The sequence below is a fragment of the Bombyx mori genome, chromosome 6 (assembly GCF_030269925.1).
Source record: "Bombyx mori chromosome 6, ASM3026992v2".
NCBI classification, from domain to species: Eukaryota; Metazoa; Arthropoda; class Insecta; order Lepidoptera; family Bombycidae; genus Bombyx; species Bombyx mori.
In genome coordinates this window covers 1,667,266-1,728,213 of record NC_085112.1, presented here as the reverse complement: position 1 = coordinate 1,728,213, position 60,948 = coordinate 1,667,266, and the positions used below count along the sequence as shown (strand labels likewise).

The 60,948-nt window shown below is 38.6% G+C and overlaps 2 protein-coding genes across 2 annotated transcripts in view; one reads left to right on the top strand and one right to left on the bottom strand.

Moving 5' to 3' along the window:
• Positions 1-1,893: 1,893 nt before the first annotated feature.
• LOC101745610 (carbonic anhydrase 2) lies at positions 1,894-27,116 on the bottom strand. Its single transcript, XM_012689654.4, has 8 exons — positions 26,910-27,116; positions 19,977-20,009; positions 19,332-19,499; positions 15,959-16,082; positions 12,179-12,281; positions 10,189-10,298; positions 7,350-7,473; positions 1,894-7,220 (listed from the first exon to the last, which is right to left on the bottom strand). Exons 1-8 carry the CDS (start codon positions 26,947-26,949, stop codon positions 6,963-6,965), a joined length of 960 nt encoding a protein of 319 aa, XP_012545108.1. The 5' UTR covers positions 26,950-27,116; the 3' UTR covers positions 1,894-6,962.
• A 22,126-nt stretch (positions 27,117-49,242) lies between these two features.
• The window catches only part of LOC101740318 (synaptic vesicle glycoprotein 2B), a 16,516-nt gene continuing 4,810 nt past the window's right edge, over positions 49,243-60,948 (top strand). The window contains exons 1-5 of the mRNA XM_012689659.4: positions 49,243-49,458; positions 51,114-51,275; positions 51,888-52,047; positions 55,903-56,024; positions 59,810-60,051. Coding sequence (XP_012545113.3) covers positions 49,374-49,458; positions 51,114-51,275; positions 51,888-52,047; positions 55,903-56,024; positions 59,810-60,051 — 771 coding nt within the window. The 5' untranslated portion in view covers positions 49,243-49,373. The remainder of the gene's footprint in view (positions 49,459-51,113; positions 51,276-51,887; positions 52,048-55,902; positions 56,025-59,809; positions 60,052-60,948) is intronic.

Sequence of the window (60,948 nt, the reverse complement as noted above, 5' to 3'; positions counted from 1 at the left end):
AATAGGTTTGTCAGCTGTCCACTAGTGATGCAGTGGTAGGTGGACTATATAGTTCGATAAACACAGAATATTTATTATTCGATACAAAAGATAGTTGGATGAGACGAAGACATTTAACCATGTTTTGTTAGGCTTTTATTAGTTTCACATGTATGCATTTATGTATATAAGGGAACTGACATATGCTTATTTACTGGTGGTAGGACCTTTTGTAAGTCCGCACGGGTACCACCCTGTCTATTTCTGCCGTGAAGCAGTAATGCATTTCGGCTTGAAGGGCAGCCGTTGTAGCTATACTGAGACTTTGGAACTTACATCTCAAGGTGGGTGGCGCATTTACGTTGTAAATGTCTATGGGTTCCAGTAACAACTTAACACCAGGTGGGCTGTGAGCTGGTCCACCCATCTAAGCAATAAAAAAAATATATCTTGGGACGTGATTTTCATTAACTGCAGATCGTCGAATAAAATCGTGAACGCGCAATTGTCGAGAATCTCATGAAAATAGAGAAAAAATCGACAAAATAAGTTTTGCAATTTTTGAAAAAATAAAATAATGAAAAAATAAAGTAAATACCTAAATATAATTACTATTTATTTTGATTTCATTTCAAAAACGTGTTTATAACACGCTTTTGTAGCTATAGCGATGTGTTGTTATCTGGTTTATTTTAATAATATTATATGTATAAAAAAAAAGAATTAAGCTATCAATGAAATAACTAAGCTGATTGTTTTAATTGACTAAAGTCAAATACCTGGTGGGTCATGAGTTGGTATGCCCTTGTACGACAATGATAAAAACTAGTAATTTCAAGCTCGCATTTTGAGAGGAAGTCGGTCAAAGACTCTCCCGTAACTGTTACAATCATTGCGTAACTGGATCCTAAAGGTCAATCCAACAGGATATATTAGGATTGAATGTTTTTCCTGCGATTACAGGTGACGCAAACGAGGGGACATAAGCTATTACCTAATTGTCTCAAGCCGATCCCTACCCACAGAGGCTAGTACAGAAACAAACAAATTTCATAAATCAGTTTGTTGTGTATGTTATACGTTTTAAACAAATAGTGAATCCATACTCGTCGAACTCGACAAAGAGTTCGACGTGCAGCCTAACCCTTGCATCAGTCTTCTGAGTTTCTCGCCGGGTCAATTCAGCGGGTCGCGATTCTGATCCGGTATTAGATTCATTCGCGAAGCAGCTGTTCTTGTGTTGTTAGGTCTCCTTCGGAGGCGCTCGGGCAGCTGTTATCTAATCCCACCCCTCCTGGCTGAGCCTTTGCTCGCCCACCTGTCCTGGTGAAACTGGAAAGGCCTACCGTTTACCAGTAATCCTTATAATCATAAATGAATAAAAAATTTGTATGTCACACAATAGAGTTTTTGACCTGTTGCCACCGTGTGAATGCGCGGCTTCACTTTGTCTCTGTGGACTCCAACAGGCACTCAAAGCTGGGTCTAATTGCTTTTCTAGAGTAACAATAACTAACCACACTACTTAAATATAAACAGTCTGTATTTCCCGAGTGCTATGAAATCGAATGCGGTTCGAAGGCAGTCGACTCTGTCTCTTGCCTTACTTTCAATGTATGAATTAACATTCCCAAAGATGGATACATTTAATTTTCTGTTTTCAACTATTTTTTCTTTGTTAATCGTGATTAGTGTTAAGAGTGTTAATAATTAGATTTTCGGGAATGGTTTTTTGTTTTTCTTTTTTTTTTCAATGTGTAATTTACAAAGCAAAAGGGAAACAAAATAAGTTAAGATAAGATAAAAGAGAGATTGGTAAAATTGGTACAGATTTGAATTGGGTGATTTGAATCATTGGGCGAAAATTAGTTCAGCGAAAACGTCATCAAATATTGATATAATGAAACAAAAAAAAATTGTATATCCTTTTATTAAACATTTTGCATAATTATGTCGGTACATGAATAGTTTATATTTACAATGCTCGGGCTTAAGATTTACATATAAACTATTTTAATAACTATCTTATAACTATCTGACTCATTGATGTCCATACTTGGAACACTGTACACTTTATAAGCCCCTTAATCGAGGGGTGAAATAACTATATATTTTTATCGAATCCAGAACATCGAAGATGTACAACAGTGATTTGAATTCAGCTAACGTAAAAATTCTGTTCTACTATATATGAGTCGACTATTATCAAAGCCGGCAATGTGACTTTTGGACAATTTTTGGTAAATCAGAAAAACGAATTATTGACTTTGTATTCCATTGGCAGTCACAAAACTCTTCTGATCGACATCTTGGATAAATAACAGGTTAAGTATTAACCTTTATTTAATGCAGGTTTTGGACCGTATTCTTTGAAGGAGACGATTATATTCAAATCAATCTGTATTGACATATCAATAACATTTTTTTGTCCAAATGCACAGATTGCCACCTTTGATAATAGACGACTCATATATATGTACTATACTAACTAATCATTATTTTCGGTAAATCAGGTGTCGCTCGATGTGTCTATAACATCTCATGTCATGGGGTCTATTAAGGTGTCTAAACAAAATTAGAATTATCTTAATTTTTTTTGGTAGTCTGTTAGTATGAGAGAACAATTTTCCATGGTCACAACAAAATACTGCCCTATCATGTTAACGTCCGAAACTCCTTGCTAGGTGATTTTGGCGTCACTTTTCTTAAAAAATTTCATCAAATAAAAAGTGAGCATTTCTTTAGAAAAAATTGTTACCTATATGCGGGATTCGAACACCGGCACTGTCGCATCGCTCGATACGAATGCACCGGGCGTCTTATCTATTTGGCCACGACGACTTCGATCATTAAATAAATAAAGTCGTAAGTTTGTTTCGTGTTGAAAATTAAAGCTCAATCTGTCCATTACATGTCCATTTACAATCTACTACCACACTATACTATACAGTATACAATACTATATACTATACAGTATACAGTGGTACTACCTAGTGCTACTCATGAATGTAGCACTGCCAATTGGTACGTAGCCAGTTTCAATCCATTTTGGTGACGGCCGTACCCAAAACAATTCAAAACATTAACTGTTTAACACATTTTAAAAACGCCTCTGTTTAAACAATCACAGCCAATAATTGAATAAAATTTCCTATATAAATTTTTCCTACTAAATTTAAATAAAGATAAAGTTAATAGTAATATAATTAAAGTAAAAAATAAACCTAATTACAATGTACAAGGTGATTTACAACAACAAATTCAAACAACATACAGAAAACAAGGCGACTACAAAGAATATTATAGAATATTTCATAAAAGCAAAACACTATCTTATGCAAATATGTATTATGATATTTTTCTCTCTAACTGTAAACATAGCGAAATCTATCACTTAATGGCGGCTTAAATTATATTATTATGATTGTCGTTTAGGCAAATTGTTAAGCTTTTAATAACGAAATTATATTTGATAGAAATAGACTATAGTTTAGTCATAGTGCGTAAGAGATATTTATGTTGGATATATCGCATTATGTAATTTTCCAGGAGAAACGTTGAAAAGTTCAACATCTAATATAATCCTTATATAGTTCTAGGCTATAGAAATAAAATGATAATATTTAAAATACAACTTTATACTTCATAAGTTAAAGCAAACATCTCTCTCGTCTCACTATTCATTCGTCATAACTATTATAAATGTATTTTCTTATACTCCATTCAGTGTTAACGAAAATTGTATAAGTCACTTTATAGCATCGTATGTGCGATATTTAGATGCTATATTTTAATTGATATTTACATTAAAAAAAAACTTCAAAAAGAAGGTACTTGGACTTGTCATGAAATAATTTAGTCTATTGAAAAAAAAATACAAAAAAACACATTAACACATTGACTGCAATATAGGTCCCCGGTGCCCTACGCGGCGCTCTGAAGGAATTATGTCGATTTCTGTTACTAAGTGTCTGGGTTACCTAACTTTGCCTTCTTTTGTTTAATAATGTACTATGTTTTCATCTTTTAGGTTTCTTACAAAAAGATCGATTTTCAGTATTTTCGGATTCGTCTTTCTATCAGAGTATACTAGATATTCCGGCGCCTTAGTAAGGAGATCGTCATAGTTACTTCAGTGCGTCACGTAGGGCACGGGTGACCTACACGGCAGTTAACGTGTTAACATTATTCAGCGATGAACATAATTGTTTATCGCGCATTATAATAAACAGCGACCCGCTCCGGCTCCGGTCGGGTCTTGAACAAAAATTTCAACGATATTTGAGGTTTTTTTTTTAAATAAATTTATTGCGGCATAACTATAATAGTTAGACATATACTGTCGCAAAGCTTTTTGAAAACAATAATGTGTTCTACAAAGTCGTAGTACATTATTTTATTCTATCATTAATAGTTTTCGCAGGGCACGCGATGTAAAGAATATTTTAGGTAATTTGTTTACACCTTGGGTTACATTATTGGAATTTTAGTAGGGATCCCTAATTTTTTTCAAAAAATATTATAACCTATGTCACTCAGGAATAGTGTAGCTTCCAAACAGTGAAAGAATTTTTCAAATCGGTTCAGTAGTTTCGGAGCCTATTCAATACAAACAAACAAATCTTTCCTCTTTATAATATTAGTAAAAGTAAAGTAAACTAATAATAATTATAATATTAGTAATAAATAATTGTTTCATAAATAAAATCCATAAATCTCCTAATTAATCTATCACGGTGCGACTGTATGATAAAGTCGTGTCTTCGCGTATAAATTTTATTGCAGTGATAAATTGTCGTTTTGACAGCCAGACGTTTCAATAAACTGACGTCACATTATCAAGTTAGATTATATTAATGACTACAATCTTAATTCTAATATTAAAATGACGTATCTAAAGCCGACCGTTTGATTTACGATAGAAATTAACAATGATTGGCGGATTTTGTGTTTAATTGTTTGGTAAATCATGTTTGCTTCTATTAGATATTACGATTAAAGTTGATGAATTTATCGTTTTGTCATATCTCATTTAAGAAGCCAATGGTTTCCGTTATATGAATAAGAATTATGCGGATAATCAAATAGTGTATTATGTACTTAGAATTGAGTAAGTTTGCGTCAAAAACATTGCTTTTTTCCGAATTAGGTGTTTAGTGACCGGAACTTCTAGGGTCATAATATTAATAGAACATATTTATGTCTAGAATCTAAATTGAAATAAATATAGCATTTTCGATTGCCTAGATCGACGTGGCCAGGTTGCATGTGTAGAAAATACTGTATCGTAGAGAAGAAACTGCATACGAAATATTTCAAAAAACATTATTTTCTTGATGAAGCAGCTGAGAGCATCAGACAAGATTTTCAATAAAAGAAATATTGTGAATTTTTCACGAATACAATCAAAGTTAAAGTTTTAAGACTGATTTTTTCTTTTTACTTTACAATATGGTGATTAATTCAATTGAAAACTATTAAAATTCGCGATCTGAGTGACGTAATTTAATACGGGAAAACCTATTTCAAATCTCGAAACGTCTCGATGTTTTTTCGGTGGAATCACCCGTGGTCACAAACTGCCGTACCCTAATATATTTTTGTGTATTTTAAATGTATATTATTCTACTCTTTTGTTTCGAATAATGGAACCTTTAACTTTAAAGCCAATCATAATGAAACAATTAATGTCAAAATATATCTTAACAACCTCAGAGAAATAAACATATAGATTAGTGTGTATTTAACATCAAATACTAAAATAAATATGTAAACAATCTCCTAAATATAAATAGACATAGGAGAGGTGTATATGTAAATTAATATCGCCAGTGAGGGAATGCCTGTACATCGTAAAAATGCAAGAAATATAAAAAAAATTTATCCCCAGCGTGTAGCAGGAAGAACAAAATTATCAAGTTAAAATTCTTAAAAATTAGGTCAACGGTACGTAAACCATAATAGTCTATCCGGCTTTTTACAAAAACGATGCAGATATGCTCTGGAATATTCTTTTTTTTTAATGCCCTTGTAGGCAGACGAGCACATGGCCCGCCTGATGGTGAGTGGTTACCGTCGCCCATGGACGTCAGCAATGCCAGGGGCAGAGCAAAGCCTCTGCCTACCGTCGAGTACTCTCCACAAGCCTCGTTTGAAGAAGGACAAGTCATAGCGCCCGAGTCTCTGATCTCCTTAGTGTACTGCTGCTACTTCTCCACCGCTTTTCATGACCGGAAGGGCTAGTAGTACTACAGTTATTAAATCCTCTTATCTACTACCTACTCCTCATTCCACTCAAACTTAGACGTTTTAAAACTGTTTTGTCTTGATATATGCAGAGTTACTTTATACAATGAATTTATCTAGGTCTAAGCTGTGTAAGTCACCGGCGCTTTGTATCTAAGATAGTAAAACAAAATATTACCGCTAAGATATCTACTTTTTCTGACATTTCCACATCCCTTTGCTATACAGCATAAACTTAAGCATTAAATCCGAAAATCTTTTGCAACTTATATAATGTATAAGGAATAAACAACTAAAACATTTTCAGTAGGTGGAAAAATCGGATTACGTAAAAGTAGATCCTTTAGGCTTTTGGGATTTTACGTGAGCGCATTTTAGCTTCTGACAACAAGACTCAAAAGAGCCAGTCAGTGCTTTCAGAGACTAGTAGACTAGATACTTACATTTATTTAAAATTTTATTCTAAATAAACGTATCAAGTCTAATGTATGATAGCTTAAAATTAAAATAAATATTAAAACGAATATATCGATTTGATGTTAAAAGTAAGTCATGATCTTGCAAACAATCTACTCTTTGCATTTGCTTTGCGTGTTCATAAGTGTTCACACACAATGTATAGCTATAGTCATGGAAAAATGGATTACACTAGCGGATTTTATCACTCTACGCTCATGATAATGAAACTAAAATAACATTAATGCTCGCCTTAACCTAATATCAAAGCCGGACATAGCTTACGCCAATTTCGCGCACTTTTTCACCGTACTGCCCAACAATCTTCTCTTGATGTTAACGATGTAGCAGTATCCCTTGTTGACTCCAGCAGTGAGGGAGGACGAGAGGCAGCTGATCAAGCTAATTATGGTTCCAAAGAAACTCGGCATCAGGATCGTGGAGCAAGAAGCTACTGAGCGATACACGACGCGGTTGACTTGTTGCAAGTTTCTATAGTTGTCTCGACCACCGACGTCGACTTTGCTGAAGACTTGATACTGATAAAAGAAAATACTCATTTGGGAAAGCTGAATATGTCAAGAGTTTATTTATTCACTGATTTAGGCTCTGAAGAATGGCGAAAAAGCTTAGTCTAAAAGTCATTTAAGTATATGCTACAAATTTACCTGTGTGTCAGCAATGATGAGAGGTTTGTCCATAACGATCCAGGTGACTGATTCCTGGCAGTCCGGTGTGGTGAGGGACCCGTGGTATGTGTAGTAGGATTGAGGGTTTGGACTCAGCAGGCGTCTGCAAACAATATAAATCTATAACAAATCCATAACGCTATTGTTATCCGTTTCCTCTTGTTTTTTTGAGTTTCTTTTCACAAGTGCCGTAATATAAAACAAAATCGTTGGTAGATATTTTATAATTATTTACATAGCTCCGTCAGTGAAAGCTTTCAATGTTTTGCAGTTGTCGGCGCAAAATCAAGAGCTCATTATTGACGAGTATTCGTTCTTTAGTCTAGATTCTGTTATCTTATACTTATTGATCTATGGAATGTTTTACTGGTGGTATGAAGTCTGGTAAGCCCGGACGGGAAGGTGCCACCACCCTGCCGATTTCTGCCGTGAAGCTATAATACGTTTTGGTTTGAAGGGCGGGGCAGCCGTGTTTCAAGGTGGGTAGCGGCATTAAGTTGTTGTTGTCTATAGGCTCCGGTGACCGCTTAAAAGCAGGTTGGCCGTGAGTTCGTCCACTCATCTACGCAATAGATAAAAAAAAAACTTTTCTGTTTTAACACAAATCATTACAAGTGAATTGATAAACTACAAATAAACGATTTTCATATTCAAAAGGCGTGCTTTAAAATTTATTATCACAGAAATCACCTATAAAGAACTCTTTACGTTAATTGTCAGTATTTCTAAGTCCCTCAATTGCAATCAGATAGGGGGATTTATCGGAAGTATTTACGAAGTCAAGGCGTATGAGGGGCTTCTCCAATATAAAACAATTAACCTTGAACCTGGGTGTCTTTTTACCGGTTTAGATTGGTCGACATGATATTACGTTACACATATTATGTTGATGAATGTTTTTTTTAATTCGTTTATGGACAGAAGAACTAACGTACCATAGGGAGGTACAGTTGTTGCAAAGTATGACTGCGCGCCGCCCTTAGTTGTATCAGTGACCAATCTGTATACGCGACTTTTTTATTTTTATTAATCCTACCTACGCTGATAGCCTTGAGAGGCTATATCAGCTTCTCCTTGACGTGTAGGTAAGCTCACGGGGTTCAAGCCGGTGTGTTGCTTACACTGGCCCTAGCAAGAGCAGTACTTCCCAGAATCTACCACCGGATCGGAAACGCGACCCACTGAGAAGATCCGGCGAGAAACTCAGTGGGCTGTGTCTATGGGTTAATTTACTCGTCGAGCCCTTCGTCGCAAGCGACGGGTTCGGCGAGGACGGTGACCGGATACGCGTCAATGCATGCAGGCTATATGTAGCTAATGTAGACCAGTGACCGCTCCGTCGGGCACACACACTAACGAAAATGTGTATTTACGAATACAACTACAAATAAAGGCCATGTATGAGCATATTACTTGCAACAACTATAGTCACTGTGGGCAAGCCGTTATATATTTTATTGCATAGAAGAGTGAGCGAGTTGACTGGGTACCGGAGTGAATTATATGGCATTGGGTAGAAAGTACTGGTGGGAGGACGTCTTGTGAGTCCGCGCGGGTAGGTACCACACCTATGCCTATTTCTGTCGTGAAGCAGTAATGCGTTTCGGTTTGAAAGGCGAGGCAGCCGTTGTCCTGAACATGAGACCTTGGAACTCATGTCTCGAGGTGGATGGCGGCATTTACGTTGTAGAAGTCTATGGCCTCTGCTAATCACATAGCACCAGGTGGGCTGTGAGATCGTCCAACCAACTAAGCAATAAAAAAAGGCCAGAGTGATAGTAGTATACTGAACACGAACTGAAATATTTATCACTTGTTCTCATTGGGACAGCAACTAATTCGGACAAAGCTACATCCAATGTAGTGTGATGGTTAGAAACATAGTTCGCACGGATGATCGTCAGTTTGCCGGAACTTTTTACTCTTTGTTGGCAGACTGTCCTAATGGCCGGTCCTCGAGACGTCCATCATCAACCCAGCTTTTTTTATAGCCCTTATAGGCAGTGGTTGAGTGGTTATCGTCCCTTATGGACGTCAGCGATGCCAGGGGCAGAGCTAAGCCACTGCCTACCGTAAAACCTTGAGAGATGAGTTCTAAGTCTCAATTCTATAGCACAATGATTGCAAAACGCATCTGCTGCATCACGGCAGAAAAAAGGTGGTGGTATCTATCCGTGCGGGCAGACCAAACGCCCCACCACCAGTGGATCGAGATACGCGATTCTCCGTCACCGTGGTTTGTTTTAAGCCGTCAGCTGTCTGTACCAGGGTTGTCAGTCAATGGTATCTCTCCATACTGTTTACATTAATTAGTCACTACCAAATTATCGGCTACTAAGCTCCGTTATCATCGACGCTTCTGACAGGATGACAGGTTGCTTTATTGTCATTTCGATTAGCCGATTTCGATTTGTAATTATTTTCGATATTTAGAAATGACGTAAACGTGATTATGTGATTCATAAAAATTTGCAAATCGATTAGTCGAAGTGGTTCCTTGAACGAATGAAATATATAACATGCCCCATAATGAAAACTTAGTGTCACAAATGTTTTTATTTTTTAAGTGTAAAAAGAGTGTATGTTTATAACAAGTCCATAAAATAACCAATCTTTGGCAACGAATAGGCACTACGAGTAAAATAAATGGATTAATTTTCTATTAAAAAGAAAGAAAATCTCTAAAAATTTAACGAAATTAAAAAATATGCATACCCGAAATGGTATTGCAGCATTAGTGTAACATAAGTACTGGAGAGATAAATTGGAAATCTAAAATTATCATCTTCCGAACCGAATTTAATAATGAAAAAAATACCTTAAATCAATGTTCTTAGGGTCGGTTTCTTCTTCAGATCTGCTTGCGAGGTCCGGTACAGCGGGCATTATTTGCTCCAAAGCGAATTGGCTTTCTTCATTACTGTATATCTGTATTATTGAAGGTAAAATAAGATTCATAGCAAAAAAACCCTTATTAGTAACACATCTCTTCTATTAATTATTTAAGTCGTAACGCATGATTGTTTTACATCATAAATAGCTGTTTTTTTTTAAATTATACTTCATTACTGGTAGTATTGGGAGCTTGCATGGATTGGTATTGGAGGTAATCGTTTAATAACCCATATTGAGACAAAGATCTCGCGTTTCCAACCGGGCGCCGGTATTGATGTTGCGGTGTCTATGGGATTGTTGACCACTCAATACCAGGTGGGTTGTGAAATGTGAAAGTCTAGTGTGTGAAATTCAATGAAATGAATAAAATCGCAGAATTGCGGTGCTCATATGGACTTGCAACATGTCCTACTGGAAGACTTCAAGAAAATTTCAGAAAGTTTTGTTTTTTAGGATTGAAGAATTACTGGTACCCCGGAGGCCTTTCCAGTTTCACCAGGACTGGTGGGCGAGCAAAGGCTCAGCCAGGAGGGGTGGGATTTGCTAACAGCTGCCCGAGCGCCTCCGAAGGAGACCTAACGCCTCAAGAGCAGCTGTTTTGCGAATGAATCTACTAATGGATCGGAATCGCGACCCGCTGAGAAGGTCCGACGAGAAACTCAGCGAATTTATGCATGGGTTAGGTTGCACGTCGAAGTCTTTGTCTACTTCGATGAGTACGATTACCGGTCTCTAAGCCTGCTCCTAGTGTTAGAGCGAAGGCTAAATGGCTGAAGGGGCCTAAGGCAAAGGTTATTGGATCCGTAAGGACGTGTCTAGGGCGTCGACGGTGGCTCCTGCGTGATCAGGATTCGGGGAGTAGTCAGCGATACTATAGGCAACGATAAGGCGATTATCGTGACCTTATCGAAGTACCGTTCCGACGCTGACGTCATGTATATCCGGATTGATTCGAGGCCCAGGTCGTCGTGTAGGTCATCGTTCCCCTCGAACCACGGAGAAAATAGGGATGTGATTTCAAAGATTGTACTGACTTCTAATAAAAACGTAGAAAAAAAAAATGACATTAAGAATATTGGATAGAAGTTGCATATTAAAATTTTCTAACATCTCGTGTGATAAAGAATGTAATGTACGAAATTTTTGACAAAAAAAGATACCTTTGATGTTTAAAATACAGTATACCTTCTAATGAAAGAGTGTTGTTACAGCCATTGTATTTTAAGCCACGGACAGGCGGAATTTACGTAAGGGCTATTGCTAGGAAAGCATGGTAAAAAATAGCGGTAAGTAGGCAGCGGCTTGGCTCTGTCCCTGGCATTGCTGAAGTCCATGGGTGACGGTAACCACTCACCATCAGGTGGGCCGTATGCTCGTATGCCTATAAGGGCAATAAAAAAAAATTATGTTGTAGCAAGAGCTAAACTTGACCAGGGTACAGACCTGTTAAGATTTAGAGTCGACTATATTTAGATATGTATTTCCTATGACTTACGTTCGAAGAATAATCTAATTCGGCCATAATCACTGATGCGCCAAGATTTAGAGACTAATTTTACATTGATCCCTTTTGTTTTGTGATTGACATTTTGAACACAACCTATTTACGTAAGTTTTTTTGCATTGACTAACATGAAACCTCGGATATTGCTAATAAACCAAAACAAAAAAATGGGAATATGTACAGAGAAACAGAGCAGAAAAATGGTGCTAAGTTGTTTTGTCTTGCCCATTAACAGGTCTACTTTTTAAGAGTGAAATTCTGACCTTATTGAAGACTCTTTATGGCATTTATATTGGTTGTATCTTCGAAATAGGCCCGTCGCTCTTCAACGAAACGCTACCCAATGCTTAGAACGAAGCCCTATGGCTTTAATGTTTGGTATTAAAATGCAGATCAGCGGATTAGCTACCTGACACATGACGCCGATGACGGCGAGTCCATCTGGACGTTTCAAGGCTTCATCCACCGGGACACCGGTTTTCACGTGCACCATGTGTATCTCCATGGGATATCTATGAGGAACATAAGTGTGATAAATATTTTTAATGGTTATGACGACGACTCGAAATATTACTTTTCGTTTCGTTCTTTTGATGATTTGAAGTCGTCGTGGCCTAACGGATAAGACGTCCGGTGCATTCGTGTTGAGCGATGCACCGGTGTTCGAATCTCAGGCGGGTACCAATTTTTCTAGTGAAATACGTACTCAACAAATGTTCACGATTGACTTCCACGGTGAAGGAATAACATCGTGTAATAAAAATGAAACCCGCAAAATTATAATTTGCGTAATTACTGATGGTACAGGGGTACCACCACCCTGCCTATTTCTGTCGTGAAGCAGTAATGCGTTTCGGTTTGAAGGGTGGGGCAGCCGTTGTAACTATACGTGAGACCTTAGAACTCATATCTGAAGGTGGGTGGCGGCATTTACGTTGTAGATATCTATGGGCTCCGGTAACCACTTCACACCAGGTTGGCTGTGAGCTCGTCCACCCACATCTAAGCAATAAAAAAATAAAAATATAAATAGTTCGATAAATTTCTATAATATTTACCCCTAATAAATATCACTTTGACCAAAGTTTGAAGACCAAACTTTTTTTTTATACCATTAAAATATATTAATTAGATAAATGTGAGAAGATCTGTGCTGGGTGTTGGCAAAAGTTGGATGAGATTAGTCCAGGGTCGTGCAATTGGAGAGGCCTATGTCTAGTAGTGGAATACTATAGGCTGATGATGATGATAATGATGAAGTGTGCGACAATGTTAATGTAAGCCTAGAAAAATGACACCGGGTCACATAATAGGTGTTAAAGGCATTCAAAGGCCACCTTCAAAGAAAAATAGTAACAACTCAAATATATCGAATAAAATGTATTAATAAAATTTTGGATCGTGTCTAATGACAGACTAATTATGTATGTAGGTGTGGGTCTAAATGAAATCACTATTTCTTGGGTTTAACTATACTTTTTATTTAATTTCTTAAAGAGCACATTAAACACGTCTTACTCATAATGGCGGCGTCGTGCGAGAGAGAGAGAGAGATAGAGCTACATCCGTCCCTTTCACACAGCATGCGTTCAGAATTCTTTCACTCGTTCAGAAATGTTTTACAATAATTAGAAATGTTAGTAATAATTAAATCCTACATGTATGTATTTCCACTCGATTATACTAAAATTTAGCGGGCGCTGAAACGGAATATTTCAGTACGAAATTAAAAATCAAACATTGTAATCAGTATAAATATTTGTGATTGACCAAACCAAATAGTGTCGGTGTAAGGAAGAATTTAAATTGTCACAAGGAACAGCGTTACGCAAAAGCTGGCGTGTGTGCCTATGTCCAGCTGTGGGCTAAATTAGGCCGCGAACGATGATAAAGATGATGAACAGATGTAATATTTAATTTTCGTTATCAGAGCATTCATTAAGCGAATTATTATGTGTCAAGGTCAACATTATTAACTTTTGGTGAGCTGTATATGTGAATTATGAACTTAAAGCATCTAAAAATCCTACTTGGGTTTTGAATTGTCTATAAAGAAAGCGCTATGACATGTCCTTCTTCAAAGGCTTGTGCCCCTGACATTGTTGAAGTCCATGGGCGACGGCAATAAAAAAAAATGAATTTATAAATGTTATTGACTGCTGATCGTAGAATATATTGTGTGACTACTAAATTTCGATAAAGTAGATATGTATCATGGAATCGTATGCAATGTTTATCGTAAATTCTACAATTAACAGAAAACCTTAATTACATTGCATCGCGTAGGTAGGTACATAATCCATAGCATTAAGCATCACTGTTTTTTTTATTGCTTAGATGGGTGGACGAGCTCACAACCCACCTGGTGTTAAATGGTTACTGGAGCCTATAAACATCTACAACGCAAATGCGCCACCCACCTTGAGATATAAGTTCTAAGGTCTCAAGTATAGCCACAACGGCTGCCCCACCCTTCAAACCGAAACGCATTACTGCTTCACGGCTGAAATAGGCAGGGTGGTGGTACCTACCCGTGGGGACTTAAAGAGGTCCTACCACCAGTAAAAATATATATAAAAGTAGATATATATCATGGAATCGTATGCAATGCTTATCGTAAATTCTACAATTAACAGTAAATCTTAATTACATTGTATCGCGCACATAATCCATCAATCATTAAGCATTATTATCACTGTTCATGGTGAGTTTGACGGTTTTCATATAGAATTCGTATACAATCAATATTTTCATGACAGTTCTCAGACATCTGGTGTTTCTATTTCTGTGCTTTAATCCTAAATGATTATGTGCAGACTAATTAAAAAAATCTAAACTTATGTATGAACGTTTCAATATCTTCTGTAATATACCGGGACATAACTATACTTGAGACCTTACAAATTATATCTCAAGGTGGGTAGCACATTTATTTAAGTTGTGGATGTCTATAGGCTCCAGTAACCACTTAACACCAGGTGGGCTGTGAGCTCGTCCACCCATCTAAGCAATAAAAAAAAAACATAGGAGAGACCCGGTTGAAAGGATTCGATAAATGTTTTCGAGAAATTTGTCGAAGCTGCAATGAGTTAAGAGCTTTACAACAGGACTGATGATTAGCGAGAAATCGTACACATGATTTTGTTTGCAGTTTATTTTAGAAGAAATAAATAATAGTTTAAAAAAACTAACAAAATACGCTTTTATAGAAATTATTTATTTTTAATTTTTGAGTCGAATTTCAATTTTTTTTTCATATTTTAAATATTGAATTGTCTTCGGTCCTTACTTAATAAGTATACCAAATTTCGAGCTAATCCGACTTTTTGAAGGGGGTCAAAATCATGTTCAAAGATTCCGTTACAAACATACATACCTCTGAAGCTAATAAAAAGCGTATTAAAAACAAACACATCCGACTGCCACAAATGAAATTTTAATTCCCTTTTAATGATTGTGACATCACGACATCTAATAACTTCAAACATAAGGAGATCCGAATTGCTTTGCTATACATTGCTGACTGTTGCTATGATTTGCTATACATTGCTGACTGAGCACACGGTTTGCCTGATGGTGAGTGGTTACCGTCGCCCATGGACTTCAGCAATGCCAGGGTCGCTGTCGATGCACGGACATCGACGATCGCGCGGCGCGGGCGCCGGGAGGAGGACAGCGGCGCGGGGTAGCGGATTGACACCGGCTTCGTCACTTCGTGCAGCAACGCCGCCCGCGACACTTACTTGTTTATCTTGTTTTACCTTTTTTATAAACTTACCAAATACTACAGTCCACTCTTTTATTTTATACATCACCGGTCTACCCCAGAGCAGTTCGAAACAGTCGCTGCATACCGTTAAGTACTCTCCACAAGGCTCGTTTGAAGAATTCGATTACTGGTGATAGGAGTCGATTACTGGTGGTAGGACCTCTTGTAAGTCCGCGCGAGGAGGTACCACCACCCTGCCTATTTCGGCCGTGAAGCAGTAATGCGTTACGGTTTGAAGGGCGGGCAGCCGTTTTAACTATACTTGAGTCCTTAGAACTGATATCTTAAGGTGGGTGTCGCACCGGGTGGGCTGTGAGCTCGTCCACCTTTCTAACCAATAAAAGAAAAAAAGAAGGACATGTAATACCGCTCGGGAATACCGTGGAGGGGAGGGAGAGGGGTGAACTAAATTAAACTCACTTCATGCCGTCAATAGCGTGTTCCGAGAGCCAGTGTAGATGAAACTGCAGGAAGGTGTAGTTCCCTCTAAGTGGACCCCCGGAGAGCACTGGCGCCTCAGTGTCAGGTTTCACCTTCCATCTTACTGTTAAACAAATATCATTACTAGTTTTGGAACGAAGTTCCTTATGGGACGATGCGGAGGGATACCCTAACCGGGAAAAAACGTCCGTAACGTAAGATTTTTATTATTTATGTATAGTCTTAGTATTATACAGTGTCTAATGTATAGTCTACGTGATGACGTACGTGATTTTAGCCTTGAAGCAGTAATGCGTTTCGGGTTGAAGGCTGAGGCAGCCGTTGTAACTATACTGAGACCTTAGAACTCATCTCTCAAGGTGCGGGTGGCGACATTTATATTGTAGATGCCTATGGGCTCGTTGTCTGACTGTTTAGTTTAATAAAACAGAAAATGAAAAGCAAGAAGGACGAAAAAGCAGTCAAACAAACAATCAGACTCTGAACTGATGTGTCACTGCGTTATATATATCTAGATAACTTCAGCTACCTCTATAGAACGGTGGGTTTTTTCAATTCATCTAAAGATATAGAGCCATAAAATCTTGTCTCAGTTTTCAGGAGCGATGAAAACACATCCCGTGCGTGATAAATCATTTAAGCTCGTATTACGAATTATCGCCGCAACGAAGTAATAGCATATAATATATCCAGGTTAGAGCCCCGCGAGCTCACTTATTGGCTGGATTACGCTGGCATAGCCTCTCAAGCTTAGGTAGAAAAAAAAACCTTGATATTTATATCTAAAACCGTTGTTAATAAATCAATTCCTAGATTCGAATCACGAGTCCACCAAACTAATCTCGAAATTATCTCAATTATAAAATTAATAACATAACTTTATGTAATACGTATTTTGATATGCGGTATCCTTCTAATTCATTATGAAATAGATAAACGGTTTATAAATAAAATTAAGTAATTTTATCAAAAAAAAAAAAAACGATTATCATAATATTGTTATCATCACATCTGAAAGTTAGCGTTCTTTTATCAGTAACCTACCTATTATAATTTTTCCGTTTTGGAAATTGTTCACAAAAAATTATATTATTTGGATTCTTTCAGAGATAGCTGGTCGTTTAGATTCATATGACGCGCAGAGTCTTATACGAAACGGATGCAGAGATTATGCATATTACCGCATGCAGAAATTAATTAATTTATTTATTAAGTTGAACCAACAAAGTGATCATCAATTCAAAACATTGACAAACTGACAAAAGTTCATGGCAGATGTCAACTCAATTATAAGTGCAATCGACAGTGCATTGACAACAACAAAAATATGTGTGTGTGTGCAAGTCACACACGGTAGAAGCGAAACTAATAAAATATAAAAATAATCGCAAGGGTCAACCACTCCGCAGTGCAATGGAACAGCCGCACCATGGGGGAACCACCTGCATGATCACGGTATCCCGACGCCAGGTAGGTATGATCTAGCAAGAGAAATACGAGAACGTCTATCAACTGTGTAACATTTCCTCGCCGCGATTCAGGAATTGTTGAATTTACGTGCAGCGACATCTGCTGATAACAAACTAAATAGAAATAAAATAAACATGGCGCGTAACGGAAGAAATTAAGATGGCGCGTAACCGAAAAACGTTACATACGTCTTTTCCTCCCTACGTCGATAAAGAAGTTTTATTGCAATAAAAAAATATATATAACTAAGATTTGTTTACATTTGATTGATTGTTTAAGATTAATTTATATTTAATTGGGAAATGATCCGCGACAGATTTTTCCTGTAAGTTGTGAGACAATTAGAAAAACAGACATTACTTGCCGAATACACAAGCAAATGCAAAGGGACGCTTAGCTCATTACAAATCGGATTTGCTTATTTCTAAATAATTAAGGCTCTACCTTAATTATTTAGATTAAGAATCAAATCTTAGTTATATATTTTTTTTTCATTTTTGTTGTTAATGCACTATTTAGATTAGGAATAATTAAGGTAGAGCCTTAATTATTTAGAAATAAGCAAATCCGATTTGTGTCGTCGTGTTTTTCTGGTGAGATCCTGGTGAGGACAATGGGACGAACTTGTGGCGGTGGCCGTCACAGAACACAAGATATTTGACAGATGCTTGGATCGCGCTTACGACCTTTACAAGACGAGCTCGCATATATACAAGTTCCGAACAATAACATTGGATCGTCGGTCTACCGAGCAATATCACACGCTCGGTGAAAAATGTTGTCTTTATATTTCATCATGAGTCCTAGATTAGTGTGGTAAATTTCAATTTCACGTTCTAAGATTCAGTTATGTACAGGCGATCCTGTATACCTATATTTATAAGTATATAACTAGTCTGGCCATAAATACTGTTACACAAAAACTTTTATTTTTTTCAACTTTTAAATTATTTTAAATTGATCCTATATACCTATATGTATATAACTAGTCTGGCCATAAATGCTGTAACATTTTTTTTCTATTTTTCTAATTTTTATATATTTTGTATTTGGAACACATAATATATTATTTTAAAAACTTCTTTCGTTTATGCGCAATTTCACATATTTTTTCGTGTTCATTATCAAATTACAATATGAAATGGGGTGTTAAAGAAAATAGGAGTGCAGTGGTCGCCTTGAACAAAGTGGGTATGGAGCCGTCGGTCATATTCTAGACACGGCGACATTGAGTAATAAAAACCTACCTAAGCTAAACCTAAGCTAGCAGTGGGGAAATTTCCCTTGGAAACAGTGCGCAAATCCATAGATTCGTGGCCAAACAGATTAAAGGCCTGTATAAAAGCCAAAGGTGGTCATTTCGAAAGAATTTTTTTAAATTTTTTCCTGAGACTAATAAATATGTGGTTTTCATTTGTAAGAGAAATTATGGCTGGACTAGGTATAAATAGACGATGACTGAGCTTTGCTTGGTTTTTTTTGATAACGCCATCTTGTTATGTCTTTAAAGCGGTTAGTTGCCCTTAATTAAGAAAAATAGTATTATTATTGGCCAATAGATGTCGGGAAGAGTTGATTATTGAAAACACGAATAAAAGAACATTTTCTGAAAATAAATCGTAGCTAGATCGATTTATCGCCCCCGAAATCCCCTGGATACTAAATTTTATGAAAATTGTTGGAGCCGTTTCCGATTTTCAGATTATATATTAATATACAAGAATTGCTCGTTTAAAGGTATAAGATAAGATATGTATAATAAGCATGTTAAGTAACAGATGTCTTCATTAACTTTTAGATCTTAGCTTATTTATTCAAATTTTCTGTTACACTTGTGTAGTTAAGATTCGTCCGTTGGTCACAAGTAAACAAGAACGCTTACGTGTATGTCCGTTGTTGATCGCTGTGACCTTAACATCTCCGTATCCTCTCATCACCAGCGGTCCGCGTATATGGGCTTCGTGCTTGTCGAAAATGGCGTCACGAGTCATGATATTGATAGGAGATTGGAGCTGTCCACCCCTGCATAGACCTGGCCATTGCGTTTGATCTAAAGAAAAGAAAAGAAGTGGAATTACTTGTGGTAGGACCTCTTGTGAGTCCGCGCGGGTTGGTACCATCACCCCGCCTATTTCTGCCGTGAAGCAGTAATGCGTTTCGGTTCGAAGGGTGGGGCAGCCGTTGTAACTAGACACCTTAGAACTTAAATCTCAAGGTGGGTGGCGCATTTACGTTGTAGATGTCTATGGGCTCCGGTAACCACTTTACACCGGGTGGGCTGTGAGCTCGTCCACCCATCTAAGTAATAAAAAAATAAAATGAAAATCTTTGATGATTTGATCATCAAACAAGAGACATTCATACCGTAATTAGGATTATTTTGATTTATAAAATTAAAGGTATTTATTTAATCATTTAATTAGATTGTCTAATTAATAAATACGTGCCGTGATCCTTTTTTTATGTTTGCACAATTTAGTTGTGTTATCTTAAATTAATATTATCTGATAATAATAAATATACTTACAATCGTACGACCATCCTGATTGATAAGTGTAATCTGAAACAGAAAATAAGAATTACGTGATTTAATCTGTAATTTTTTCATCGAGAGCTTTGAAAGAATCGCGGCGACTTATATAGTTTTTCTTTATGAAATATTATCTTTATTTATTTTATTTATTTATAATCATTTATTTCAGACCATATTGTAGCCCATATATAAAAATACAATTTGGAAATACATAATAATATATTTATCCCGCCACATCTAGGCGATTCCATGCTAAGAAGAATGGACAATCCATCTCCATTCTGTTGTGATGAGTGAATGCAATGAGTGAATTTCAAAATTTCTGTTTAACAATTTGATAGTTTGTTAACTTATTTCAATACGGGTATGGTATGCGGAAAATCTTGTTGGTATTTTACAAATATTGTATGTGTGGCAGAGGTCGGTAAGGGTAGATCACAGATAATTGGAGGTTATCTGTGGGGTAGATTGTGGGGGCGATTATGTGAGTATTCAAATCCAAGGGCAGATGGTTTAAGTAAATATTTACATGTGCACCTTTTTTTTGTTTCATAGGGGAAAATCCGTGGATGAAACCTCTTAGTTTCGCGGTAATGGATTAGGTAGGGCCAATAACGCAGTGTGTGTCTTTCATTCCTGATCCACTAACAGTGCTTTTAGGTACCTCAAGCACCGGTCATCGTTCTCATCGAACCTGTCGCTTGCGACGAAGAGCTCGGTGAGTAAATTGACCCACAGACACAGGCCACGGAGTTTCATACTGGTGCCTATGCAGTTTCACAATGCGTCCTCCCACTACAAAGGCCTGTAGTAGTTCCGTGACGTGGTTTTTGTTGATATCACAGAGCTGGTAGATTCCACATTTCACTACTTGTTATCTGAACCAATATTTATAGTGTGTAAGACGATTGTTTATGCTTCAGTCAGCGTGTCAGCAATCACTATATGGTTTACATTACTGATAATTGTATGCAATTTGTTCTCTTAATATGTACATAAATGCGACGATAAAATTATATAATACTAGCTGACCTGGCAAACGTTGTTTTGGCCATATAAGATTTCTAGGGAATTTCTAGTGTAGAAAAAGAAAACTAACTTATTGTAAGTGTGTAAGGATGTGGTAAATGAGTGAAAGAGGCATGTAGCGTTGTGAACGATGAGGGTGGAGGGGGTGGACAACCCTTATCACTTAGGGGTATGAAAAGTTCGGTGTATTGGTAGCGGATTCTTGCAGGTACCAATTTTTAAGGACTCATATGTTTAGCGTAAGTTTGTTAAAAGTTTGGTGTTTCCTATCTTCTTATATGGGGTGGAGACATTGACTCTAAAGAAGGAATATCGTAGTTGGGTTGACGCGTTTGAGATTTGGTGCTGGAGGAAGATGCTTCGAATATCCTGGACGGCACATCAGACTGAAGCATTAATCCTTGAATAACTACTAACTACTAACTCTCCACCGCTTGCCGAGAATTTTCGAGATTTTCGGTCACGCTGCGAGGAAGAGGACAATCTCGAGAGGATACTCATCACCGGCAAAGTGAAAGGAAAAAGGCCAAGGGGGCCGGTAGTCCCATGTACTGATCCGATCAAATTAAGACGATATTGGACTCCAGCATCAAAGCCGCAATCCACATGCGCACAGGACAGGAAAGAATGGAGGAACATAGTCTGTACAAAAATGACCCCCAAAGGTCACGATCTTCAGCACTGAGCAACACGATTTAAGGAGCAGCAGGAATGTTACCACTTTTTTTATTATTTCGCTTTGTTTTTTGCGACTCATTTTTGTTACATTCAGGATTAAATTTTCCATTTATCTCTTCAGTTTTCGTCGTCACGGACGGCTAAGATAGTGTCCGTCAATATTTTAATATTGTGCGAACCAACGTCCGTCAACAAAGACATAGACTCTATCGGGCGGTCGGTCGACCCGTTATACTCTGGAAAAATTCAATAGACGAACATGACGAGCGCTATTTATTAATTGGTATTGGTACCAACATGTTGTATTTTAGCGGAATATGTCACAAGTGTCACAAAGAAACGAACGCGCACAAATCTATACTAACTAGTGGTCCCGCAGTAGTCGAAATTCGACTATAATTAATTGGAATTGTAAGTTTGTACATTATTATACTAATCTTAATATATATAAATCTCGTGTCACAATGTTTGTCCTCAATGGACTCCTAAACCACTTAACCGATTATAATAAAATTCGCACACCATGTGCAGTTCGATCCAACTTGAGAGATAGGATGGTTTTTATTTCGATGAATGGTCGCAATATTTATTAATTAACAATAAAATGATTTCTTATGTTGATTTTTGTTATTAATTGTAAGTTTCATAAGTCTAAAACAGATGGCGCCTTAAATCAGTTTTTACAGACAATTGTTATACTGTGACTTTAATATCTCATAGATGGCGCTGTGCTAAAAATACCAACGTTTCACATAAGCTACAATTTAATGGCATAAGCACCACGTGTTTCTGAGGCTAAAGTATAAGTGAAATTTATTTCGTAGTAAACGCAATACAGTGAAATCCAATTGTTCTTACGTTGTCAATTTTTGGTATTAGCATAGGCGGCCGCGAGTTATTTAGAAACAAAACCTAAGCCACAGCCACAGCAACGTGTGGCCGGGTCCGCTAGTATTTTATAAATCTATAATCACAAATTTCGCCAAGGCTACACTATAAAAAAATATTAATAATGACAAACAATATTTAATCTGTTCTATGTGTGTGTGCATCAAATACACAGTATGTAGTATGTGTAATGTTTTCTTTATTGATCTTAATTTTTTTCTTTACATTAAATCTTTTATGCATTATTTAACAAAAAAATTTGCATTGTGCACTTTTTCTCTATATTCTCTATAAGTGTGGAAAATTTCATACTCCTCCGTCCGCGCAATTTTCGTCAAAAGGGATACAACGTTTTTGCTTCGCGTATTAATATATATAGGTAGATATATAAATCTACAGTGTTTTTTACGGATGTTCCGTTGTAACTACTGAACCATGCATCCGATTGACTTGAAACTTGGTGTCCATCTAGAAAATACATGTACTTAATGGATAGGCTAATATTTATATGAGTGTTGGATTCCCTACACCAGTTGCGGGGGCGTTAATGATGAGAATATTTGTGGGAGTGAGAAATAATACTCGTAATGTTAATTTTAAATGGCCAGCGAAGCGGACGGGTACAGCTAGTAAACTCATAAAATGCTAACACAAATAAAGGTATTGGCCGCGGTGGCGAACCAAGCGATTCATTGTCGGAAACATTTTCTTTTTATTTCAATTAAAACCAACTAAGATCTATTACTGGTCATTGGGAGCTCTACGACAATAACCTAAGTAGTAATAGTATTAGTACGTATTTAAAATTTTAAAAGAAAGTTTTTAATAAAATCACACTTCTAAGACCCAATTTTAGCTAAATTAGTTAATGATAATTCAACCCCGCGACACGGTGGCTGATTCGTACGCACTAGTTAAATCAACTCACGCGATCAAAATAATAATATTTTTGTTACTCAATTCGTTTCTCAATTTTTTTTAATTGCGCACGCAAATAAAAATATTTATTTAAGATTGAATATAATAGATAAGCTCTTTATTGTTTTAACAGAACATAAGACATCGTTTTCGCTGATGTTGGACTCACGAGCTTACAGCGCGGCTGGTGTTAAGTGGTTACCGAATCCAAAAGATACTAGGTCAATTATATATTACCTTGATACGTGAAGTCAAAGTTTCGATTTCTTTGGGATTTGAAAGTCTTTCAAATCCCAAAGAAATCGAAACTTTGACTTCATTTTCAAGTCTTATCCTTTAATCCTGACTACATGATTTCTTTTGTGGGAATACGCAGATAGATACTGGAGATGTATGGAAATGGTAGTGCAAGGTAGAGGGGGAAGAGGTCGACCGAAGAAGACATGGATGGGGTGTGTGAATGACGATATGAGAGAGAGAGGAGTGAGTGTTGAGATGACGGCTGATAGAAGAGAATGGAAGAGAAAAATTAGCTGTGCCGACCCCACCTAGTGGGATAAGGTGGAGAAAAAGAAGAAGACGCAGATAGATACTAGAAATCTTACGATACAAGTTCCTAACAACAATATCCAGATTGTCGGTCTAATGAACATTGTCCCTGATCAGGTGATTTTTTTTTCCTTATATACTGCTTTAAAAACTTACATAATTAATGTCCACAATTGATTCCGCGACAAAGGTATAAATAGTGCCGTGTAAAAAAATAATATCGAATTCACAAATAGACGTAATTTCCATAAATCACTGGTTATAAGGCGTTTTTTGAACTCGCGCGGATACGTGCAACTATACTACCTATTTCTGATGCGATACAATAAGGTTTTGCTTGAAGGATATTAGATCGGAGAGTACTAAGCTGTAGGCACCGGCTTGGCTCTGCCCCTGGCATTGTTGATGTCCATGGGCGACGCTAACCATTCACGATCAGGTGGGCCGTATGCTCGTCTGCCTAAAAAAATAGGTCTCGTTTTTCAATGAGAGTGAAGCACATTAAGTATATGCACATGTCTATGGGCTCCGGGCTAACCACACCAAGAGGGCGATGACCTCGTTCGCCCGACTGAGTATTTAGAAATAGCCCCAATCCTGCGGACCGAATGGTAAACAGTCGACGTTGCCCAAAACAATTTCAGATCCTCCCGATCCACTAACGGTGCTTTTAGGTACCCCAAGCACCGGTCATCGTTGTCGTCGAACCCGTCGCTTGCGACGAAATGCTCGACGAGTAAATTAACCCACAGACACAGCCCACTGAGTTTCTCGCCCGATCTTCTCAGTGGGTTGCGTTTCCGGTCCGGTGGTAGATTCTGCGAAGTACGGCTCTTGCTAGGGTTCGTCTTAACAACGTCGTCAGGTTTGAGCCCCGTGAGCTCACCTACTCGCCTGGCTACGCCGAAATGGTCTTTCAAGACCATCAGCTAAGGTAGGGGAAAAAACTATAATAAAAAAATAGAAATAGTTTTATTTGTGTATCATTTACGTTATTGAATGTACGAATTGAATTGAAGAGACGTGCTGGGCGAAGAAAAAAGTCATGGCTCCGGAATATCCGGGAGTGGACCGGTATTGCCTCCGTCGAACAGCTGTTCCGGCTGGCTGCTGACAGAAAGGAATACAGAAAGCTAACGGCCAACCTTCAGGATTGAAGAGGCACTGGAAGAAGAAGAAGAAGAAGAATGTACGAAATTTGTTTCTTAAGACAGCCCTTCTTACCTCAACCCTCAGATTAATTATTTAGTTCAAAACAACGATTTATACATATTACCTACTGCCCAATCTAATTTATGTGGATTGTATATTGATTGTGTAAAGTTTAAATTAAGAGGATATGGCGACTGATAGAGTTTATCATGAAATCTGTGGTCGTGGTTCAAGAGACCGGTTTGATACCGTTTTCTTCACTACTTGTTCGTTGGTAGTCTACTAATGGGCTATTCAGCTAGGCTCCGATGGGTAGGTGAGCTTACGTGTTCAACCTGAGAGAATGTACTAGCACTGGCCATAGCGAGAGCAGTGCTTCGTAGAATCTACCACCGGATCGGAATCGCGACCCACTAAGAAGATCTGGCGAGACATTCAATGGGAAATACAGCGTTGGGGATGCTTAGTGTGCACTCGATAAAATATTTTCTCCGCCCGCACATCCAATGATAATCACCATAAAGCCCCATTAGCAATTGCGTTATTGTATCCAGTGACGTATTTAGGGTTGATGCCGCCCTAAGCCCTGTATATTGCGCCGCCCTTAATGTTAGAATAAAATTAATTAATATTGATCCAATACTTTTATATTGACTAAAAAAAATTTTTTTTCATTAATAAAAAAAAGTCCTGACATTAGAATAAATACCAAAATGATATTTAATACATGCACATCTACAGTATTTTTATTTAACGCTAAAAGCAAATTTCGATATTTTTTAGATTAAGTAATTTTTATTAATATTTTATTTAATAGTTTTTCAAGTAATTTTAAGCATATGATTAATTTCAGTAATAAAACAAAAAGTAAAGTAAATAATTCGTTTAACGACTGATGATTATTAATCGATTTATAAAAAAATGAATATCCTATTCATAGATTGAAAAGTAAATAAAAAAAAAATATTATATATTCTATAGATTTAAAAAAAAATATAGTGAACTCATTTTCAAAGGAAACTGTCGTTAATTTTTTCGTTGCTGAAACTTTGACAATTCAAAAATTATGCTTCCCATCAAATAATTCCGGCTAGGTGTAAATCCATCACTGATTGTATGTATCCACTTGTTTAACTGTAATTACCGCAACTGAAACGGACTTTTGTATAGAAATTATTAATCAGATAGTAAGTACTTCGAAGACCGTTACGTTTAAACACTTCCTAAATAATTTAAATACTTCCTGATTAATCTTTTTCAATTTTTTTATTTTATTTTATTTTACCACTAATTCGGTTATTTTTGTTATTGTTTAAATTAGAGCTGTACTTATTTTTATTAGTGAATATTTTTTAAAATATTATTCTTTTTCTGTTTTTGTTTATTTCAGTTTATTTGTCGATTATTTCGGTTATTTTTATTATTGTTTAAATATGAACTGTACTTATTTTATTAGTGAATATTTTTAAAAATATTATTCTTTTTCTATTTTTGTTTATTTTATTTTACTTAAAGATTAATTCGGTTATTTTTATTATTGTTTAAAGCTGTATTTATTTTTATTAGTGATTATTTATAAAAATAATTTAAATCGTTTAATGGTAGTTTTTCGATTTAGTTTAATTTTATTAATTTTAAATATGAATAGGAATGATTTAAATTCGAATTTGAATATTTGAAATTGGAAAAGTGCATAAAACGAAGCAAACTCACCCACAAGACCGATTAAAGTGAGCACTAATAATATTTTCATTTTTTAAATTATTTTTTTATATTATATTATACCACACTCTCTCACATACAGAACAGAACTGAATTTGAATATATTTTGTTGCGCCATCTTATATTTATGTAATTTTTATTTTCGCACAGCCTAAGCCGCCCGGCCCGTGTGCCCTGTACTGAGTCCTGATACGGTCATCATTGATAGTACGGGCGGCGAACACACTGCTGTTAAGAACGAGCAACGCAATGCAAATTGTTTTTTTTTAATTTTTCATACTTTTTTTTTGTTCGGTTTTGCATTCGGGCGCGTGAATTGCGATCGAGAGGCTCCAACAATGAATGGTGCAGTGAGTTTTTGTATGAGCCTCTTGACTACTACGAATATGAGCTGTTGTCGGTGTTTGGAGCATGGATTCATACACTCAGGAATGGAGGGGAATGGAGTCGACTCAAAAAAAAAGTTTGTATGATAAATGAGCAAAAAAGATACCAAATGATTATTTTCTTGTTTAACATGTCGAACGCCATGCGGCCCACCGGTGGACCTAGCGTACTATACCATTCGGGCCGAGGCTAAATCAGGGAAGCAGTTATTGTTATCAACTTGAGGTTTCATTCTAAAATTTATAAATAGCGATAATATGCACGGACGATAAGAATTAGCAACTTTTACCGTCTAGTTTTTAAGATATTTTAAACAGCTATAATCTTGATTAAAAACTATAACTTCCTATTGGATTTTAAAACTAAAGCGTTCCGGTTCAGCCAAAGGACCACGCGTTTGACTCCCATAGGCGTTTCCTTGAAAGCTGCAATCTGTGGCTTGTAGGAAGCGTTTACATTGGATCCCACACGCGGCTCACGGGTGACTCTCACGGCCCGAACGGTTCAGTAAGATAAGGTTCACCGGTGATCATCGTGCCCTGAATGAAAATAAAATAAATTCATGTGGCGTTCAACTTGTTGACTTCTCGCATAAAATCCTACCGAGATTTAAACATACTAACATGAACACATTCTCTCACATATTGATTTGAGCATTTGAATAGCAACCTTTTCAATTTTGTCGTGAAACAAAAGCCCTAAACTGTATATTGGAGCGTATTACTGTATTATGACAAAAGTAGGTAGGCTAGTATCACTTTGTCTTATTTTGTTTTACCACTAATTATTACGATAAATACGTAGTTTAATTTCAAATTTATCGTGACAGCTGTTCGTGGATTTGTTAATGTAAGTTTTAAAAAAAAAGTTTCCAAAGGCTCTGCTGATTTCACATTTATTCGCATTGCTAACCGAACATTAAAATTAATAGAAAAATTGAAAAATTAAAATGCTCGACGCTCTGGCTGCACGTGTGTAACTAACGCGTAGAGGACGGTAGCTATTCAACATTGTCAAGTGTAATTTTCTAATAAAATCACGCGGATTTTTTTTTTTTTTTTTTTTTTTCCTACCTATGCTGATAGCCTTGAGAGGCTATTTCAGCTTCACCCTAACGTTAGTAGGTGAGCTCGCGGGGCTCAACCGGAGAGTTGCTAACACTGACCCTAGCAAGAGCAGTGCTTCGCAGAATCTACCACCGGATCGGAAACGCGACCCACTGAGAAGATCCGGCGAGAAACTCAGTGGGCTGTGTCTATGGGTTAGTTCGCTCGTCGAGCCCTTCGTCGCAAGCGACGGGTTCGACGAGGACGGTGACCGGTGCTTGTGGTGCCTAAAAGCACCGTTAATGGATCAGGAGGATCCGTAATGACGTGCTTTGGGCGACGTCGACGGTTTACCATTCGGTCTACTGGGTCGGGTATGTAATTTCCAGCGGCTACGATGAGAGGGTTCTCATGTCGTGCCGCCTTCTCAAAATGGCGCAGCGATGCCGACTGTAGATACTTACTAAAAGAGTCGAGCTCCAGGTCGTCGTGGAGATCCACATTCCTAAGGAACCAAGGCGCTCCGACGGCTATCCTGCAGAATCGTGATTGAATAACCTGAAGGGATTTCAAGTTGGTGCGGGCTGCGTGAGCGAACACTACGCTTGCATACGTCATGACGGGGCGTATACAAGTTTTGTAGAGAGTTACCTTATTACGGAGGGACAGTTTGCTTCGACTACAAAGCATTGGATAGAGTCGTCCTAGAATAAACGCGGCGCGGTCGCGTACCGTTTTTATATGGGGACGGAATGTCATCCCTCTGTCGAGGGTGACGCCTAGATATTTGACCTTCGAGACCCACGGAATGGGCTGGCCAAAGAGAGTGATGGGACTAACGGCGGAGGTGTTTGCGCGCCTACTACGGAGTGGGATGCTCGAAGTGATGTTCGGAGGGCGACCCCTTTTGAAGAGCACCGCTGCGCTTTTCGTGGGGTTGATGTCTATTCGCCACTTCCGGAACCACTGTCCCAGGGTGGCTACTGCGATCTGGAGTCGCCGATGAAGCAGCGACATCTTCCTACACGAGTAGTAGATAGCCGTGTCATCGGCGAAGAGCGCTAGATGGGTCTCCGGAGACCGGGGTATATCATTGATATACAAACTAAATAATAACGGGGAGAGCGCGGAGCCTTGCGGGACTCCGGCGGTCAGTTGACGGGGACGAGAACGAGTTCCCTCTACTCGATATCGAAACGAACGGTTCGACAAGAAGTCTCGTATGATGAGCACGAGTCTGTCTGGCACTCCCATGTTGTATAGTTTATAAATTAAACCGTTGTGCCAGACTTTGTCGAACGCCTTCGCGATGTCGAAGAAGAGGGCGCCGGTCGGGATTTGTTTACGCCTATTTAGTCCTATCAGAATGTGCTCCGTGAGGCGGTGCACTTGTTGTACGCACGAGTGTTTTGAGCGGAATCCGAACTGTTCGTCTATGAGAATTTTGTTCGCGGTAACAAAATCCCAGAGGCGTTTCCTAAGGAGCCGTTCGTAAATTTTTCCTATCGTCGAGAGGAGACTAATCGGACGGTAACTAGAAGTTTCGTTTGTCGGTTTGCCCGGCTTATGTATACCGATAACGTCCGCTTCTTTCCACACCGCGGGAAAGATGCAGTGCGTCATAGCGGCATTTAAAATTGTAGCCAACATTGCTATCAGTTGGACTGGCAAGAGTTTAAGCGCGCGGTTGTGGATGCCGTCGGAGCCGGGTGCCTTCCTAGGTTGTAGGTTGTGGATCGCGTCTCTAACTTCGTCAGTGGTAATGGGGGGTAACGCGTCCGAGGGCGGCAGGGAAGCTCTGCGCTCGACCTCCCTGTCGACTAACTCGGTGTGTTCGGGGTCCGCGTGTTGAGTGCTGGTGGTGCACTGCTCTTGCAGTGCATCGGCCAGCAGCTCAGCCTTGTCATCGTCATCGAATGCCGGTGGTTGGCCTGAAGGGCGTACGAGGGGAGGCATAGTAGCGGTAGTTTCGGATTTGAGAGTCCTAGCTAGTCGCCAGTATGCTTGGTGGGAGGGCGCGAGTTGTTCTAAATAACTATGCCAATTATCGTTACGCGCGTCGCTTAAGCGGGAGTGGACTTCGCGTTGTAGACGACGCATCCGAATCCGGTTTGAATGCGTGGGAAGACGATCGTAGGCCCGGATTGCCGCGTTCCTAACTCTTAAGAGATTCCTAAGATCGGGGGACAGTCTGATGCGGTGGAAGCTGTCCTCCACATCGACTTCTTTAGAAGATCTAATGATCGCGGAAGATATGTGATCGGTAATGATGTTTATGGATTCGACGGTGTCCTCGGGGGATAGATTCGAATCCGGGCCGTAAGGGAGGATTGGCGGAGCGGTGTCGGCTAGGCACGTGCCCAGCTTATTCCAATCCACCATGGTCCTCGTAACAGTGACTGGGTTGTGGGGGCGACCGAGCTGCATAACGACAGGTCGGTGGTCTGAGTCGAGCTCTGACATTGCTTCGATGGAACGCAAGCGCAGAGTTACGTTCCTAAGCAATGCCAGGTCTATAGTGCTCGGACGGAGCGCGATGTTATACGGATAACATGTTGGAGTTGGGGGACCGACTATTTCAAAGGTGAGGTCGTCTATAAACGCGTCGAGACGCCTACCGTTAACGTTAGTACGATGGCAGTTCCACCTAGTGTGGTGGCAATTTAAATCGCCTGCCAGGATGACGGAGTCTCCCATGCCGAACAGTGACTCGATGTCACTGCTCAGAAGGGGCTTGTCCGGGGGGAGATAAACGGATGCGATGACGATCGGCTGGTGTCCCGTCAGCGAGATACGGCACACTGACGCCTCGATATGTGAGAGCGAGGGAGTATCGAGAGGGACAACGTGCAGGGCCCGCCTATAGTAAATGGCAGTCCCGCCTTTGGAGGCGGTGAGTCTGTCATTCCTAACCATGACGTAATTCGCGACTTTCGGGTCGCGACGCGAGGGCTTCAGACAGGTTCCCTGCACTAATAGAATATCTACAAGATTATCGCGGAGGAATTCGAAAATTTGATCGCGTTGCCGCGCGAGTCCGTTAGCATTGTAGAATGCTAACGTAAGGGAATACGGTTTTTCTCTACCTTTTTGCGCCATTGATTACCGGTAAAGATTTTATAACGTACGCGACACGGACTCATAAACGTCCATGTGATCGAACGCGGCCGCGAGCCGCTGTTCGGGGGTTGTCGACCTACGGATAGCGTCAGCGAACGATCGCAGACGGTCGAAGTTCACCGCGGTGACGAAGTCGCGCACGAGCGCGAAGTCGTTGGCGGCAGAGGGTTGCGGGGGACGGAACGCGGGCGCGGGGCGAGGTGCGAGCAGGGGCTGAGGCGCGGGGCGTGTCGCGAGCGGGGGCGGGGGTGCGGTTTGCGTTCCCGCCTTCGTATACGGCAGCGGCTTTTTCCACGCTGAAACCGTGGGAACTGCAGCCGGCACGAAGGCAGGTTTCGGCACTGAGGGTGCCGAAGTCTTTGGGCCGACGGTTCGCGGAGCTGGGTGGGTTGGGCGTTTTCGCGGAGCCCTGGGACATCCACGGTAGTTCGCGGGGTGCCCTTGCTTAAGGCATAGGACACAGCTGGGAGGTTCGGTCGCGGTTTCCCTATCTCTAACGCAATCTAACGTAGCGTGATCGCCGAGGCATCACGCGGAGGAAATTGTTGTAAGGCAACATTAAACTATGATACTAAAATAGAATAGAACACCTTTTATTAACTCCCGTTCAATTAACGGGCTAAATATTTATTTATTTATTTGCGTTGTTCAATGCTGAGTGTATCACTGTCAAGTTAGTATTTCTTAAAGAAGTTGAGGAGAATTTGAAGATATTTTTTTGTATAAATTGGTAAAAAGCTTTGATAGCAGACGACCTATAAATAGTTTTTAATCTCCTGCCGGTCACCGAAATGACATAGTTAAAAAACAATAAATTCACAATAAAACAATAAATTAAAAAACAATTAGTTTCAAAACCATAAAAACAGATTTTAATAGCAGCCGAATATATTTTTCATTCATGAAAATTCATGAAATTAGTAATTTTTTTTTGAAATATGTATGTTTGAATTTTATCCAAATTTTGTCCACATAATGATCGTCTCCGACATATTGCTGCATATTTATTTGTTCATTATGCAAGTGCGTTGCCAGTGCAATACACTCTTATCTTTTAAATAAATAATAAAAATAATTTGATTTCAAACCGATCAAGCATTAAAATTATTCAGATCGGTTTCGTAGATGAGATAAACATTTGTGCTAATAAGTACGTGTAGTTGATAAAAAAATTGCAAGAAAAGGTTTTTTTTTTCGTATTTTGTCGGGAGATTCATGTGAGTGATTAGAAGTCTTGTACGATAATTCTCTCTTTTGTTCAAAGTGCACGTGATATGAAGTGATATGAAGATATGAAGTCAGGACCGCAAACCTGAAAACACAAATAAGGAAAAGTAAAAAAAAAATCATTTTATTTCTTAGATGTGTGGACGAGCTCACAGCCCACTTGGTGTTAAGTGGTTACTGGAGTCCATGTCAAATCAAATCAAATCAAATTCCTGCTTATTTCTGACTTGAATTCGACCTCACGCCTCGAGGTATTCAAGGCGGTATTGACATCATCAGGCTTTTTTTATTGCTTAGATGGGTGGACGAGCTCACAGCCCACCTGGTGTTAAGTGGTTACTGGAGCCCATAAACAACAGCTACCCTACCCTTCAAGCCGAAACACATTTCTGCTTCACGGCAGAAATAGGCGGGGTGGTGGTACCTACCCGTGCGGACTCACAAGACGCCCCACCACAGTAATAATAGAGATTCCAGAGATCATATCTCTCAAGTACCATTCAGATTTAAAATGTATTCTTCTCCAGGATGTTTCGTAAGCACTATGACGCGTCCCGTTGTAGACAAAGCTTGCAGAGAATACTCATGCTCACGCTCATGGTTGACTACCCTGAGCGATGGTAGCCATTCACCATCAGGCAGGTCGTGTGTTCGCCTACCAATGCAAAAAGGAAATAAAAGGTCATCGATGCTCATCTTGAGACAGTACGAATACGATGCCGGCTGATGTATGAATTAATTGGATGGTATTTTTCTCCGCCATTACTTCTGTTCCTTTAGGCCATAATAAACAGAGCACGGCAGAGCTCACTCTAGTTTGCAATGAAATTATTAATGTAAACTATTTTATTGATGTTCTAATTCTGTATTCGAACGGCGCGTTTTATATTCACAACTAGCTGACCCGACAGACTTCGTAGTGCCTCAATCGATAAATAGAAGACCTAAACTTTTGTATAAAATAAACTAAAACAAACAAAAGGAATCCGTCCGACGGGGGACACATCAAAGGAAAAACAAAATTGTATTTTTTATTTAATTCCGAGCATTTTCATATTTATCTACCTTTTAAACCATCTCTGGACTTCCACAAATAATTCAAGACTAAAATTAGCCAAATCGGTCCAGCCGTTCTCGAGTTTTAGCGAGACTAACGAACAGCAATTCATTTTTACATACCTAGTCAGGTCATAAATTCTGTCACATGTTTAATGTAAAATAATTGAAACAAGTTTATTCATTATGTAACCATTCATATACCAAAATGAACTTAGCAAAACATAGATTCTTATGACACTAAAGTTTATTCAAAATGACCTCCGTGATTTTGAATACAGGCCTTCAATCTGCGCGGCCAGTCGTCTATCGCAGCACGAACGAGGTCCATGTCAATATCGGCGGCTGCCTTCATCAAGGATGTCTTGAGTGACTCCAAATTGGGATGAGGCTTTGAGCACGCCTTTTCCTCCAAGTATTGCCATATCTTGTAATCTAACGGATTCAAATCTGGACTGGAGGAGGGCCAGTCTTCGTGCCGGATGAAGTCGATTTCACGCGCCGCCAGCCAGTCTTGTGTGCTCTTCGCTCTATGAGCTGGCGCCGAATCTTGTTGGAATACCCAGTGCCTGTTATTGAACATGGTTCCACAAGGTTCGTCAGGACTGTATTTTGATACACAACTGCATTCGTTTTTACACCTTTCTCACAAAAATGTACCTCTGTTAAGCCCCAATAAGAAACTCCCAACCATACCATGAGCGAGGATGGAAAATGACCTCGTTGGACACGCGGAATACGGTTGCTCGCTTCTTCACTACTGTGTGCGTACACCTTATCATTTTGTTTGTTGTAGCTCTCTTCTACGGTAAAAATTTTTTCATCCGAAAAAAGAATTTCCCGATATTTTTTTCCCGCGTACCGCTTCAACAAAGCGCGGCATCTCTTCAGTCTCAGGTCCATTAGCCGAGCATTCAAACGATGTCCTGTTTTTCTTCGATATGCCCGAAGCCCTAAGTCTTCATTTAACACCCTTTTCACCGTGGTTCTGCTTAACCCCATCTGAAGGGCCAACAGTTTCTGCTTACGTTTGGGATTTCTTTGAATTCGCGCCTTCACAGCTTTTATCACTGCTGGAGTCCTAACAGACCGAGGGCGACCACTTCTTGACCTGTCATCTACACTAGAGTCTTCATTGTATCGTTTGATGGTACGATAAACGAATCTTTTGGTTATATTAAAATTTTTCAGTATGTTAAAAATTTGAATTGGCGCGTAACCGCAACGATGCAACGCAATAACTGCAACACGGTCTTCTTTAAGCGTCCACTCCATATTTAAAAATGAGTATAATTCTAAAAGTATACATTTTTTATTTTCATGAACAATTCGAAATTCGAATTCAATAAACTTTTTTGTGGCCAGCATTCTAAAAGAAAAGTTTTTACTGTGTGACAATACTTATGACCTGACTAGGTATATATGTAGATTATATTTTATTGATGTTCTAATTCTTTTTTTTGATGATTGAAGTTGTACTGGTGGCCCAGATGCCTTTCCAGTTTCACCAGGACAAGTGTTTTAATTCTGTATTCGAATGGCGCGTTTTATATTCACAATATTCGTGGCCAGAGCCGCGGCTTGTGCAAGCCATTCCGCAGATAGGGGCTTATCTTCGATCAGGCTATTTGTATAATTTTCTCAACAACTTAATAAGGGATATGCGGGAGTTCGTTCATATCTTGTCAACTGCGAAGGGAGCATATTGGAAAGATCCTGTTGTCACGTAATCATACTCTAGCAAGATATTCAGGTATCTATTCCAAGTACTCGTGTGACCAAGGCGCGTGCACTGAAGACTTTGTCGACGTCGTCCTAAGCACGTCATTACGGATCCTCCCGATCGATTATCGATGCTTTTAGGCACCACAAGTACCGGACACCGTCCTCGCTGAACCCGTTGCTTGCGATGAAGGGCTTGACGAGTGAATTAACCCATAGACACAGCCCACTGAGTTACTCGCCAGATCTTCTCAGTAGGTCGCGTTTCCGATCCGGTGGTAGATTCTGCGAATCACTGCTCTTGTTAGGGCCAGTGTTAGCAACACTCCCGGTTTGAGCCCCGTGAGCTGATAGCTTCTTGAGAGGCTATCAGTATAGGTAGGAAAAAAAAAGAAACACTTTCACGAAATAAATAAACACTTCATTTGATGAGTACGCGATTTCAAAATGGACTTGATGACGTTAATAATTTTATTAATAGTTAGTTTTTGCCTTTGCTTTTTTTGCACGTAAACGTGATAATTGCCTTTCGAAATGATTTTATTGCTGAATACTGTTGACAATAAAATAATTTAGATAACATTTTTAAGATCGCACACAATAAATTATATCTTTTTGTGTTTATATCTATGGAAATGGTGTCATAAATAACATGGCTTACAGTCGATAAGACAAGTCGCACGTTTGCTATAGTGAGTAACATTTTAAACGAAATGATAACAATTTGGATCGGTCTCTAAAAATTTTCAGAGTCAATGGAATTGTTGTTCAATACTTATTATCTGTATGATTCCGCTGAATGCATAGATTATATTATACTATGTATTATTTATTTAACGATACGGTCACGTGTTTGGGCATGATTTTGTGGCGATAAGTTCACATCTTGGTATATCGACTTCAATCTATTTGGAGAAAATTGGAAATAGTAGTAACAGAAGAAGAGAGATAAGAAGAATCATGTGCAAGACTTTTAACTATGTCCAGACATGAAGTTAATATAATAAAAGCGTGTTTGTACACGTACACGTACCTAGGTATTTTTGCTGCTACATTAAATATTGATGGACGAAATTAAAGGTAAAAGGAAGATATAATGGAAAGATAAGTGAATGCATTGAGCTACCTGTGTTTTTTCTTCCTATTTTGATAGCCTTAATAGGCTATTTCAGCTTCATCCTAGCGTGTAGGTGAGCTCTCGGGGCTCAAACCGGGAGTGTTGCTAACATTGGCCCTAGCAAGAGCAGTGCTTTGCAGAATCTACTACCGGATCGGAAACGCGATCCACAGAGAAAAGCCGGCGAGAAACTCAGTGGGCTGTGTCTATGGGTTAATTTACTTGTCGAGGTCTTCGTCGCAAGCGACAGGCTCGGCGAGGACGGTGACTGGTGGTACCTAAAATCACCGTTAATGGGTCGGAAGGATCCCTGACGCCGTGTTTAGGGCGACGTCGACTGCTTACCATTAGGTCTACAGGATCGGGTATGTTACCTGTGTAGTACAGCTTTCGCTTAGCTTTTAATATTATATGTATTTCAAGCCAATGACTAATTTCTGGTAAAGAAGAGAAATTGAAAAAGGAGAGTGTAAATTTATTAAGATAAAGTTACATATTTGTTAAGTGAATTTATTAATATATTCCTTTTAATACTGTATAAACTATTATATGTATATATATGTATATGTGATTGTGTGTATATGTATTTTTTGTGTATGTATTTGTAATATAATATAAATTTATTCTGCACTACCTTTGGTTGACTTTGTAGTCATCCTGGCCTAAAGGATAAGACATCCTAGAGCAAGAGCCCGCGACAGCCAGACCTTCGTTATTTTATAAAAGCTGAAAGTTTCTCTGTGTATGTCTCCAACACAGGTAAGAACGACCCGCGATTATAGAGTTCCGATTGTGGTTACTTGGGCAGGTAACAGGCAGTAAAGGTATATAAAATAGTACCTTAAATTCGTTAAAGTATAAAGGTTGTTTTTTTAATATTTAGTCCAGAATATCTTTAGAAATCATGATATCCGTTGCCGGACACTTTTTCCAGTTGTTACCCCCTGCCAGACACCCTTAAACTTTAATAAATTTTAATTATACTTTCGTTATACTATAAAAGCTAAATTTTATATATGTTACTTAGGGACTTATAAAAATATGTTACCCCAAGAGCCGGACAGTTTTAATGGTTCTTACATCTTGCCAGACACATTGAGAGCCCGCTGTAGGTGCGAGCGCGAGGTAGCAACTGTTCAAGCGGGTGTGAGCGAGATAGAGTGCTTAGTCTATTGTGATCTTTTACTGCACATCAGCTGTCGTTTATAGGATTTATCCGTTCTAAGCAGTGATATCGAGGCGCCACTCGGCATGGGAAGCTCTGTCATTCTGGCGGGCGACCTAAATTGTAAACACATCAGGTGGAACTCACACACCACAACCCCTAATGGCAGGCGGCTCGACGCGTTAGTCGATGATCTCGCCTTCGATATCATCGCTCCGCTAACCCCGACTCACTACCCGCTAAATATCGCGCATCGCCCGGATATACTCGACATAGCGTTATTAAAAAAGGTAACTCTGCGCTTACACTCGATCGAAGTAGTTTTAGAGTTAGATTCAGACCACCGCCCCGTCATTATGAAGCTCGGTCGCGCTCCCGATTCCGTTCCCGTCACGAGGACTGTGGTGGATTGGCACACGCTGGGCATTAGCCTGGCTGAATCTGATCCACCATCGCTCCCGTTTAGCTCGGACTCTACCCCGTCTCCTCAGGATACCGCTGAAGCCATAGACATCGTAACGTCACACATCACCTCGACATTAGATAGGTCATCGAAGCAAGTTGTGGCGGAGGACTTCCTTCACCGCTTCAAATTGCCCGACGATATTAGGGAACTCCTTAGAGCTAAGAACGCTTCGATCCGTGCCTACGATAGGTATCCTACAGTGGAAAATCGTACTCGAATGCGTGCCCTACAACGCGACGTAAAGTCTCGCATCGCCGAAGTCCGAGATGCCAGATGGTCTGATTTCTTAGAAGGACTCGCGCCCTCTCAAAGGTCTTACTACCGCTTAGCTCGTACTCTCAAATCGGATACGGTAGTAGCTATGCCCCCCCTCGTGGCCCCTCAGGCCGACTCGATAGTTCAATATCGACAACAATGAGGAAAATTATAAGAACGATTAAATATTTTTCTTTGACATGTAATATTTTGTTTGTACTTTATAATATTAAAATAACCTTTTTTATTTTCTATAATATTGCTATGAACGTAATAAAATAATTTTTTTATTGGATATCTTAAAAGATCACAATAGACTAAGCACTCTATCTCGCTCACACCCGCTTGAACAGTTGCTACCTCGCGCTCGCACCTACAGCGGGCTCTCAATGTGTCTGGCAAGATGTAAGAACCATTAAAACTGTCCGGCTCTTGGGGTAACATATTTTTATAAGTCCCTAAGTAACATATATAAAATTTAGCTTTTATAGTATAACGAAAGTATAATTAAAATTTATTAAAGTTTAAGGGTGTCTGGCAGGGGGTAACAACTGGAAAAAGTGTCCGGCAACGGATATCATGATTTCTAAAGATATTCTGGACTAAATATTGAAAAAACAACCTTTATACTTTAACGAATTTAAGGTACTATTTTATATACCTTTACTGCCTGTTACCTGCCCAAGTAACCACAATCGGAACTCTATAATCGCGGGTCGTTCTTACCTGTGTTGGAGACATACACAGAGAAACTTTCAGCTTTTATAAAATAACGAAGGTCTGGCTGTCGCGGGCTCTTGGGATATCCGTTGCATTCGTATCTAGCGATGTACTGGTGTTCGAATCCCGCAGGCGGGTACCAATTTTTCTAATGAAATGCGTACTTAACAAATGTTCACGATTGACTTTCACGGTGAAGGAATGACATCGTGTAATAAAAATCAAACCCGCAAAATTATAATTTGCGTAATTACAAGTGGTAGGACCTTGTGAGTTCGCACGGTCAGTTTTAGAGAGTACGGCTTGCTCTAAACGCCATGATAATTTGGAGTCCGTAAAACAATCCGTACGATTTGCAGTGTAAAATTTTCCCATGGAAAGAGTGCGTGCTTCTATTGATAACTGGCCTCAACGTTTAAAGGACTGTATTGCAGCCAATGGAGACCACTTCGAATAAGCTTTTTATACTTTACATTGTTTTATATTTATGTATTAAACTAACACACTGTAAAAGGAATAAATGTTATTTGCAATAGATTTTTTTTTTTCCTTTGTCTCAGTATTCATGGCAAGACTAGGTAGATTACACTTCATGTAAAATTTTCATTGGCGGACTTAATGGCTAAAGCATTCTCTACCATTTTTTAGTTATTGCTTAGATGGTTGGACGAGCTCACAGCCCACCTGGTGTTAAGTGTGGTTACTGGAGCCCATAGACATCTTCAACATAAATGCGCCACACACATTGAGATATAATTTTTAAAGGTCTCAGTATAGTTACAACGGCTGTAACCGAACCGAAACACATTACTGCTTCACGGCAGAAATAGGCAGGGTGGTGGTACCCACCAGCGCGGACTCACAAGAGGTCCTACCACCAATAACATTTTCTCTTTATCTTTATCTCTCATCACCTTTCTCTTTATCATCCCACTCCATTTTAATATCGCAAAATATTGTACGATGTATTGGCGCCAAAATGAAAAAACTCAATGAGCAATCATATAAAAATGACAGATTCCAAATTCAAATAAAATATTATGTTTATTTTTAATTGTAACAGTATTTATGGCCAGACTAAGTATCGGACGATGCGCCCATGAAGGCGTTCGAATCCCGCTGGCAGGTACTTATTTTTATAATGCAATAGGTACTTGACATGTGAACATTCATGACTTCCACGGCGTAGGAGTAGGTAGCATTGTGTGATAATATAATAATAAGAAATCCCGGAACAATAGATATGAAAAAAATGGTGCGCGTGCAACTTGGTGCACGTGAAAGAAGTGAAACTTTTTTTGCGGTGTGTAGCAATGTGGTTTTCTTCATTTTTTTATTTTTAAATCAAATTTCTATTGTAATAGGTAATGCTGTGTTTAAGGGAAATTAACTAGCTCGCTTGGTCCTTTCCCTCTCTCCACGGTCGAGTGGTTCGCGAGACGTACCGTCTTTTTTCTCACTCTCACTCTTCCTAAATTGTATCTTTTCTTTCTAGACGTAACGAATCTGTCGCGAGTTAAATTTTACTCTCAACGCGCCTAAAGAAGTTTCACTTAAAAAAACTATACAATTAAGATAGTAGACTATTTCAAGTATTAAGGTGGATGACGACAATAAAAAACAAAATGTGTGCAATTCACACGTGGTAGAAGTGAAACCTTCCAAAATTAAAATACAATTATCCTAAACGTCTTAAGTATATGTAAAATTTTGTCATTAGTAAATAATTGTAAGGTAGCGCCCTCTGTGAATTGATATTTTAATTTCACGTATAATCCTAAATTAAAATTCACTACAAGAGCTTTCATACACACGTTAGTATTAAAAAATCTCACAGATGGCGCTGTATTAAATAGTATGTACATTTCTGTCTCATTCTTTGCTGGCTTCATCCTACACATTTTTGTATTTGCGTCTCTTACCTGTCGTTTTTTCCGTTGCATCCGGTTTGAAATCACAACGATTCTAAAGAAGTTTTCACTTCAATAACAAAAAAAGTTATCCAAAAGTGGATTGTGTCAATGCTCCCGTAACTTAATTAAGAGGTTAGACGACGTTAATTGTCCGTTCACTGTTCTAATTACTCTAATTAAGAATAAACTATTATAACGCATTTTATAATACTATTCCTAAGGTTTCTTATATAATAATATATTGAAGTCAACGTAATTTAATGTAATGTACTATTTTCACTAGCGTCCGTCCTTTAGATTTAGAATATACTAGCTGACCCGGCAAACATTGTTTTGCCATATATAAGATTTCTAGGGAATTTCTAGTGTAGAAAAAAAAAAAACTAACTTATTGGAAGTGTGTAAGGATGTGGTAAATGAGTGAAAGAGGTATGTAGTGCTGTGAACGATGAGGGAATATATAATAAAAATAACAAAACCTCATTCATCCACATCATACCTCATTATAACAAAAAAAAAAGTTCAAATAAAAAAAAAAATGTTAGGGGTGGACAACCCTAATCACTTAGGGGTATAAAAAATAGATAGTAGCCGATTCTCAGGCTTACTGAATATGCATAAAAAATTTCATGAGAATCGGTCAAGCGGTTTCGGAGGAGTATGGGAACGAACATTGTGACACGAGAATTTTATATATTAGATTTAGGTGATATATAGGTATGATTTAGGTGGGTGTCGATAACTTTTTTATTTGCCATTGTTCGGTAGGCAGCGGCTTGGCTCTGCCCCTGGCATTGCTGTAGTCCATGGGCGACGGTAACCACTCACCATCAGGTGGGCCGTGCGCTCGTCTACAAGGACAATAAAAAAATGTTGGCGAACGAGTACCACCAAATGGTAAGAGGTTACCGTCACTCGTAGATTTTATAGTAGATTTTGTAGTTTGAAGTCGTCGTGGCCTAAAGGATAAGACGTCCGGTGCATTCGTATCGAGCGATGCACTGGTGTTTGAATCTCGCTGGCGGGTACCAATTTTTCTAATGAAATACGTACTCAACAAATGTTCACGATTGACTTCCACGGTGAAGGAATAACATCGTGCAATAAAAATCAAACCCGCAAAATTATAATTTGCGTAATTACTGGTGGTAGGACCTCTTGTGAGTCCGCACGGGTAGGTACCACCGCCCCGCCTATTTCTGCCGTGAAGCAGTAATGCGTTTCGGTTTGAAGGGTGGGGCAGCCGTTGTGACTATACTGAGACCTTAGAACTATATCTCAAGGTGTGTGGCGCATTTACGTTGTAGATGTCTATGGGCTCCAGTAACCACTTAACACCAGGTGGGCTGTGAGCTCGTCCACACATCTAAGCAATAAATTAAAAAAAAAAAAAGCCAGAGTCATAGCTTAGTCGCAGCTCACCGGTGACAACTGCCTTCCTAACTCGTTTGGAGAAGGACATAACATAGTCCTCCACGAACATGGTGGTAGGACCTCTTGTGATTCCTCACGGGTATGTACCACCACCCTGCCTATTTCTGCCGTGAAGCAGTAATGCGTTTCGGTTTGAAGGGTGGGGCAGCCGTTGTAACTTACTTGAGACCTTAGAACTTATATCTCAAGGTGGGTGGCTGCAATTATGTTGTAGATGTCTATGGGCTCCGGTAACCACTTAATCCCAGGTGGGCTGTGAACTCGTCCGTTCACCTGAAGCAAAGCAGAAGAAGCCAATTGAGAATTTTAAAGTGTTTGTGAAGCGTTTTAAGTGTTCTAAGTGCTAATACAGCGTCAACTTGTATTTCGGGAGATTTTTCAATTTATCCCGAACCCCAGCGCGTATTAATATATATTTTTTTAAATCAACAGGTCTAAAAGTTCAGGATAAAGGGCTCATTGATTGATTGATTGATTGAAGTGGCCCATGTCCGTTTTCAAAACAGTACTAGTATTTTCAAATATAAGGTTCTGTTGCATCAAAGAATGCTTACTCATTCTTCTGCGTCATCCAATAAAACCGGTGAAGCTATCCTAGTCAAATCAATTAACTAGTTCATATCTTATCGGTTAATCGCGAATATCCGGTTATCGTCGGTCAGCACCCGATTATGAATGCCTATATCACGCATTCATAAAGCGATGTCTACTCATTAAAAGGCACGTGCTTGATAATCGATCTTATACTAACACAATGATGGTTCAACGAATTGTTTCCATCAACAAACACAAATACCTGTGCTAGTGGACTGCGTGATGCCTTAGATTCAGGGTTCTTTAAGCTGGTTGGTTCCGCGAGCCCCTGTTAAAAATTCCTTAGACTGGTGGACGAGCTCACAGCTCACCTGGTGTTAAGTGGTTACTGGAGCCCATAGACATCTACAACATAAATGCGCCACTCACCTTGAAATATCAGTTCTAAGGTCTCAAGTATAGTTACAACGGCTACCCCACCTTCAAACCGAAACGCTGCTTCATGGCAGAAATAGGCGGGGTGGTGGTACCTACCCGCGCAGACTCACAAGAGGTCCTACCACCAGTAAGAAAAGTAAGCCCGACTCGGAAAAGCACCACCGTTCTATTTGATTCAGTTGCGAGCGTTTCGGTTTGAGGGTTATCTTCTTCATTTCAACGCCCATGGTTTGGTATATAAGTTCGACTGTGGAGGGTTCGTATGTTCGTCTATAGAAATAAATAAGATACCAAAACTTCAAAAATCACTTGATAATGTATTAATGTTTTGTTTATAGCAATTTTATCTGCTTAATGTATCTCGTTTCCTTTAACTAAGAGGCTACAAGACTTGATGCGTATCATAAGTTGAAAATTTTAATTTAAAAATCAGTGTGACGGTTAATAACTGTTTTCTTATCGCAACGATAAGTCTCTTCCGATAAGCCGCTGTGATTTATAGATACGACACGATATTAATTATTGTGTTTTTTAATTAGAAATGCGATTCTAGTTATAGTTCTTTACTGTACAATCTGAAACCTAAATCTATTTTCAAAATTGTCTTTATAAGAACGCATCTGGGATTTATCGTTCACTGACTGAATATTATATATTAATACCTCCCTCAGCATTGAGGAATACGTCGCGAGGAAGAAGAGGACGGCGTCGTGGCGTAAAGGATAAGACGTCCGTTGCATTCGTATCTACCGATCAGAGCAGCGCGCCAATGTGTGTTCAGCTGTGTCATCCTCGTCGCTGTCTGCGCAATGGTAGCACTGCACTGTCAGTTCCCTTCCGGCTGTCTTGTGTCAGTAGTGGCCGAAACATCCATGTCTGGTCAACCTTTGCGCCAGCCGGAAGGTGAGGCATCCGCGATTACGGCCCACCCAGTCCGCGAGAACCGGGCGGACAGCCTCGACGGTGCGGAAGCCGGCCGAGGGTCCGCCATACGACGAAACCACGCCTCCAGCACGGACCGCAGAGATTGGAGCCTCTCGGTAGTCCTTCCTCGGAGCCATGACCAAGGAGCGTAACAGACTATAGTCAATCCGGGGAGGGGAACCCGTAGGGCGCCCTGCAGGGCCCAGTCGAAGCCGATGTTCCCTCAGGACTTTTTACACCTAATCTTTTTTTATTTGAATGCTGGTTGGTGCTTCTCATGTGGTCGCATTTTAAGGTTATCAAGATATGACCGGTAGCTACTTAATAATGAATGTTTCATTGACTTCCACTACATTGATGATACCTACTACATTTTATTATGTTGAATTAGGATTTCTTATTGGTAAAAAATTTGTATTACACAAGAGTACAAATAAAGTTTAAAAAAAACAACATTGTTACATTATGTACACCTATGTACATACATATATATTTTTACATACACACAACAGACTACACTAACATTAAATACAATTTCTATTAAATTATTTATTACGTCTTTTGTACGTGTATTTGACCTAGTTGTGAACTACAGCAAAAGGCCACTCCTAGGGCTTGTCATAGAATAACAAGGATTTTAGATTTGTCGTTCTCCTATTTAGTTAGTACTAAAGCTACTTAATACTGAAGCCTATTCCGCCCTTCCTGTTTGAAGGGTGAACCACAACAAAATTAAAGTTCACTTTTGGTCTCAGTGGTGGCATTTCGATGAAACAGTTCGCCAAATGTTAGAGCCCTAATTAATTAATTACGGAGGAGACAGAAAAATGTGACATCTCTCCAGGGACTAGAATACTATTTCGTCGTGTATGGTTCTTGCAATATAGTTTAAATGTTTGTTTCGATCTAAAATTAAATAGACTAGCTGTACCCGTACGCTAAAACTAACATTATTATTTCTCACCCCCACAAAGATTCTCATCATTAACGCCCCCGCACCTGGTCTAGGGAATCCAGCACTCTTATAAATATTAGGCTATCCATTAAGTATGTGTATTTTCTACATGGATACCAAGTTTCAAGTTAATCGGATGCATGGTTTAGTAGTTATAATGGAACATCCGTAAAAACCACTGTAGATTTATATACTAGTATAGATAATCAGGGATACATACAGTCTGGTCCCAAACTAAGATTCCCTGTACTATATGAACAGAGTGACTGAAATACATACTTGTGTCATTGTGGTCGAAAAGATAAGACACCTGGTGCTTCCGTATCGAGCGATGCGACCGTGCCGGTGTTCGAATTCCGCAGGCGGTTACAAATTTTTCTAATAATTACTTGACAATTATTCACGAAAGAGTTTGACGGCGAAGGAATAACATAGCGCTTTAAATATAAAAAATTCTAATTTGTGTAATTACCGGCCTTGTGAGTCCGCACGGGTAGGTACCGCGGAGAGTCTTATGCTAATTGCTAATTGATCAAAAAAATTGGTTATCTTAGAGAGCCCTACTGAGCAATTAATGAAAAAAAAAAACATTTAATCATACTTGATCTTGTTTCTTGTCTTGTGTTTTCGGAATCCAGAGGAAGAAATTCTAGGTTAAGGTAATTAAATGTAGAAGATTTAATTATTTATATCTCTTCATTTGCACCTGTTAAAGCATTGTCAATGTCGTATTCATTGTCTATAACATTGACATGACGAAAACTCTGTATTAAAATTCAACATGTTTTCTTTTGTTACTAGCATCAAACAAATACATTGTAGGGTTACACAACTAGAAGTAGATAATAAGATGATAAGAACATCACTTTACTGTATTTGAGTTAGACATAGATTTTTATTAAAACGCGCCGTGATAAAGTACTTACTGTAGATACATGTGTGTAATGTGTTTATTGGTCATGTTTGTTTGTCATTTTATCTGTTTAAGTGTCACTATGGTCAACATTACTCTAGACCAGTGATTCTCAACCTTTTTTTGTTGCGGCACATATTTAACGATTTCAAAATTTGGCGACACACAAAAAAAAAAGAAAAAATTACTTACTTACTCCAACACACTACATAAATAGTTTATCAAAAAATTTTTATATACGAAATAAACTAAAATTTGTGGTTTTAATATATATTCATGTTTAAAATATTTTTCTTTTAAAATTATATAATTTAATAATATTAACATTGTTATATATTCGCAAAATTTGGCGGCCCACTTTTGAAATTTGGAGGCACACAAAAGTGCCGCGGAACAGTGGTTGAGAATCACTGCTCTAGACAGTCACTAGAAATTTAGCAAACGCGAATGATGGATGATGAATGAAGTGCTTCGTACGACAAATAAATTTCACCGAGTGGATCTCTTAACACGTTGAGCGCCATGTGTATCTTTCTGGAAACACAAAGTACCACCTTTAGGAACCGCGTGTTTCCTTTAGGAAACACGAGCAGTACTTTATTCGTAAGTTATGTCTAAAAATAACTTTTGATCAAAACGTCGTACAAAAAACCCACTCACACCGAAATAAACGTGGAGGCCAGAGGTATTAGAATTCATAGTAAAATGTATTGAAATGTGTTTCCTGGCGGACACACTGGCCTACGAATAAAGTACTGCTCGTGTTTCCTAAAGGAAACACGCGGCCCCTAAAGGTGGTACTTTGTGTTTCCAGAAAGATACACATGGCGCTCAACGTGTTAACTGAACTAGAGTAGACTTCAAAATCCTTTGAGAACCTGTTTATGTAGACTATTTTTTTTTATCATACCTACCTTTTTTTTTTTTATTTTTTTTTATTGCCCTTGTAGGCAGACGAGCATACGGCCCACCTGATGGTGAGTGGTTACCGTTGCCCATGGACTTCAGCAATGCCAGGGGCAGAACCAAGCCGCTGCCTACCGCTTAATACTCTCCACAAGCCTCGTTTGAAGAAGGACATGTCATAGCGCTCGGGAAACACCGTGGAGGGGAGCTCATTCCATAGCCGGATGGTACATGGCAAAAAAGATCTCTGGAAGCGCACTGTGGATGACCGCAGTGGCTCCAGGTAGTACGGATGAACTCTACTCCGGTGGCGGGCGGTGCGATGGTAAAAACGAGATGCCGGTATCATCTCGAACAATTCCTCAGAGCACTCCCCATGGAACATACGGTACAAAATACAGAGGGAACCGAAGTCCCTCCGCAGACCCAGAGGTTCCAAACTACCTATTGAAAACTCAAAGGTTATCATCAACAGTGTAAATCAAGGATTCTTCGATATTTTGGACATGTATCGCGACGGCCAGCAGAGTCTATCGAGAAACTTGTTGTTCAGGGTAGGGTCAAGGGTAAGAGATGTCGTGGACGAATCCCCATTTGTTGGACTGATCAGGTGAAAGACCTTATTGAAACTCCACTTAACGAGCGTGTGCGCCGGGCCTCGGTTCGCAATCTATGGAAAACATCTGTAAAGGCTTTAATAAGCAAGAATTCCATATGACCACGATAGCTTTGCAAGCAATCGATTATGATGATGATGATGATGATTGAAAACTAGACAAAGCTGTCATCGTTTGGCTGTGCCCAACCTAACGCAGATAAATATTCTATGCTTTAAGTATTATTCACGCAAACAGGATATTGGTCGGTGTTTTAGTAATGAGGGTCGGGAAATCCACGACAAATTACAACTTCCGTAATAGGATTTATAAAGATAGGTCTCGATAGAAGTAAAACTTAATATGTGGACTAAATTTTGATCGCATGATGACTGTCACATACCCTTCAAACCACTGCCCTTCACCGCAGGAATATAAATGAGGGTATTACGACTTTGATGACAATATCATTATGATATAATTGTTGCCATTTTTGTTTTAAAAATTGATTATTTTTGAGTTGGTAATACAGTTGTTTCTTCTTTGCCTCATGAATAGTCATGAAAAATACACGCACACCGAGGTTTTATTAATGAAACAGCCCTCAAATTCAGTTTCACCGCTCTCAAAATCCTACATGGTCCTTCGAACCAGATTTGAACCAGCCATCTATGGATATACAGTCCACTCTCAAAATCCTAAAATTATAAAGTAAAAGAGTCTGAAATTTCTGTTATTAAATTGAACAATTGTGTACCGATTATTGAAGAAACTTATTAATACAACACACGAGATTTATGGTCGCCTTCCGTAATAAATTCAATTAATCCGATCTTAATCAATGTTAGCTGTGCTATTCCGCGCTAGTTTTTCTATCGGATACATGATTAATTAGTAAAGTGCTGTTTGTTTATTATTCCGGAAGGAACTGTGTAAATATTAGCTTTGCGATATCAGCCGATTTGAAGGAGGAAATCCATTCATATGTGGACACCTTGGGCAAAGGATATCGGGATAAAAAGCTATAGGCTCTTAGTCAATTTAAAAAAAAAACTAATGGCTATGCTAATTATTATTTTTTGTCATTCGTGGACGTGATTTAAGTACGTATCTCATTATATGAATTGCCTGCCTAGATTCGGACAGCGGAAAAATCGCATCGCTCGATACGAATGCGTCGGGCGTCTCATCCGTTAGGCCGCGACGACTTTTATCTCTTTTAATTAATTATCAATTTTGCACAACATTAAAAATGTCACACTCAGAGTTCCATTGCTAAAGTTACGTTAAATGACAAGTGAACACACGGTATATAAATAATCAAGTTAATTATAAATCATGTTTCAGGAAAAACAAAAACAAATTGCAAAGCCTGTAATTCAACGTAATGATAACGAATGTAATGAGATAAAAACATGTAACATAAAGATATATAGATCTATTTCTCAGATAGCATCTTAAAGATATATATTTATCAGTCGCTCTTATGTTTTTAGAGCAATGTGTCAATATATTAAATAGTTTTACTATTGTTAATGTTTTTTTTTTGTGATTTTCAACAATGAATAAAGAAGTGGTTGTAACTGATGGCTGCTCTGGTAAAGTTACCGACTCATGTGGTTACGACGAAGCGGTGGAATTAGCTGGTGTGATTTTTTTTATACGCTTTTGTTAGCTTCATACGTATGTATGTTAGTATGTAACGGAATCTTTGAACATGATTTTGACTCCCTTCAAAAGGTCGGATTAGCTCGAAATTTGGTATACTTATTAAGGACCGACCACAATTCAATATTAAAAAAAAAATTGAAAAAGAAAAAATTAAAAAAATTAAAATTCAACTAAAAAATAAATAATAGTTTAAAAAAACTAACAAAATACGCTTTTATAGAAAATCCAACTAAAAGATAGAAAATAAATTATAATAAATTTGAATTAAAAATAGTGTAAGAAAAAATGATTTTGTTGTAAAAAAGGCGTGGGGTGCTTTTCAGGATATTATCAATATAACCCTTCCTGCTCATATCTGTTCATAAAATCTATATATTAATACGTGAAGCAAAAACTTTGTAATCCTTTTTACGAAAATTGCGCTGACGGAGGAATATGAAATTTTCCACAATTATAGAGAATATAGAGAAGAAGTGCACAATGCTAATATTTTTTTTAAATAATGCATAAAAGATACATTAAATCAATAAAGAAAACATTACACACACTACATACCATGTATTTGACGCACACACGCATGCATACCATTTATTGTCAAACTTTTGTTCTTGACGTCTGTGGTCAAATTGAGAATAGATTAAATATTGTTTTGTCTTTATTAATATTTTTTATAGTGTAGCCTTGGCGAAATTTGTGATTATAGAAGTATAAAATACAATCATAATAGTGTACAAACTTATCCTACAATTCCAATTAATTATAGTCGAATTTCGACTACTGCGGGACCTCTAGTATTTATAACTACTGATACCATGCACCATACCATGCATGCATAGTTAACGCTATATTCAATGTCGATAATAAACAGGAGATTAGACTATAGTAAAAATTGTTATATTTCCTTATTGCCATTGTATGCAGATGAGCCTATGCCCTACCTCGCGGTGAGTGGTTATCGTAGCTCATGGTTGTCGGCAATGGAAGGGGCAGCGTCGTTTGATGAAAGACATGTCGTCTTCTCGCATTAAAACTGTATAATCTCAAAATTTACTAATTTTACAGGAGAGTGTTTTAAAAGTTTAACATGTGATATTTTTAATATTAATGATACTTGCAGCATTTATGTTTTATTTTTTAACAGTTACATTAACTGTCTTTTAAAGTAAATTAAAATTATGTATTAATTTTATTAATAGTAGTCGAAACATAAGTACAACTGTTACTAAAAAAACTAAACTACGCTCTTTTGACAGTATTTATGAGAAAAATACCAAATGATTCCGCATATTAACTGAATTTCGAATATTTTTGGAAATTGTACACTTTTAATGCGAAAAGACGATGTCATTACGCTCAGGAAACACCGTAGTGGGGAGATAAATACCAAAGCCAGATGGTGCGTGTCAGTAAAGATCTCTGGAAACGCTCTGGAGATCTAGTGGTTCCGGGTGGCATGGATGAACTCTGCCCCGGTGGTGGCGGTGCGATAGTAAAAACGAAATGACGGGATTATCTCAAACAATACCTCAGAGCACTCCATAGATCAAACTGTACAAAATAGAGAAAGAATAGAAGCAAAGAGTGAAGGGCAATAATCATCAAACGATAAGAACTAATAAAATTATTTCAGGGCATGGCCGGTACAACTACACACTGTTGGGAGTGTGTAGTATTATCGTTGTTGCGGTGGCCATAGACATGTTTGGGTACAGCGTGGTAGTGGCCGCTTCTAGCTGTGATCTCGGTGTAGGGCTCAAGGAGACCGGTTTGCTTGCATCGGCGCCTTTTGCTGGTGAGTGACAAAGAATTGGAATTTACTGTAACTGAGGGCTTTTGGTTCCCTATTGTTTTGTGTTCCTTTAAATAGGTGTATAGCAGGTATTTCTATTTCAGGTTTATATGTAGAAGTCACTTGCAATGTTGAAATATATGTGTGGAGTAACAATTAAATGGAGTTTTTTTTTGTTGCTCTGATAGATGGACGAGCTCACAGCTTGTTAAGTGGTTACTGGAGCCCATAGACATAAAACGTAAATGCGCCACCCACCTTGAGATATCAGTTCTAAGGTCTCAGTAAAGTTACAACGGCTGCCCCACTGTTCAAGCGAAACGCATTACTGCTTCATGGCAGAAGTAGGCAGGGTGGTGGTACCTACACGTGCGGACTCACAAGAGGTCCTACCACCAGTTAAAATGGATGTATGGAGTACAGGATGGAGGATTCATCCATGGCTGTTATATCTAATTTGCTGGAAGAAAACTCATAAATGGTTAGCTTGTATTATAGTTTGTATACCGCATTTAGGCGTTCTTTAATTTTGATTCTGATTTTTCTTTGTGAACAACAGTGTCATCGAAATGGTAATTTGAAATTCTTTTTGATTGGTAATTCGATATTTTTCAGGATTGCTTTTTGCTTTTCCCTGGGGCTTCTACGCGGATACAAGAGGACGAAGGAAGGCTTTACTGATCTCCACGTCGTTCGGCTTCCTGTTTGCGGCTTTAAGTAGTCTGTCAATGAATTGGCAGTTTATGTTTGCCTCTAAGCTATTTGGATGCGGTTTGTAAGTTTTCAGTTTAAGTTTTGGTAACTCCAACTGACTGTCATTCCGGCTGACTTAGCTATGCACGTGTGTGCATAGCTAAGTCAGCCGGTCAGTTTCCAACTGTCTGGTGATGATAGCGGGTTTCCAACTGTCTGGTGATGATAACAAATAAGAGGTTACGGAAGCATCTCGGAAGTTTTCGTTGTCGATTGAGAAGTTATTTTTTTTAATAGAACAAATTATTAATAAATGTTTTTGTAGAGTGCCCGTAATTCTATCGACACATGGCCATGGTTTAAGCTGTATTATATAACGAATTAACTGGTTTTAGCTGGAGGGTTGCTAAAGATAGATAGCAGTGGAAAATGTTAGAGAAGGCATTTACCAATAGGCGCACTGAATTGAGAGACATTCTGTAAAATATACAAGAAATAAATCAATAGTCCTAAAAGTTCAGAATAAAGTGCTTACTGATTGATTGGCCCAGCGGGGTATTCCGTAGGATAACCCACTCTAACCGGAGCCATCTAGGCGAGCTTCGGATAGCCTGCGGATTGAGAGGGCTGGTAGTCGTGGCGTCAACGACCGCCGGTCTGGCGTCCTGAGGGGGAGGGTGATGGGAGAGATGTGCTCCGCACTAAACGCTTCGCTTTCCCCCTTTGCCTTTTCATGAGTTCTCTCTCATGTGAGGTTTGGATGCTGGTTGTTGAGCGACAGGAGGTTTTAGTCAGTTCGACTCCCACATGCCCCGCCCTCCATCCCCAGTGGAGGGCGGAAGTCTGGTGATTTCCCCCTGACCACAAAAAAAATCTATTAATTGATACAACGAATGTCCGGTCATTTAAATCGAAATGCTAGGCTTCTTTCCAGCAGAAATAGGTCGGACGATAGTATCCATGCGGACTCGCATAATACGCTATATAAGCAGTAACAAGACAAGCGCGGGTTTCGTTTTTATTACAAGTGATTACAAGTGAGTTATTTATTTCTGTCGTGAAGCAGTAATGCGTTTCGGTTCGAAAGGTGGGGCAGCCGTTGTAACTATACTGAGACCTTAGAACTTATATCTCGAGGTGAGTGGGGTATTTACGTTGTAGATGTCTATGGGCTCCAGTAGCCACTAAGCAACGGGTGGGCTGTGAGCTCGTCCACCCATCTACGCAATAAAAAAAAGTATGGGCCCTTAGCCATCTCATCATCTTAGACCCAACCCGCATAGCTCATAATGGGGCGTATGTAAAATTGTCAAGTATGTTAATAGTAAGAGACTGCTTATCTACTCGTCGAACTCGGCAAAGAGTTCGACGTGCAACCTAACACATGCTTCAGCCCGCTGAGTTTCTCGCCGGATTTTCTCAGCGGGTCCCGATTCCGATCCGGTAGTATCCGGTAGTATCCGGTAGATCATTCGCGAAGACTCATTTTCTCGCCCACCTGTCCTGGTGAAACTGGAAAGGCCTCTGAGCCACCATAAAAAAATACTGCTTATAGCCATTGTGCAACATGGTAAAGTCTGCCGATTTTTCGTAAGGTATGGACCTTCCTTGCGTGGGTGATCGGGAGTAGGGTGCTCCTCCGCCCCCTTTCGCTCCCTCTCTCTTTGAAAGAGCACAGGAGATGACAATGCCGCGTTGTCTCCATGATCGAATACAATGAAAATTCATACTTTAATTAATTATCACAATTAAGTTAGAAAATAGTGAAAAAATCTAGATGCGATTACAGCTCGTCCTGAACTATCTTACGAAAACAATTTTAATCGATTGGTATTTTGATTATTATATGATAAATAAATTAAAAATACCGTCAACTTTAAAAATAATTTCGCTTATACGAAACAGCAAAAGGACTTATCAACAAAAACCGGCTATAACTAGATTTTATCGGTTTTTTGCCGATAATGAGTCACATAAAAATTTATCTACTAGTAAAAGTACTAGTGAGTATATAAAAATCCAATCTATTTTACAATTTTTTGGTTGCCAAATAATCAAAAATCGACATAATCATTGCCACTCCAAAGCTTAGATTCATTTAATGTTTTAAATTCCCTCTTTTATTTTGACAAATACCTCAATATCCTAAAATGCATAAGAGGAAATGCGGATGCCGAGAAAATTTTCCAACATAATAATATGTTGAAATATGTTTTATATTGGTATCGGCTTCTTCAAGCCGCCTCTATTACAACGTTTTTTTTTTTAATGTATATAACCCAAATCGACCTTTCGTAATGATTTTGGTTTATTTCCTCCAAATTTGATCAACTTTGAATTCTTTTTATCTACGACAAAAGAAGCGAGACATTTCCTTATTACTGTGACTAGCGACCCGCCCTCGCTTCGCTTCGGAAACATTAAAACACACATGAAACCAAAAAAAAAATAATGAAAAAAGAAAAAAAAGTTGCCTATGTTCATTAGGGACAATGTCGGCTTCTAATGGAAAAATAATTTTTCAAATCGGTCCAGTAGTTTCGGAGCCTATTCGAAACAAACAAACAAACAAATCTTTCCTCTTTATAATATTAGTATAGATAATCGTATTGGTTGTTAAGGAACAATATATGTATAGAAACGCGGTTGACTGATAAGGTATGTGTTCGGTGAAATGGTGACCATTAACATAATATTTAATTTTAAGCCCTCTGATATTATTTTTAAAGCCCATCAATCACTTTCGGGTTAAAGATATTCTTTATTCTCAAAAGAATTACATAAATTCACTTAAATGAGAACATTAAAATAGTTATAATTAATTCAGATCGTGCAGTACATGACAATAATTTACAGTAACAACATGCGGTGCTATGACAATTATTTAATAAAAACTATAAAGATTATTTTCTTAAAATGTATAAACACCTTTAACCACCAAAATATGTAATTAGTGTTACCGTTCACTGTAAATGAAAGTAAAATCTGTTGGGGAATAAGGAAGTAATTACTATTTTAATTTCGTCTTAGATACAATGCGAATGATGGCGTCATTGTTCACGTGCGCTATGCAACTCTAATATACATTTCTGTCCTATGTCTGTCAATGTAATTATTTCCTCAATACGATATCTAATTTCATTGTTCAATAATTTTATCGATTTTTAATTTGATATTTCATATTTAATCATCAATTTTTTTTATTTAATATTTGATAGTTTCTAATGAAAGTATTTTTAGGAGTGTTACAGTTGTAACGACTGTTTGGTTGCTGATGTGTTGATAATTGAAAAAATATCAATCGGTAGGAAATTTCAATCGACTTCTCGATTCTTTGGATCCCCGACTCGGTATTCGAGATTATCGATTTTTCGAATTGGTTTATCAATCAGCCGTTGTGACGCCATTTCGATTGTGTAACACCTGGGATAATCGTCAGACTAGACGTAATGTGAATTTCGTTCTTCTTGTGGCCATGCACTCCTGGAGGCTGGCCGACAATAATATAAACTTGTTCCTATCTGTCGCCCAGGGAAACTGTTCTTTGCTGGTGATCTTTGTTCGCTCCCTGATGTCCACCAGCCAGGATTTCGCATCTTCCGACGCGTCTCCAACCTTTGACTTTCACGCTAGCTATTCAAGCTAATCGTATTATTATAATTATTTTTACTGCTGGTAGGACCTCTTGTGAGTCCGCACGGGTAGGTACCATCACCCTGCCTATTTCTGCCGTGAAGCAGTAATGCGTTTCGGTTTGAAGGGTGGGGTAGTCGTTGTAAGTATACTGAGACCTTAGAACTTATATCTCAAGGTGGGTGGTGCATTTACGTTGTAGATGTCTATGGGCTCCAGTAACCGCTTAACACCAGGTGGGCTGTGAGCTCGTCTACCCAACTAAGCAATACAAATTTTTTTTTAAATATTATTATCGTTTTAGTTCCACGGCAAGTTTCACATTGGTAATCACCCTGCTCGGCGAATGCACCGGCTCAAGTCACAGAAACGTTTATCTCTTCATGTTGAACAGCGTGAATTTATCATCAGAGATTATTTCATTCAGTAAGTCATAAAAAAAATACTATTATTGTACCTTATCCCGATAGACACGGCGTGAATTGGTTTTAATAATAATAATAATTCTACTATCTACTGGGTCCGATCTATTATCACGGATAGGTATATTGTTGCCAATAAACCTGATATTGTGATAATAGATCGATCTGCGCGTCGAGCAGTGTTGGTTGATGTCACCATTCCTCATGACGAGAACCTCGTGAAGGCAGAAAAGGACAAATTAATAAAATATTTAGACCTGGCCCACGAGACTACCGCCATGTGGCATGTTGATTCAACCATCATTGTTCCAATAGTTGTATCGGTACACGGCTTGATAGCGAAAAGTTTCGATCAACATCTTAAGAAACTTTCGTTATCCAGCTGGGTTAAGGGCCTAATACAGAAAGCAGTTATCCTCGATACTGCAGGCATTGTGAGGAGGTTTCTCACTCTGGAGTCCTAACCACTGGTGGCTTGTGTCGTAGACACCGCCATCAGCGGCAATCTATTTTTATATAGTGTTTTTTAAAAATTGTAAGTTTAATATCTTTTTTAAAAATTATTATGTAATTAATAAGATTTTAAATAAATATAAATAATAATTTGTATAGAATGCAGGTACAAGTATGGTCTTAGTGACAAATATATGCAATCCCACTACATTCTGCCTGTTGGCATACAAATGTGAAGGAGAAACTTACAGCTAATTTAAACTAGGTATTAAGATAAATTTAAGAATGAGATATAGAGAATAATAGAGAGAAACTAGCTAGTTAGGCTTTCCCTCTTAACTACTTAATATACACTATGGTTTATCGAGCTCTTACCACGATTTCCACATTTAATGAGTGCCTCGATAACATATCCACTCAAGGGCAGTCATCGAATTCCAGTGGTAACGCCCAAAAATGGACTATATCGGGAACTCATTATCACAAAATCCGTGGTAGATCTACTAGAAAACGTGGGGATGTGGGTCTTCACGTTCCGCAGACTTTGGGAGCGGACCGCGGCCCCAAGGATGCTTTAGAGCCCTACCCAATAAACGACTCCTAATGCACTCAAAAACTCGTTGTACAAATCGAGTTTAGAATTTAATTTTACTAGAGGTCCCGCCGTAGTCGAAATTCGACAATAATTAATTGGAATTGTAAAAATATTATATTAACAAAGACAAACAATATTTAATCTATTCTCAATTTGACAACAGACGTCAAGAACAAAAGTTTGACAATAAATAGTATGCATGCGTGTTTGCGTCAAATACATGGTATGTAGTGTGTGTAATGTTTTATTTATTGATTTAATGTATCTTTTATGCATTATATAAAAAAATATTAGCATTGTGCACTTCTTCTCTATATTCTCTATAAGTGTGGAAAGTTTCATACTCCTCCGTCCGCGTAATTTTCGTAAAAAGAGATATAAAGTTTTTGCTTCACGTATTAATATATAGATGAGTCAAAGAAAGGCCTTAAATTCTAACTACAATTTCTTGTATTGTGTACGAAAAAATTGTTCCCCATTTGACAATAAAGTGTTTTCTCGTCATAATTAGCGGTAGGCAGCGGCTTGGCTCTGCTCCTGGCATTGCTGAAGTCCATGGGCGACGGTAACCACTTACCATCAGATGGGCTATACGCTCGTCTGCCTACAAAGGCAATAAAAAAAAAACTGTATATTATTTTTATATTATTATATTATTTGATTTATGTGTGTACCGTCGAAGATAAAATCTTTTTTCTTTAGTTACTTAAAAATGTGAAGGCGTGTTTTCTTGTTCTTCGTTCACGAAGCAATGGATTGAGATGTTTTTTAAGTTAAGTAATGTTAAGTTAAAGTAATGTCTTCAGAACAAGAGAGTGACATAGGCTATATTATATGATGAAAAAAAAAACATATCGTTCGCACGGAAAACTGGTCTATTATCTTTAGAAATAGCATACGACACGAAATAATTTCGGTTTTCCTTGAACATGCGGGCGAAGACGCGGATAATATTATAATTATGAAGCCGACATTACAGACATATATAAATATAATTCTAAAATCAACCAAACATGGATAGACTCAACTTCTGGATAATTTTGCGGCTCTCCGATAGTTTGCGGCTCGCATTCCGAAAACGATCATTAAAGAAATCAGTCTTTACTTCAAGATTATCTTTTGAGATAAAGACCTGTCGAAATTAGCTCATTAATTTTGACAAATAATTTCCTTCTTCATTTAATTATCCTGTGCATTCAATGTGCGTCATTGCTGTTTTTTTTGTATAATTGGGGGGGGGGGTAATAACTCTAACTAAGTTATTTATAGATACCTTGTTACGATGATAGCGGTCTAATTGTGCAAGCTGACAGCTTGGTTATATTTTGGTCTAATCACAGAGCTTATTAAATTATTATTAAGGATCTTAATATCATAAAAAAACTATAAAAACTGGACGCCTACGATGGGCAGGACATGTAGTACGAATGGCGGGGACCAGAATGCCAAGACAACTACTATATGGCAAACCAGAAGGCCGCAGAGGTCGTAGCAGACCCAAACTCCAATGCTTAGATGGCGTAGAGCACGACCTCAAAGTTATTGGTGTCAAGAACTGGAAGGAGAAAGCCCTGAACAGTCTGGTGAGACATACTAGACCAGACTAAGGCCCACCCTGAGCTATGGAGCCTAAGATGATGATGATGATAGAAGTTATTGTCACGAGCCTAGACTATTGCATGAGATGATAGCGTGACACCGCATGTCTCGATAAGTGATTTTGATAAATCGTCATTAATTACTGACGTTTGATTTTTTTATTTCACTAATACTTGGAATATACTGATTACGTTTATATAAATGATAATTAAATATTCGTTTACACGTCTGTTTGTTTGTCCTCTATTCGGTCACAAACCATTCCCTTGATTGCGATGAAATCGGTACAGTTGTTGTTAGCAGTATGGGGGAGATGTCTGTTATATTAGCGTCACAGCTAAGTGATACTAAGTCGCAAGGCATGTTTTTGATGTTGAAAAGCACGGGGGAGCTATTGTCGAGCGATAATATTTATGTCTATACACTTCTACGGCCATAAATAGACGTTTACTGGTACAAACCATGTTGTTACTGAGCATGGTTCGTTAACACCAATTTTGTTGTGATATAATTGCATATTATATCACAAGACACGTTAGAGGTTTCCCAATAATGAAATTACGAATTCCGACGGGAGGATGGGTCGCTTGGCGCTTGTCTTTTGGTCCTTAAACCACCAGTCGATTTGTAAGTACGTTAAGACTACGTCGTCCAGAGGTCGGAGCCGAAAAAAATGGAGTGACCAAGTGTCCGAGTGTCTGGACATGAAACTGAGCCAAGCGCTTCACTGTGCCACCGATAAAAGTGGCTACAAATTACAAAAAAAGGTCACAGACGGGCGCATCACGATGCTCAGCAATGAGCGATCGACTGAAGGAGGAGGAGGAGGAAGACTACGTGGAGTACACTGTCATATTTATTTTAGCAGATTTACTGCCAGCAGCTTGATTTTGACCCTAGCATTGCTCATGTCCACGAGCGATATTGACAGCGCACTGTCAGGTGACGGGAATGCAATAAGAAAATTGCGTTTAGCTGTACCTTTATGTTGCATATTTACGATCAGCTATTTGCCTGACAAGACGCAGTCAAATGTAGATATGAAATAGTAAGGATCCCACAAGATCTCTAAGTTGTTAGAGCAGCTGCCATTATTTATTTCTAAGACTTTATTTCTAATGACTTCAATTTTTGTTTTGCAGGCTTAGCGTACTTAATCCTTCCACTGAGCTTTCAGCTGGAAGTTCCGTGGTTGGGTATCACTTACCGACCCTGGCGGTTGTACACTTTCATCATGGCTTTACCACTGGGTATAGGAGCTTTGTTGATGCTCTTTATGCACGAGAGCCCTAAGTTTTTGGCGAATAAAGGGGAACTGGATAAAGCTTTGGAAGTCTTGAAGAAGATTTATGCTGCTAACGGAGGAAAAAGAGAAGACTATCCGGTGAATATTATGCCAGTCTATTGTCTAATTATTTATGGCATTGAAGAGAAGTTAAGCTCACGTTCTAATTGATGTTATGTGGTTAAAATGGTTAAGTGATTATTTTAGCGTTAGTAAAGATATTGGAATTTTAACTGGCTCGTTATGCAATAGTTAGCGGTCCTGACTGCTGCTGGGCTGCTGGTTCGTTTCTTACTCTCTCTGTCTCTTCTCTTTGTTTGGGTATGTAATTTATACATTAAAACATACAAAATATGTAGAATAGGGATCGCAGCGCATAAAATAAAAGTTACACTGGCCCAAAATCTTCTGTTAAAATATTAATCAAAAATTAATGAACACTTTTATTACGCCTAGCTCATTTTTTAACCGTCTTCGCCATCTGTCTTTTCTCTGTCATTCTGTCTGTCATTCTCTTCTCCCTTTCTTTCCGTTTTCTCTCACTCACATCTTAACGCTCCGTTCCACACTCTTTACATACGTTACGTTGTTACTAATCCTACATATATATAATGGAGCTTGATAGGGTGACTCGTTATGAGGTTGATTGATTGAACAGTTGAGACAATCAATACAGATGTTTATTTTCACTGTATCAAACAAATTTACAGAAAATTACTAATGATAAAACGGATAGATTGAGATTGGTCGAGAAACGCGGCAAGCTTGTTATAGCGATGCACGCGGCCAAGAAACGACCGTACGGATCGGTGCTCTCCTACAGAATGACGGAGGTCCCTTTCTTTACAGTAAAACGATACCTCAAACGTCAACTGTCAAATAGCCTCAAACGTCAAACCGTTGGAAACTAGTGTTGCCATCGCTGTATCGATTACCCAAGTGTTGACGTTTCCTACTAAACTCGAGTGATAAAATTTACTGAGACTGCGACATATA

Bases quoted from the DNA above. Each gene is read 5' to 3' on its own strand.
- LOC101745610 (XM_012689654.4), bottom strand. From the start codon at position 26,949: ATGAAAATATTATTAGTGCTCACTTTAATCGGTCTTGTGG. The intron at 16,083-19,331 runs GTAAGCGTTCTT...TTTGTTTAACAG, and splicing joins GATCAACAACGGACATACAC to TAAGATGGAAGGTGAAACCT. The intron at 12,282-15,958 runs GTGAGTTTAATT...TGTTCCTCATAG, and splicing joins CACGCTATTGACGGCATGAA to ATATCCCATGGAGATACACA.